Raw genomic sequence first — 72089 nt, forward strand, 5'->3', positions numbered from 1 at the left:
TGCTAGTACAAAGTAGAACTCTAAAAAATATTGTCAAACATCCCTTAATTTGCATCTCAACTAACAAAGGGGTACCGTACCATAAGTGATCAGAATAGTAAGAGTAGATAGCGTTTACCATGCTAGAATGCAACTTGACAAGTCGACAACCATATAATAAAATACAGTGCAACTTGACAAGTTGACAACCATCTCTTACCATTAAAGTCTTAACGCTTGATTTGAATGTTGAGCCAAAATATACGGAAAAATTTATGAATAATAATAAAATATTTGAATTAAAATATTTTATATAATTTTAAAAAATAAGAGAAAAAAATTGAATAAATATATTATAAAATTAAAATATTGTTAGAATATAATTTTTATTTTAGAATTTAAAAAAATTGAATTATTTTTTTATTTTGTTTTGAAGTTTGAAAAAATTATAATAAGTAAATAATAATTAGATAAAAAAATAAATATTTAAAATTAAAAAATATTTATATTTATGATGTTTCAATATTAAGATAAGATGAAATCATTTTGCAATTCAAACAATCATCGTAACTTTTGGCGAACTAGAAGCCGCCAATGATGAATGTATGAGCGTGCTGCTGCGGCTCGGCCTCACGATGTCGACCCCCTAATGGAATGCGTACCGTACCGGTCTGCTTCCTCTGCCAGCGCCAGCCATTTGACCTCAAGTTGCAAGAGCCCACATGACAACTAGACGTTATATTAAATAATTTTGGAAACAGAGTTCAACTTTCTGAACACTATTAGAATATTTCAAAGTTTACCAACTTGACAAAGGATGCGGGATTTGTATATTCAAGAAAATTATGTTTATTCAGAGGAAGTATTCAATCTGGTGGCTCTTCAAAGGAAGGAGAAACCTTCAATTTCCTGTAGAGAATATATATATATATCTTCTCTTGTTTTGCTCTCTCTGATCTCCATCTCTGCAATCTCATCTCTTCTGGGTCTATTTTTGTTGGATCTATATCGTAGAGAAAGCTGTCCAATTTCCAGAGAGTCATGGTGGGATCACCACCAGTTTTAGCTTTTGCTGCCATCTGTGCTGCTTGCATCTTTGGCATGGTTGAGGTAGCTCGAGCTCAAGACCAAAATGGTACCAATGCTGTTACAGATCCTGCTGAAGGTCTGTCTCTTTATCCTTCTATCTTTTCTTTCCTGAATGCTCTGAAGTTGTTACCTTTGTTAACTCCACGAATATCCCCAGGGAAAAAAAATGACGAATAAATATTTTGAGGTCAATCTTTAACTCGAACCTCTCACGAATTAGCTCTAGCTTTAACATCTAAAAGAAGAGCTGTCTCCTTTTCTATGGCTCCTTTCTTTATATGTTTATTGAGTTCCTGATTTCCATCAAACACATTGTCAAGAATCTGTGTATTTTAATTTTACTCTATATATATACACAAAGTAAACAAGTCGAGTATATGTGTTTATATATATATATATATATATATATATATATGAGCATCACACATTGTCTTTGGAAAAAAGTGAGACCTATTTATTAAAAAATATTCTTCTCATCAGTTAGTATTTATTACTGTACATCCATTATGAAAAACATCTACACCTTATGAAAAAGTTATAGGTATGAAGTATGAGAGTAAATAGTGACTGATACATAATAAATCTCATATTTAAAAGATAGATTTTTTCACATACATATCAGATTTGCCTATTTTTTCTAAAGGGAGTTTACCAACTTGCAAATTTAAAATTATACAAATCATTTCCCATGTATAAAGTCCTGCAAGAGCTATTAGTTTATTGTCTTTTTCTGAGTCCCTTTCTCGATCTCTCTCGTCTATTTTCTCTAGATTATAACTTATAAGAGATCTTATATCATGATTTTCTTAATTATTATAGATATTAATCTCTTTGATTAACTCTGTTAGTATTTAGGGTAAAATATTAAACAACACTGTACATCAGTTTTACATTATTATTAAGGTATATATCCTCGGGCTTGCATTTTTATCTAATTACTCCTTCACTATAAAATAAAAAATAAAACAATTATTTGTGATCAAAATAACTACTTGCAACGAAATTTGATTTATTTTGATTGGAAATACTTATTTTGGTTATAAATAATTGGTCACATATAAACATTTTTTTTCATTTGATTATAGCAAACAAATAAATTCCAGAAGACAACTCTATTTATCAATGAGCGATGCTACACAACATCTCCAACCTTCACACATCACATTTTTTTAAATTTTAATATTTTTTAATATTTTTTTAAAATTTTTTTTGAGTTTATTCTTTTTAAAATAATTTAATTTTTCTATTTATTATTCATATATTAAATATTTAATAAAAGAAAAAAATAATAAAAATTAAAAAATATGTGATGTGTGAAGGTTGTGTGAATAGTAGGAAGTTGTGTAGATTTTTTCTTTATCAATACTATAATTTTACATATTTTTCGCCCTCTTTTGGTTTGTAATATAAAAAATGCCAAACTTACTATAAGTTTTACAACAAAATCTTAAAAACTTCCTACGATTGGTTGCACATTGTCAATATTGTAAATATCGATTTCACTTTTTTTATTTTAAGTTTAGATTGGTGATACATTGATTTGGAAAGTTTATTTAGTAAAATGTACAGAAATTTAGATCGATTTAGAATGAGAGAGAAATGGATAAATGAAATGATCAGTGAATATCTTGAGATAATTAAATGCACAATAAATGCTAGCTGTAAGACTCATTTTTTGTATCTAGTTCTTTCTAATAATAAAGAACCGCTGCATAAGCTAACTACATCTATCGCAAATCTACATCATTATTGGAGATTAAAATATTATCGAGATGAGATGAAATAATATAAGAATTGAAAGTTAAATAAAATATTATTATAATATAATTTTTATTTTGAAATTAGAAAAAGTTGATTTTTTTATTATATTTTATTTAGAAATTTAGAAAAATTGTAATGATTAAATTAAATGAAACGAGATGAGTTGAAATTGTTTCATTATCCAAACAACCCCAAAGAGGAAATAAAAAATCAATATAATCAATATAATGAAATAAAAAATCATTTAACAAAGTTTAGGGAGACACGTGACAGATAATTATTTTTTAATGATATATATATATATATATCTATATATATATAACATGTTATATTATAACATGAGTGGAACGCATCTATACTCCATGATTATGCTAATTTTTCATATATTAAGTATGGCATCAAATGAGAAAAACCTACAAATTTTTCTACTCTCTCACATAAATCATGAGAAAATACTTAAATAAACTACTTCATTTTCACCGAGAGAATCATAATAAATACTTGTACTTAAAATTTTGTAGTATTATTATGAAAAAAATATATTAATCATTATTTTTTTATCATCCTCTTATCATCACATGATATAGCATTAAATGATAGACTCACAAGTGAAATATAATAAAAAATCTCCAATCATCAAATACCACATCATGATTTTATTTCACTTATGAACCTATCATTTAATGTCACATCATGAGATAATGATAATTGAGATGATGAGTAATATTACTTTATTATTATTTATCTGGTTTTATAATAAGGGCTGGTTTGAATTTAGATATGAGATGAGATAATTTTAGATGAAAGATGAAAGTTGAAAAAAATATTGTTAGAATATTATTTTGAGATTTGAAAAAGTTAAATTTTTTATTATTTTTTATGTGAAAATTTAAAAAAAATTATAATTATTAAATGAGATGAAATAAAATATTTTCGAAATCCAAATGGTCCTATGTGATGCAATTAGGCTTTTAAAAATAATTAAATACATATAAATTATTTTTGTAAAATTCGTTTATAATATTATTTTTTGTGAATTTATTTTAAAAATATTATCTGTCATTCGAATTTTATTGCTGACAATTTTCTAAGCTCCACACACCTATTTTTGTCGGATACCCACAAATCCCTCCTCCAAAGTTCTCTTTGTTCGGCTTCCAACTGAAGAACTTGAACAATTTGTATCCCTCCCGCCACCGCAGGCGGCTGATTGTATGGTCATCAGTGCAAGACTTTCTCACCAGGAGAATGGTAACCTTCAGTGAGAGAAGTTTCCCTCTGCATCGACGGAGGTTTCATCTATGTACCATATTCCTTAAGCCTCCTTTTTCCCCCCATTGAGGAGAGCTTTGAATTTTTCTGCTATAAACAAGAGGTCACGCCTTTTTTTGAAGTAATGTCAAGTTGCTTACTGCCATACCTCTAATTTTTAGTCACAATCTAGTCCAGGATTCAGAGATAGTATGTTAGAAATCTAACTTGAAAACATTAGTAATTCGAACAGAATCTCCAGTGTCGAAGTGGCCACGACACCAAATTTAAAGTGCTTAATGCATTTTATCTAGACAAATTGGATTATTGTTTTTTTTTTAATACCCCCACACACGCAGACACACGCTACATTTGTGGAATTACTTTTAGGGTGAAGATTGTAATGGACTGAGACCATAAGAGAGATCGCAGGTTAAATATCTGCATTTGTTTTCCAAGCTCATGACATTGATTATTACTCGTGAATTTAATTGCAGCTAGAACTCTGAATTCAATATTTCAACAGTGGGGAATCTCAGCACGATCAGGTCAATGGAATATAAGTGGGGAACTCTGCAGCGGAGCTGCCATCGACACGACCAGCTTCGATGATGGAGATTACAACCCATTTATCAAATGTGATTGTTCTTACAATAGTAGCTCTACTTGTCACATTACCCAACTGTATGTCTCTCTCCCCCTCACCTGCTCATCTTTTTTTTTTTTTGATAAGTAAACAATTATATTGATATGAATATGCATAGCCCAAGTACATAAGATGGTATACAAAATGTCACACCCATTTAGAGAGAGGTAAAAGAAACAAGAAAATCATGAAAATCGAGGCCACGAAAATCTACAGATGTAGCCCAAAGAAAAAGAGTGCTAACAAAAAATAATCTAAGTTCTACTAGTGAGCGCTCCTTGTCTTCAAATGTCTGGTCATTTCGCTCCCTTCCACAGGCACCACATAATACAAATTGGGACCATTTTCCACATTGCTGTGATTTGTGGGAGACCTCGTAGATTTATCCAGTTGGACATGAGCTCTGTCACTGTGGCTGACATAACCCAAGCTAAGTCCATTCTATTAACCACTTCATTTCATAACGTTCCAGCCACCTCACAATGCAACAGTAAATGATCCACAGTTTCACCTTTTTCCGACACATGCAACACCAATTTACTATGATCACCTTACATCTTCTTAGATTATCCATCGACAAGATCTTACCTAACATTGTTGTCCATACAAAAAATGCCGCTTTGGGAGGCGCCTTGTTTCTCCATATTTTTCTCCATGGGAATTCCGTATTCCGTGGTTGTGTAAGAGACATATAGAAAGAGTGTACCGAGAATGTACCTTTACCGGTGGGAATCCACCACATCTTGTCTGCTCCTTGGATTCTCGGCCTCATGGAGTATAGAAAAGCAAAGAACTTCTCAATGCTTCCAACTTCCCAATCCTGAGCGGCTCTAGTGAAATTCACGTTCTATTGGAGTAGGTCCCCAAATAACTCCTTACAATTAGCCACTGATGCATCTTTCTCACCTGCGATCCTAAAGACTACTAGAGATGAATCCTTTAAGGCTTGGTCTCCACACCAAAGATTAGTCCAGAATTTTATTTGAGATCCATTGCCCAACACCATTCTAGTATGTCGATTAAAGATCTCTCACCCCCTTTGAATGTGTTTCCAAACTCCTATTCCATAAACCCCGTGAACCTCCCTAATGCACCATCCCCCCCACATGCCTCCATATTTGCAATCGATCACTAACTTCCATAAGGCTTCCGGTTCTGTATTATATCTCCACAACCACTTCCCAAACAATGCTCGATTGAAGATCCTCAAATTTCTAATGCCCAATCCACCTAAAGAGACTAGAGAACATACCATATCCGGCCTGACTAGATGATACTTGAATTCTTCTCCTATCCCACTCCAAAGAAAGTCACGATACAGTTTCTCAATACGGTTCACCACACTTCCTAGAATTGGGAATATAGATAAAAAAATACGTTGGTAGATTAGAAAGAGTACTTTTGTTAAGGGTGATCCTACTACCTTTCGAGAGATATAATCTCTTCCAACCTGACAATCTGCGTTCAATCTTCTCCACTACTATATCTCAAATCGATATAGATCTTGCAACTGCTACCGAATGAAGACTAATGTAGTTCATGGGAAGTGAGGAAACCTTACATCCAAGGATGCTAGCTAGTTGCCTGATGTTACGAACATTGCCCACTGACACCAATTCTGATTTATTAAATTTCACTTTCAAGCCGGATACTACTTCAAAATAAAGTAATAATGCCCTCAATGTTCAAACTTGGCTTTGTTCTGCCTCACAAAAAATAAGTGTATCATCTCCAAACAATTAATGAGATAGGTTAATAATGCCCCTATTAGGATCACCGATCGAGAATCCCTCAATAAAGCCACTGTTCACCAAGGCTAGAATCATTTTGCTAAGTACCTCTATAACAAGAACGAATAGGAGTGGGGACAAAAGATCTCCTTGTCTTAGGCCCTGAGAGCTATAAAAGTAACCATTTGGGCAACCATTCACCAATACTGAAATCCTCACTGTAGAAATACACCATCTAATCCACGAGTACCATTTCTTCCCAAAACCGCACCTCCCAAGCACATATAGCCTGAACTCCCAATTTACATGATCATACGCCTTCTTCATATCTAACTTGCGTAGGATTCTCTGCTAACCAGATTTTAGCCTACTGTCTAGGCATTCATTAGCAATGAGGATTGAATCCAGAATTTGCCTATCTTTAACAAAAACATTTTGAGATTTTGGAATGATCCTCCCCAAAACCTCTCCTACACGATTGGCAAGTACCTTAGAAATAATCTTATATATCTCATTCAAAAGGCTGATAGGTCGGAAATCCTTCACCTTAGAAGCCCCATTCTTCTAAGGAATGAGAGCTATCAATGTGGCATTAAGGCTCTTCTCAAATTTCCCGACTGAAAAGAATTCTTGGAACATTTTTACTAAATCTGCCCTCACCACAACCCAACAAGTTTGAAAAAATCCCATGGAAAAGCCGTTGGGCAAGGTGCTTTATCTTTGACCATTCTTCTTATCACCGTGTGGACCTCTAACTTCTCAAAGGGCTGCTCCAGCCACAAAACCTGTTGTGGATCTATGGACTCAAAGGCTAGTCCATCTAACTTCTCAAAGGGCCGCCATCCACTTGTTCAGAAAAAAGTGTTCATAAAATCCCACATGCTTCCTAATCACCGGGCCTCCGTACATTCCACTCCGTCTATTTTCACCATCTCAATAGTATTAGTTCTCCTATAGGAGTTGGCCACTCTATGAAAAAACTTTGTACTGCAGTCTCCTTCTTTCCACCATAAAACTCTTGATTTTTTACACCAAGAGATCTCCTCCAATAACACCACCCTTTCTAATTCTGCATTTAACTCAGCCTTCCTAGATGCTTCCTCCATAGATAGAACCTGCCCCTCCTGTGTCCTCTCTACCTCATGCTACCTCCTGAAGCTCCTCTAGCATAGTCTTTTTACGAACTTCTACATCACCAAAAGCTTTGAATATTCCGTAGCTTTAAATCATTTTTTAGAGCTATCAATTTACCTGAAAAAATGAAGTTAGGAGTGCCATTAAATAGATAAGAATCCCAGCATTGCCTAACCCTCTCCACAAAACCTTCAGTTTTCAGCAACATATTTTCAAACTTAAAATACCGACGCCCATCTTGAATACCTCCACAATCTAATAATAATAGAAAATGATCTGAACATAGACAAGGCAACCTCTTTTGACAAAGTTTCAGATAATGAGTTTCCCACTCCGATGATACTAAAAATCTGTCCAATTTAGACTACGTATGATTATTGGACCACGTATAAGTACCACCCATGAGAGGAATATCCATCAATAAAAATTCTTCTCATCAGTCACTATTTACTACTCCACACTATATGAAAAATACCCCACACCCTATGAAAGCATAGGGTGTGGGGTATTTTTCATATCGTGTGGGGTGTGAGATAGTAAATAGTAGTTGATGCATAGAATTCTTCATCCATCAAATCCAGGTCGAATATACATTTCGAAAATTCTGACATCACTGGTCCTATTCTACTGTCACCGGAACGTTCACTAGGAAATCTTGTAACGTTAAAATCACCACCAATGCGCCACGACAAATTCCACCAGCTATGAATTCCAACAAGTTCTTCCCATAACATTCTTCTACTACTGTCTATATTTGGCCCGTAAATACCAACAAAAGCCCATAAATAATTATCATCAACATTCCTAGAGGAACATGTCACAGTATACTCCCTAATAAATTCCTCCATTTTCTCCACCACTCATCTATCCCACATCACCAAAACACCTCCTAGGGCCGCAAGATAAACCCAATCCACGTAAGTATAGCTCCATAAGCTCTTGACAATTCTCCTGGAAATAAATTTCAGCTTAGTTTCCTGTAAACACACTATGCCCACCTTCCATTCATGAAGCATGTTTTTCACCCGAATGCATTTATTTGCCTCGTTGAGCCCTTGGACATTCGAAACAATTTTGGGCTTCATAAAACTAGAGCTGACCCTTGCCCTTTAGCTCTTTCTCTACTTGATCTTGAACTGCCCTCATAGTTTAGGGATCATTTTAGCCTCTTTAACTCCCTTTGTTTTTTAGAATCTGACTTTTTCGACAGGCCATGTCCAACTTCAATGGCTGTTAATAAAGCCATGAATTGTTTCTCAAAACCCTCACATTCGATTTCAACACAGTGTTGGATCTCTTTTACTTTATGCAACACCTAATTAGATACATTATCTTGGTTTGGCAGTAGGTATTTTAGTGCTATCAGCTCCCCCCCTCCCAAGTGTCTTCATCGGCATGGCAAGATCTTTCATAGGGCAGATAAATCTTCCATCCCTCTTATAGTGGCCATTTGCAACAAGTAGCAGCCGAGAAGACCCCTCATCTTCCCCCCATCACTTTTTGTCTCTAAAAATAGCACTCGGGCTACTTCCAAAGGTTGAAAAACAGTCATCGACACTGTTACCGGCGGGAACTGGAGAGGAGGCTCAACCCCTCTGTCCATCAGCAATGTCTGTCCAAGAATGGGCTAAGTATCGACACCACTTGATGGATCACCGATGACACCTTCTTAGTTGGGATTGAGGTCTGCTCCAACGTCTCCCCTTGCTGCTTCCTACTAGTGGATGGGCCAACATCTCCTCCCACCCTCGCTTGCTCAATTTCCATACTAGTTTTTCACAAAAGATGGAAAACCTGAAGGGCTTCGTGTTCATGCTTAGATAATTGTATCACATCGTTCGGTTTTATCTCTAAGTGGCATTACAATTTATATAGCTATAGATTAGCTCTAATATAAGAAGCACACATTTAATGTGTAGAATGTAGTATGAAAGTGGGCAGGGCAAGGTGATAAACTATAACTCCCCAATGAAAGGCCCAAACCACATGGCCTATACTCCAAAAGGACTAGTTAATGATATAATTGGAGCTCTATTAGAACCTTATAAAGTGCAAGAACTTCTCATTCCCAAGCAATGTGGGATCTCATACACCACCTACTATTTTCTTTATCATATGAGATATCACAATCTACCTCCCTTAAATTTCCGACGTCCTCGTCGGGCTTGTTTGTTGTAGGTGGCACGGCTCAAGTCCTACATTTCTGGTTGGGATATGCTCTGATACCATTTGTAACACCCCAATGAAAGGCCTAAATCACATGACCTATACTCCAAAATGACTAGTCAATGATACAATTGGAGCTCCATTGGAACATTATAAAGTGCAAGAACTTCTTATTCCCAAGCAATGTGGGATCCCATACACTACCTACCTTTATCCTTATCATATGTGGTATCACATAAACATACCTTACTTCGTGACTGAAAAAAGAGTAAGAAAGTCATTTTGTTGGACGTTGAAATAGACAGGCCAATGGCCTTTTGGCCTATTGGAACTTATCCCCTCTCATGAGAGAAAGTTCTAGGGATTGAGTCCCCATACTCCCAACTCTCTTTATAAGAAGAAAAAAAAAATTTAATAGATTGTGTCTTAGGAGTGAGTCCCCATACTCCCAATATCTATGAATGTAGGGGTGTCCATCAACTCTTGTTTTTGACCAAATCAAAGCATTACAATATGAGGCATGTTGATAAGCCACCAAACATTAGGAAACCAAACCCCAAGTACGTAGCCATGGGTGGTACAACATAAAACATTAAGAGTCATGCATCTAAGTAACTGGATCTATGCCATCATGAGAAAATTGTGGATGTGTATGATGGGCGTGGACATGCATGCAGGTCATCAGTTTGAAATATGTTTGAATGTGTTGGTAGCATATTTGGTAGCAATAAAAGTGTTCGTAGTAACTGTATATAGAAGTCTTTACTCTTAGCATGTGATAATTCTATCATTGCATGTGGTTTACTCCCAACCAAAGAGATCTTATTTAATTGAGGTTATTTTCATTCACAAGTTAGCCATTTGTCAGTTTGGCTGGTGGAATGAATTTGGTCCTTCCAATTAAAGCGGAATTGTAGGTCATAATAAGAGTATTGGAATCTGAATTTTGGCTTGACCCATTTAAGTTGTATTTCTAATAGAGAATATGTATGTATGTGTGGATAACAATGTTATTATAGTATTTCTATATAGGTTTTGCAAAGGGAAAACTAAGCCCCTATTATTGACTAGTCCTTTTGAAGTATAGGTTATGTGGCATGGGACTTCTATTGGGGTGTTATAAATGGTATCAAAGCCTATCCCAACTAGAAATGTGGGACTTTAGTTGTGCCACCATGACAGACTGGTCTAACGAGGACGTCGGGAATATAAAGAGGGGAGATTGTGATACCCCATTTCGATAAGTGATAAGGTTAGTGTATGAGATCTCACATTACTTGGGAATGAAAAGTTCTTGTTCTATAATATTCCAATGGGGCTCCAATTGTTTCATTGACTAGTCCTTTTGGAGTATAGGTCATGCGACTTGGGCCTTCCACTAGGGCATTACATGAAACCCTAGTTGGTTTAAGGTTTTGCCCGATCCTCACTATTCCTAAGTTCCCTCTCTTGTTGAAGTCGACTCTCTTATGCAATTTCATCTCATAGAACTTCCATTTAAAAATCCCAAAGCTCAGTCCCACAATCTCAGCAATCACTGTATCAACTTTTGGGATCTTCCTAGGCATATGCTATAAATGTAGTGCCCAACGTGGATTTATTCATTAATGGACAGAGAAAGCCTGATATCCCTGAGATGTAAGAGATTGCCTCTTGAAGAGAGGGGATGATCCTTTTTCAAGATCTGAACTTGAACCTGATCATATTGAGACCGTAGCCCTCCCAGAACTTATGGATACACGTCTTTTATGAACTTCTGAAAATCTGCAGCATCCTGTGCACACTTGGCCTTGTATTTTTCATAATGGTTTAATTCCTACCAGAGATTACGAAGTTTATGGAAGAAAGTTTCTACCAATCAATCACCCTGGAAAGTCGCCTAAATTTGATGCCTCAAGACATAAACTTGTGACTTAGCACCAATAATCAAATCATAGAGCAATAGTGAACATGCTGATGATTATTTTATTTTTAAACTCTGAAGGACTCTCTTTTAAAGGTTGAAGGGTGAAAACCAGGATTGATAAATGATAGGTCGTCTAAAAAAGCCAATCTATTGCACATAATTGAATCTTGTTTCTGCATAAGTGGATCACTGCCCTCGAAAAAATACAAAAGAATTATAAATCATTCTGAAAATACCGTTCTTCCATTATTGGGACTGATGGAGGCGAACAAATGCAAAAAATTTAAGAAGAGAAGAGTTACTTTGCTAAATCAAGATCCCTTAAGGATTTTATGGTCTAAAATTGGAAAGAGATAGACATATGAACTGGGTTCTACGATATTTATTTAGTATTTAGTAAAGAAATTCACCCGGATTGTTATAAATGTTGTAGAGCCCCCTTTATATGTTTATCTTTCTCTGTCTCACTTCTGTGTTGATCTATCTTTCACTTTAGGTTAAAAATTTAGAGGACCTTTTTCTACTTTGCCGCTGAAATGTTGTTGTAAAGAGCACCACCATGACTGAAATGTCTTTAGATTACCGAGAAAACACTCAGAGGCTTCAGCCTTCAGTAGTGCCATTAGAAACCCGAAATGAAGAGAAGAAATCAAACACAGAAGCAAGATAAAAATAAATTCGATTCTCCTTTGTGAACCCAGTGATGTGAATGAAAGCTCAATATGATACCCCGCTAGGATTGAAGATGCTTTGATACCACGTTGAATGATTGAGAATGCTATGAGGAATGGAACCCCAAAGCATGTAATTTCTGATTTTATTGCCTCTGTTATTTATATAATTGTAGCAGATTCAGAACTTAAATGAGAAAATCTTGTACCAAGAGAGAATAAACATGAACATGGAAAAACATAATTATGTGGGTAAATCAGAAAATATTCTAGTGTAGGATCAATGTACCAGTATTTATAAAAGGAAGAAGGATAGGGAGCAATGTTTTGAATACCGTACCGGACGCTGTACCGGTCAAGGCACTGAAACGAAATATTTCGATACCGGTACCGTTTCGAGATAGCATTTCGGGATAATATTTTGGAATGGTCAATATATAAATAAATTATATTTCAAAATTATATTTCAAAATAATAGTCTATATATAAATAAATTATATATAAATACATATATATATATAAATTATAAATAGTCTAGTCTAAATTGAGGGTTAAAAAATAAACTTATAGTTTGAAAAAACGAAAAAAAAAAAAAAAACACTGGCCAAAATATCGGCCGGTACCGGCCGAAATTGAGGCCGGTACGTCCGGTATTTTGGCCGGTATGAAATGTATATAGTCCCTGTCCGGCCGGTACGAAAAATTTCGGCCGTACCGGCCGGTACGGAACAAAATTCAAAACCTTGATAGGGAGTATTATTTTTTGCTTGCCCTGGAATTATTTCAAACTACCATCAAGTTCATCGTACGCCACTGAAATTGCATTTAATGACAACGCTTGCTGGAGTTGGTCCCCAACCTCTATCTGCTAGTTCCATGTATTCTGAAAAAGAGGTTCAAGTTCCATCAGAGATTTAAGAGGAGAAAGATACCCGCTTATGCTTTGTTGATTATATAATGGTTTTTAGAATTGAATCCAATTTCACCTCCCTTGATGTCTCAACCAATTCTATGAGTTGTTGGGGTTGTTTCCTAACCCTGACTGGAGCAACCTCTTCCCTTGCGAAGTATCGAGGGAAGTCAAAAACCCAATCATTATACTAGGCTACACAGAGATCTCCTTACCATTCCGGTAGTTAGAAGTTCCCCTTATCTTTTCTAGTTTGAAGGAATCTGATTGCAGTATTTTGGTTGAAAAGATATTGGCAAATGCAAGAAGATGGGCTAGCCAGCCCATGTCTTTTTCTGTTCATCTACAATTGATAAAATCAATCTTATTACTGTATAACCATTCTGGTCATCCTATTTTATTCTACCTAAAACTGTCATCAAGCAGATTGAAAGATTTGAGATCGTTTCTTTTGAAAGTCAGTGACTTACGTCAAGGTGGAGTGAGGGTAGCATGGGCTAGTGTATGCCTGTCCTTTGTTGTAGGTGGTATGGTGATTGAAAGGTTGGAAACTTGAATGTTGTTGTAATGATCAAGCACGGACCTAGCCTGAAGCTGAATCAAGCATGTCGAGCATATAGAGGGAAGTTGATGGGATACATTTTTATGGTTTGATGACTGGCATCCAAATGGTCTAGATGCTGAAGTTCAGTAGGGGAGTGCCATAGAAGTCACTAGGTCAAATAATATCATTAAGGCTGAAATCCACCGATCAAAATAACATTAGGCTGAAGATAGTTATGAGCAACAACTAGAATCAGCCTTCATTCCTTGAATGGGGGAATTAGTGGCAAACACTCCTGCTATGCTCCTCCCCAACAGGTGTAGACAAATAGGATAGTCTTGACTGAGGCTTCAAATGCGATTTCACGCTGAAGAGTGCCTATAATGCAAGCAGAATCCAAGGGCTAACTACAGAATGAAATTATTTAGTTCAACGGCTTCATTCCCCGGCAATCGGCGTGCCATGATCCTTTGGATTGTTTTCCATGGGATGCTGAACACTCTAGAAAGCTATAAATGTTGGATATATTCAACATAGCACCTGAAAGCCATGCAATGAAGCAGAGGAAAACGTGAATCACTTCTTTTCTAACAGTTCATTCTTCGCATGAATTGGGTCACTTCTTAATGATAAATGTGAGATGCTGCCTGTCAAAACGAATGGGTTGGAGACCATCATTGGTTGTCCACCCATTTCAGAGGAAAATCTCAACTCTTTTTTACTGTGAAACTACTGTTTGCTACTTTTCTGTACACAACTTGGGAAGACAGGATTATGAGAATCAATGTAGCTAAATCTCAAGTTTTTGATGTTTTATAGAAATTCTTCAATGTAAGTAATTTCAATACAAGCTGAAGCATAATTCTTATAATAATCCACTTTTTGGCTCTAGACATTCTTTAAAAAGTTCAATGAAATTATGGGGACCAAAATATGGTTTATGTAATTGTACCAAACCTGAACTTCAAAATATCTTGACGATATTGAATATATCAATCTTTCCTTTCATAATTGGTTGTTCTTTTGAATCTTCTTTGCAGGAAAGTATATGCCTTGGATGTTGTTGGCGTAATCCCAGAACAACTATGGACCTTAACTTACCTTATCAATCTGTATGGTTTCTTCTCTCTATGATTATTCACTTTACATCAATAATAGTTGCCTTCTTTATCATGTAAGCTAGGATCAAACTTAGACCTTGAAATTGTGATACATATAATATCAACCAATTGAGATTTATCTCTATGTGATTCACTAGTTTTCCTCAATGATCCATTTCCCTTAAAGACTGTTACCCTCGGCTTGGTATTAGAGCACTGTTCAAATAACACATCTGGCTTATACGGTGAACAACTGCATTGTATTGATGCTGATGGCAGTAGCATGTATGCTAATGTTGGCTTGAGCTGAGGGAGCTATTAATCTACTTGGAAACGACTTGGTGTTGCATCCTTATGGTTGTTGGTGATGGATTTAAAGAATTGTGGATGCAAGTCAATACATGAATGGTGAAGCTAGTTCATATTTTCTTTGGTTTTTCCATGTATGTAGTTCGACTATGTGGTTTCACATTTTTTTGAAGTCATCGATGGTTAAAGTTGTCTTGTGGTGAGATTGGCGTTTTCCATTGACTAGGAATGGTGGCACTATAGCTAGTCCAAACGACATGTTGTTCAGCACCAATCACAAAAACGGTGTCATTCCTCCTTAAATGAGAGGTTGTTTACTGTGGTATCCAAGACAAAAGCAAACAGTAATTTCTAAACTTGACATTCTTTGTAAACTTGACATGAAGAAGGCTTTTGACCATGTTAACTAGGATTTTTTGGTTTACATTCTTGATAGGTATGGTTTTGGGGAGAGATGGTACAAGTGGATGAAGCATTACATCTCTACTATTAGATTTTCGGTTTTGGTTAATGGCACCCCCGCAGGTTTTTTTTAATAGGTCCCGGGGATTGAGGCAAGGGGACCCTTTGTCCCCTTTTTCTCTTTGTTTTAGTAATGGATGTTTTGAGCAGAATGTTGAAGGCATCGGTGGATAGGGGTTTTATCTCGGGCTTTTCAGTGGGTAGCTCTTTGTATGGCAGCGTTAATGTCTCTCATCTACTCTTCACTGATGACACTTTGATCCTTTGTGAGCTGAACCCTGACCAGATTCATTTGTTACAGGCACTTTTTCTATGTTTTGAAGCTGTTTCCAGCTTAAAGGTGAATTGGTCAAAGTTTGAAATGGTCCTTGTTGGTTTGATCAGTAATTTAGATGATTTGTTTGATATTTTGGGTTGTAAGGTATATACTTTGCCAATGAAGTATCTTGGTCTTCCCTTGGTGGCACCTCATTAATCCAAGGCAATGTGGGACGGGGTTATCGAAAAGATTGAATGTAGATTGGCTGGTTGGAAAATGATTTATTTGTCTTAAAGGGGAAGAATCACTCTCATCAAGAGTACTTTATCTAACCTCACAACTTATTTCCTATATTTATTTCCTTTGCCTACAGGAGTGGCTAGTAGAATGGAAAAGATCTTTCGTGCTTTTCTGTGAGGAGGTTTGGAGGATGAGAAAAAATTCCACTTGCTTAAGTGGTACAAGATTGTACTCCTTTATCTTATGGAGGTTTGGGGGTTAGAAAGTTGAGAACTTTTAATGCGGCACTTTTAAGGAAATGGCTTTGGCCGCACCATCAAGAAGGGAATGCCCTTTGGAGGACTGTTATTGATGCCAAATATGGGAGTATTTGGGAGGTTGGTGCTCAAACGAAGTAAGAGGTGTGTATGGTGTGGGAGTGTGGAAATTCATTCAAAACGGATTTGGGGTTTTCTCCAGAAATTTCAGATTTGAGGTGGGTAGGGGTACCCGGATTAGATTTTGGCATGATTTATGGTGTGGAGATGATGTTCTGAAGAATGTCTTCCATTCTCTTTTCAGGATTGCCTTGGATAAGGTGCTTTCGTGGCTGATTATATGGATAATTCTACTGATTTTATCCAGTGGTCAGTGAGGTTTATTAGAGCTGTCCAGGATTGGGAGGTGGGGAACATCAGTGATTTTTACAGCTTGTTATATGCTCTAAACATAAAGTCAGGAGGGGATGATAGATTGCTTTGGATCCATCCTGGAAATAAGAATTTTTCGGTTAGATCTATGTACAAAGTCATGGCGATTCATTCTCCTACTGATTTTTCTTGGAAAAATATTTGGAGAAGCATAGTGCCTCTCAAGGTGGCTTTTTTTTGGTTGGTTGGCTTGTCATGGGAAAATTCTTACTTTTGATAAGTTGAGAAAGCACGGAATTGTTGTAATGGATTGGTGCTTTATGTGCAAAAGGTGTGGAGAATCAGTGGATCATCTTCTTCTCCATTGTGATGTGGCTAAGGCTTTGTAGGATAAGGTTTTTGTTAGCCTTGGCATTGCTTGGGTGATGCCTAAGAGGGTGGTGAATCTTTTGGCTTGTTAGAGAGGTATTCAAGGCAATCAACAAATTGCGGCTGTTTGGAAGATGGTACCTCTATGCCTTATGTGGTGTATTTGGAATGAGAGGAATGGGCACTGTTTCTCTGTTTCGACAATAGAGAACGTTCGGTGGGAGGGATTCGAGGTTTTTGCTTTAATACGTTATTGCTTTGGGCCTCGGTTATTGTATTGGATAGGACTAGTCTTAATGACTTTTATGTTGTTTTTCCAGCTTTAGTTTGTAATCAGGTGTCTTTCTCTTGTATACTTGCTGTGTACTTAGGTTATGCCCAACTATGTGGATTAATAAATTTTCTTATGTATAAAAAAACGTAAATCCAACTCAGTAAATCAACTAATTGGATTGACTCGACTATCTTGCTCGGTCTTTGTTTGCTATGTTGTTTATTAAAAGTAGAGGTAAATGGGAAGGTTTAGGAACCAAGAGTAGATTAGCCCAATGAGAAGAAAAAAATTCCCTAATCACGTCTTGGTTGCATTCAATGCTACCAGATACTAGTCAAGGGTACTTGTTTTTAAACATTGCTTATGAGATTTTGGATATCGCTACCCAAAGTTATTCCAGAAAGGGGAATGCTATACAAGTTCATGAGTTGAAACGTCGAACTCATGGCATGGCACAGGGTGAATGGTCAGTTGCAACTATCACAGACTTTGTGCCTTGTGACAGGAGGTTGGATCATTATCAGATTTTTTAGGCCGTGTGCAAGCAAATACTGAGAATTTCGAAGATATTTGAGTAAGGGCACATTTATGAGTTTCTTACCTGTTTGAACTCTGTATATGATCTAAATCAAGTTCAGGTTTTGGGGGAATGACTTCTCTCGTCTCTTTAAGAGGTGTTTGCTTATGTTCAGAATGAGGAGAGTCACCGAGGAGTCATTCTTCATTCTCCCTCAACGGAACAATATGCATTATTGCACATCTGAAGGTCCTAGAAAAGGATTTTCTAGATTTGTGAAGGAAGAAAGGGTAAGATGCTCCACGGAATGATAAGGATATGTTTTTGTGATCATTCTAATTGATCAATGCATGCACAAGAAAGCTGTTTGAGGCATCATGGCCATCCTACTAGAGGTAGAGGTTTTTTTGGTGGTGCCACTCAACCTAAGGCAATTGTACTCATGTTGAGTCTTGGCACTAGAATTCTCAAAAAGGAGCAGGTAGAAAAACTCTCTCAACTAGAGCCATCAACCAATGCGTCCTTTTTTTTGCTCGTTCAGTTAATTTGGCTTTGTTATTGAATGTAAACCTCACTAAAAATCTCGTTCATTATGATGATCCTTTGATATGGGAGCATCTGACCTTATGACTGGTTTATTATCTTTATTCTTTTCATACCATCTCTGTTCAGGCAAAAGCTAGATGGATGATGGCTCCTTTTCATCTGTATCTGGCAGTTCAATTTCTCTCACCCGTATTTCTCTTCACTATTAACTTTATTTGAATCTCAAGCTGACTTTCTTCTTACTCAGACATCTCTTCAATTGGAGAGCAATAGTGAAGAGAAGACATCTATGAACCCTAAGCATCATCTGTCTTCTTTCCTAGAACAGGATGACTATTCTTTCTCCCTGCACCCTGTCACCCTTCGTCTTCTCATTTAGTTAATCAATGTTGTCTTTTTAATTTTGCTTCTTACCGAAATCTTTCACCATCGTATTCCACTTTTGTCTCCAAGTTGTCTTCTACATTTATTCCTGAAAGTTTATGAAAGGCCGTTGGGGGTCCAAGGTGGAGGGAAGCAATGTAGGAAGGGATTAAAGCACTCCACAAAAATAATACATGGGACCTTGTTGAATTACCTAAAGGGAAAAAAAGCAGTAGGATGTAAGTGGCTGGTCAGAGTGAAGGAATTGAGTGTTTACAACCATTCTCTGCTCCCTGTAACGTAGGGACGAACCACGAATTTTAATACAGATATAAGAAAATAAATTTTATTATTTAAACCTGATACTTGTTCAATGAATAAAAGCTATTAACCTCATGATCAAATAAAAAAATGTCCAAAGCTAATATAATTAAAATCTGTAAAAAAAATTTCAAAACTCAAATTAACAAGTGTATAATTCAAGAAAATTCATATATTAGCAAAAGTTATTATTTATATTCACGTATAGAACTAGGCAAGATTCTAATTTTTTCTTGTTTTTATTATATTTATTAGTTTATAAAGAAGCAAAAATATAGAAAAAAGATATTAGAAAGTTTTCTTTAAAAAAAATTAAATCAATGGGACCTAATGGTAATAGATAGAAAAAAAAGATATTATAAATTTTCTTTTTAATATATATTTTTTTTCAAAACCCCTTGGTGGGGTGGGGTGGGGGTAGGCCCCCCTAGTCGATTGGATTCATCCTTGCTATTGTGCATCATCTTCTGATTCAGATAATCCTAGTGCTACTTGTAAGCTAGACCCATTTTGGGTCTTTGATAATGTAAATCTTCCCATTTCACGATATAAGAAGTTGGATCTTGTACTCAATTTCCTCTTTTTCATTTTGTTACATGCCAAAAGCTTTCACCATCCTATCAGTATCCACTTTTATTTCCAAATTGTCTTCTATAGTTATCCCCCAATGCTTATAAAATGTCCTAGGGGATCCAAGGTGGAGGGAAACAGAACAGGAAGCGATGAAAGCTCTTCGCAAAATTAACACACACAACCTTGTGAATTTCCTCAAGGAAAAAATGGTAGGATGTAAATGGGTATTCATGGTAAAGCATAAGGCTGATGGATGTGTGGAGAGAAGGCTAAATTGGTGTCGAAAGGTTTTAGCAGTTTGATGTGAAGAATTTCCTTTGCTGGGATCTAGAGGAAGAAGTATAAAGGAGCTTCCGCTGGTCCTCAATTATTGTCAGCCATGTGTAAGCTAAATAAGGTCCTGTATGGGCCAAAAAGTCTCTTAAGGCATCGTTTGAGAGGTTTTCCCTAGCAATATAATGATGTGGTCGTAAACAAGGTTAGGCTGATCGTACACTGTTCGTGTGGGCTACCAACCATATGGGCAAGGTTACTGCTATGACTGTTTGTGTGTGACATAGTGTTGACAAGGAATGATGATGAGGTTTTTCAAAGGCTAAATAAATATCTGGCTAGTGAGTTTGAGATAAAAGACTTGGGATGTCTGAAGTATTTTCTGTGTATGATGGCAAGATTGAATTCGAGACGTGGTATTTTTGGCTCCCAGAGAAATTGTCTCTGATCTACTCAAGAAAACAGGGATGCTCCATTTTAAGGCAGTTGACAACCCTGTAGAACAAAATAAAAGGTTATAAGAAGTTGACGGGAATATAATGGATGATGGCAGATACCAAAGATTGGTTGGAAGGTAATTCAGCTATATCATACTGGTCCAGACATCGCCTAGACGGTGAGTGCGGTGAGTCAGTTTATGCGCTTGCCAAAGGACCTCGTATGGAAGTGGTCACTATATGAAATCTTCACATGGTAAAAGTTTGTTATTCTCACTTAGTCACAAAAAATGATCAATTGAAGACAGAATCATATCCATATGTAGATTGGACTGGATCATTTACAGATTGGAGATAACCTCAGGTTATTTTATATTTGTGGAAGATTATTTGGTATCTAATGTGAAGACAGAAGAACAACTTGAAGATATCTTAACAACTTGAGTATCTAGTGTCAAAATAAGTCTGAATTCTGTTTGAATGGCCGAATCAATTGGCCTTGTGATCTCGGTTTATTATATAAACTGAACAAGAGTTCTATACATGGAAAGAAATAAGTATATACTAATTCTATCCCTATACAATCTGTCAAATATTATGCTATTGTACAGAATAGTAAATCAAGGAAATAAATAAAGAAACAAATATGGACAGCTAAGCTGTCCATTGACAACCCCCCAAAATTGATGCAAGTTGATCAACAAGCATCAATTTGCTACTTAAGAAGTAATATCGATGACGAGTGAGAGCCTTGGTGAAGATATCAGCAATTTGTAGTTCAGTGAAAATATGGGGAAGAGTGATAACATGAGCTTCAAAGGTTTCACGGATAGAGTGACAGTCAACTTCAATATGCTTTGTGCGCTCATGATAGACAAGATTGGCTGTGATCCGAATAGCACTTGTATTATCGGTATGTAAAGGTGTAGGATCGGTCTCAGAGAAGTCTAACTCAACAAGCAAACCTCGAAACCAAATAATTTCGGAACAAGCAAGAGATATTGATGGGTACTCAGATTTTGTAGATGACTTAGAAACTCTATCTTGCTTCTTACTCTTCTAGGAGATCAATGCATCACCTAAGAACACGCACCAACCAGTGATGAAGCGATGTGTATCAGCACAACCAGCCCAATCAGCATCGCAATAAGTAGCAAAACGAGGAGAATTGCCTGCTAGAAATAATAGGCCATGGGCAGAAGTGCCTTGAACATAGCGGAGGATTCTACGGACAACAGCCAAATGAAGATGACGAGGGGTTTGAAGAAACTGGCTAACTTGCTATACAGCAAAAGAAATGTCCGGTCTAGTAATGGTGAGATAGACAAGACTACCTCCCAACTTTTGGTATAAACTGGGATCATCAAGTAAGTCACCCTCCTCTTTGCGAAACTTGACGTTTAATTCCATGGGAGTATCGATAGAAGTAGCCTCCTGTAGTCCAGCGGTAGCCACCAAGTCACTAGCATACTTATGTTGATTGAGTGAAATACTAGAAGGACTACGATTCACCTCAAGATCAAGAAAATATGTGAGAGACCCAAGTTCTTCCATATGAAAAGATTCGGAGAGATGAGTCTTGAGCTGGACAAGTAAAGCAAAATGGGAACCAATGATCACAATATCATCAACATAAACCAAAAGAACACAATACCCGTGTCTGATTTTTGAAGAAACAATGAAGTGTTGTACTTGCTCTGCTTAAATGAAAATTGTACTAAAGTGGTGCGAAATTTATCGAACCAGGCCCTCGGAGTTTGTTTGAGACCATAAAGAGAGCGACGAAGTTTACACACATGTGAGGTCGGAGAGGGAAACAATCCCAGGGGTGGCTTCATATAAATACATTCTTTAAGATCCCCATGAAGAAAAACATTGTTGACATCCATTTGATGTAGTGGCCAATCATTGGAAGCAACAAGAGCTAGAATCGTATGAACAATGGTCATCTTAGCCACAGGATCAAAGGTCTCTTCATAATTGACACCATCTTCCTGATTATTCCCAAGTGCAACAAGCAGAACTTTATAACGATCCAAACTCCCATCAGATCGAATCTTGACGGAGTAAACCCATTTGCAACCCAGGGGAACTATGGTGGAAGGACAAAGCACAATGTCCCAAGTGTGATTGGCTTCTAAAGCTGCAATTTCTTCTTGCATAGCTTGTCGCCAACAATCATGCTTGACAACATGTGAGTAGCATGTGGGAATATCAAAATTGGATAATGCAGCAATAAGAGCTAAAATAGAGTGGCCAGAAGAAAACTCATACCTATTCGGACGTACAGACACTCGAGGAGAGCGACGTACCAAGGGCTCTGGAGGTGCTGCAATTGACTAGTTTTGGAGCATGGTAGGATCATATATCGGTTGAACCACTAGAAGAGATTGTGGGCGGGAGCGTCTCGTATACACAATACCTGGTTTAAAGCGAGAGCTGACTTGATAAAAATCTGAGAATTGCTGCTTAAAGGAGGGGAGGACCACAGTAGAAGAAGAGGGCACAGAGGACACATGAAAGAAATGTTGATTTAAAAAAAAAATAACATTCCTAGAAATGTGTGTACGATGTAAAGTAGGATCATAGCAAACAAATCCCTTTTGACACATTATATCCCAAGAGTGCACATCTAACAGATTGAGTAGATAATTTATGTCGCTCATGAGGAGGTAAATAGACAAAACATACACAACTAAAGATACGAAGATTATCATAACTAGGCTGTTTATCAAACAAACGGAAATAGGGAGACTCCATGTGTAAGACTTGGGAAGGTAAACGATTAATCAAGTGAGTAGCAATTTTCAGAGCCTCAACCCAGAACATGGATGGAACAGAGGATTCTAACAAGAGAGTACGTACCACATCAAGAAGATGATGATTTTTGCATTCGGCTACTCCATTCTGTTGGGGAGTAGCGGGACATGAACGTTGATGAATAATACCTTTAGAAGCTAAGAATGCCTAAAACTCAGTAGATAAATATTCACCACCAGAATATGTGCGTAATGTCTTAATAGTCGTAGAAAATTGATTGTAAACATACGCTAAAAACTCAGTGAAAGTATGAAAAACCTCAGATTTAAAGCGAAGAAAATAAACTCAAGTGAATCTGCTATGATCATCAATGAAAGTCACATAATATTTAAATTTTTCATGTGAACTAACCGGGGAAGGTTCCCAAACATCACTATGGATAAGATCAAAGCAGTGAGAAACTCTACTAGCATGCAAAGGAAATGGAAGAGTTTTGCTTTTACCAAGTTTACAAGAATCACACTCAAGAGATAAAGAAGAACGTTCTTTATTACCAAGAAAACCAGAGTGCAATACATGAGGTAAGATCTAAGTATTGGGATGGCCTAAACGACGATGCCACACCATACCTCAAATCAGGAACATTATTACAAGCAAAAGACTAATAGAAGAAATTGGAGAAAGTGCTGGAACAGGTAAAAATAGTGGAAACAAGCGCCCCACTTTAGGTCCCTTTGCGATCGGCTCCCCCGTTACCTGGTCCTGCACAACACAACCATCACCAAAAAAATTAACAGCACAATTGTTATCAACTAATTGACCAATAGAAATAAGGTTCATGGAAAGCTCAGTGGCAAGAAACACATCAGTAAATTTAGAAGATGCATCTCCGACAGTAGCTATTGGCAAAGAACTGCCATTGGCAGTCTAAATGGAAGATTGACCAGCATAGGGCCAAACATGACACAGAGCGGTGGAAGTATTCGTCATGTGATTAGAAGCCCCCAAGTCTACGTACCAGAGGTTAGTAGAATTTTTACCTTGGAACCCCATTGCAGATAATGCCGAAATTAGCATCTGTTGTACCATTTCTGGTGTGCAGTAATTTGTTGCAGGAGGTGCAAGATTAATGGAAGCACTTGAGGAAGAGCCATGTGCTATAGAAGTCGCTGCGGGAGGAACAATAACAGAAGTCTAAAATGCTTAGGCTTGACGATTCTGGGGGCGGATACAACATTCTTTGACAATGTGACCCTTTTCCTGCAATAGGAACAATATTTCTTAGGACAATTGGAAGCAATACGCCTATATTCCTTGCAGCAGAAACATTACAAATTTTTAGAATTCATAGGTGATCCCCATCCTTGGGCAGCATAAGCCACAGTTGCCGTCCCGGAATTTCCATGAGATTGCTCCAGAGTAGCTTGAGTACTAAGACGTTGTTCTTCGTAAAGTAAATCACCAAAACAAATATCAAGAGAGGGAGCGAACAAATTCAAATTCTAGGCATAGTTTCTTAAGAAATTGATCACGCCGGCTAGTCTCATGAAGAGTCTGAATAGTCGAAAGAGCGGCAACAAGAACATCCATTGTAACGAAATCAGTATATTCATGCCAAAGAGTAAACAATGCCAAATAGTAGTCTTGGATGGAAATACTACCATGTTGAAATATGGCAATCGCATGTTCTAACTGAAAGCGACGAGCATCATTAGCTTGATGATAAACCTTCTTCAAATAATTCCACATGGATTGAGCGGAGCGATGAGCTCGCAAGTTGGTAACAATATGTGGCTCCATCGAGCGAAGAAGCAAAGACAAAATCTTAGCATCAAGTACAACCCATGAAGGAGAAGTCTCGAGATCTTTGGATTTCTCAGTAGTGGATTTTGGGGCAACATTCGTGCCATCAATATGACTCCAAAGATCTTTTCCCTTGAGGAAAAGTTCAAACTGAAATACCCAAGTAGAGTAGTTTGTGCCCGTAAACTTGACACAGGTGCAGAGTTCATCACAAATAAATAAATTCTGACATAAAGCAAATCAAAGATAAACCAAGAGATACCCATAAAGAAGTGCCGAAATTATCACAAAGTAAAATGGCCGAAAAATTACCAGAGACAAAAAAATGCCAAAATTACGAAGAGAGAAAAATGACCAGAAAGGACAAGCTGCATCTGCGATAAATCGAAGGCACAAAATGTCGAGATGCCCTCCAGAAGGATGCAGCTGCCGAGATGGAAACAGAAGCTGCCGAAAAACTATGCAAACCAGGAACAGACATGTCGAGGGGCCCACCAGAAGAGTACTGCTGCCGAGACCTGAACAGAGGCTGCCGAAAAACTCAAACCTGGAACAAACGGTGCCGATAACACCAACCCAAAAACAACAGACCGAAAAACAAGAGAGCTTTCACACGAAACAGCAAGTAGATCATGTTGGGTCACCGAGAAAAATCTAGAAGACGCTGATACACGAAACCTAGAAGAGAAAAAAATTCACACGGGCGACCACCAAACCGAGAGAAAAAAAATTCAAGCGGCTCTTGATACCATTTCAAAATAAGTCAGAATTTTGTTTGAATGACTGAACCAATTGACCTTGTGATCTCGGTTTATCATATAAACTGTACAAGAGTTCTATACATGGAAAGAAATAAGTATATGCTAATTCTATCCCTATACAATCTGTCAAATATTATGCTGATTGTACAGAAGAGTAAATCAAGGAAATAAATAAAGAAACAAATATGGACAGCAAAGCTGTCCATTGACATCTAGTAGTGTCTTCACACAGCTTTATGCAAGTTGAGAGATATCTTTGCCTCAGCTTGAGCGGGGCAGTGTTGACATATTTGATATTTTCTATTATTAAGGGCATATGTGTATTTATAATGTCTTTTTTTTTTGAGTATGTATTTATAATGTCTTGGGACAATAATAAACAATAGGCTACGATTTTTGGGTTCTTTTTCCTGACAACCATATTTCTATTCCTCTTACACTTTCTATCATTAGATTTTGTTGTTACTCAGCTAAATATACTAATATTCCTCCATATACGACAGGGATTTACGCCAAAATTATTTGACAGGTAACCTGTCTGCATCCATTGGCAATCTAACTCGCATGCAATACCTGTAAGCCCCATCCCAATTTTTATCAAAACCCTGTTACATAGTGCATCTAATATGGGTTAACCTTTTGCCTTTTCTCCTCTTCAATAAATTAGGAGTCTTGGCATTAATGCATTATCAGGGGAGCTTCCAAAGGAGCTTGGGAATCTTTCTGATTTATTATCATTGTAAGTTATCATAATTTTTCATTTCGTACGCCATCTATGTGCATCTTGGTTTTGCTGCTCTCTTTTACAGATGTTAATTGTCTTTTTAAATGCTGTCCTTTCTTCTCAATGCCTTTATTTTTAGAAAGTAATAGGTTTGACAAAGGGTACACACAAAAATGGAAATTTTGTACTAATCCATATTCAAGTTTATGTCTGTTCTGTTGCTTTCTGCATCTTCTATACCTGATCTTGATGATGTTAGTCTTGGGAATCAAGTCTTTGGCTTATTATTTATCTACTGTTTTACTTGTGAAATTTGCAGCGGTTTTGGGTCGAATAACTTCTCTGGTTCTTTGCCATCTGAGCTTGGGAATTTAGTGAAATTACAGCAAATGTAAGTACAATTCCAACTTTCCATCTTCAGTGTAAGTTCTGCAAATCCATTTGATTGCATCTTGTAGCTGCGCCAATGACTTTAGAAATGGTTCTGATAAAGCTTCTGCAAGTATCAATATTGTGTGGCTCCAGATTATTAGAGCTATCTGACAATAAATCTTATGACAGTGATATTTCATGATATTGCATGTGCAAGACCATATGTGCAAAAAGTAAAAATGATGTTTCTTATTCACATTCTTGAGTAAATTAGCAGTGTCAGTAAGGATGTAGAGATGACACAAGTATTGAAGAGAGTTGATAACTGCAATTGCATTTATTTGATATTTAATTCTAGGAGCCGACAATGAGTGATTTTGATATTTTTTCTCTTAAAGAGTGCGCAACTTGAAGGGGATCTAATGATGACTTGACAACTGTCTTTCCCTAGTTGAATTCCTTAACTGTTATAATGAAATTTTCACAATCTGAGGATTGTATATCAAATATCAGTAGATTCACTCGAGTTGTTTACTCTGACAGCTACTTTGATAGCTCTGGAGTTAGTGGTGAGATTCCCTCCACATTTGCTAAATTACAGAACCTCCACACAGTGTAAGAACTAGCTGACTACTACTTTTCCTACTTCAAATCTTACTAGAATACATATACATGATAAATAAAACAAAATCTACTAAAATTGCTTGAGGAAATACATTTTTGTTCACAGTTGGGCATCAGACAATGAACTCACCGGCAGCATACCTGATTTCATAGCGACTTGGTCAAAGCTTACTTCCTTGTAAGACAATATTCCTAGCCCTTTCGTTTCTGTTCTGATCATTCATGATCAATGAGGCTCAAGGTTTTGTTATGCTACAAAGTCAATATGAAGCACTGTTGTTATGAGTTTATGATTGATAAAACTTAATGTTTGCTTTGTATATTCTGCATACACAATACATCTGTGCACAATTTATGATTAGCTACAACCAAATGCTTTTGTAGGAGGCTTCAAGGTAACTCTTTCAATGGTCCAATACCCTCAACGTTTTCCAATTTGACTTCTCTTAAAGAGATGTGAGTGTCTATATCTCTTATGTACTTTTTTTTCCTACCTGGCACTTTGCAGACATGTAAGCTAATAATCTTTTGTTTGATATAGGTTAATAAGTGATCTGTCTAATGGGAGTTCTTCACTAGCATTTATAAAGGATATGAAGTCTCTAACTCTCTTGTAAGGCAACACCAAAGCTTATTTGGAATTTCCTATCAATTAATTAATTTATTTGTTTTCTTTCTTTGTTTTGCTTTTCTAGAATATGGTATAACAATATAGTTACAATGTTGCAGAGTGCTGAGGAATAATAACATTTCCGATTCAATTCCATCCAATATAGGAGAATACCAAAATTTGACACAGCTGTAAGTAATATACATTGATTGGCGATTCTTAAGGCACGTGTGTTGCTGGTAATCTGTTAGGTTGCATTTAAATTTGATCCAAAGTAATGGAAGCAGAAACCTCTCCGTTATTTATTAGGTTGGACAAGCCCAACCTGTTAAAAAGTTAAATACTCATCCAATTTTGATATAATTGTCATGTTATTTTTCACTGTTTGTTGCTCATTCGTTCTTGTTGGGATGGTGTGTCAGGCTTAAATTTTGTTGGCTAATCTTTCTTAAAGATTGTGTGTTAATTACTTGTAGATAGCTTTTTATGTCTCACAACTGGGTGATAATTACTTTGTTTATGACTGCTCACAATAAATTATGTTACTTCTTTTAGGGATTTGAGCTTCAACAACATAGCAGGGCAGATTCCAGATTCGCTTTTCAATCTGAGTTCGCTTGCTTACTTGTAATATACGACATTTGCTTAACTGCATATTATACATTCATACTCTTGGTATTAAAGCATGTACTATTGATTTCATTATCAGGTTTCTTGGAAATAATCAGTTAAATGGCACCCTGCCAGCACAAAAGAGAGTGTCTCTTCTTAACATGTAAGTACCTAAGACATTATTTGCATTTCACAACATTATTTTCATTACGATTGATATGGTTCCCTTTTGGTTGATAAAAATGTATTAGGTTTTTCTGAACCATCTGATGTGTGTGTGTGTATATGTGTGTGTGTGTATATATATTTATTTATATATATATATATATATATCTATGTATGTATAGGAACAATTTATATTCATTCATTGTTGAGAGGTAGTACAGACTCCTATTCCTATTAACATATGCTCTCTTAGGTCGGCATTTTGAATAGCCATGGGTAACCACTACTTATATAGTCAGCTATAACAATCAGAATGGAGAAGAGACACGTACAAAGGGTGATCATAAATCTAAGTTTTTGATCTCCATGTAGTAATCTAATTATTACTCTGGATGATTAAATATTTTCTCTTTGCTTTTTGGCATTTCAGTATGTCCAAAAGCAATTTAAGAAAAGAGTGAACTCTGATGACCACTAGATTGATTTGCATGGTCATATCCTAACGACAAATATAAATATGGATTTGAGGCTGCAGACTCATTTCAACTAAAACATTGAAACTCAGTGGGCTTTTCCCTTTTTAGAACTGCTGTCATTACTTATTTGAAATATCAAAAATTTATCTAGCATAAACAAGAGTTGCAATTTGTCCCGGTGGATTTGTCCCAGCCGAACCATCTTTTAAAAAAGAATAAACTTATAAAAAAAGAGTTGCAATTTAAGGAAAAATAGCAGTTTTTTTTTTTTCATTTCCAACAATCAGGCAGCAAAAATTAATTTTAAAGCATTAATGTCACATGTCTAATGACCAGTTTTGGTACTGAACGTGGCATTGTTACTAATTTAATTTTTTTTTTTATTAGTAAGAAGACAATTATATTAATACGAACGAAATAGGCATTGTTACTAATTTAATGGAATGCATTTACCTAACATTCTTGTTATCTTATGCTTGCAGTGATCTGTCTTATAATAATTTAGTTGGAAGCTTTCCTTCTTGGGTCAGCCAAGAAAATATACAACTGTATGTTTACTATTCTTGACATCAGTATGTATTTTTGGGCTTGAATGCCATTTTCCTCATGATGAAGCTGACATTGGGATCTTATGGATTGTACTTATGCAGTAATTTAGTTGCCAACAACTTCACGATTGAAAGTTCAAACAGCAGGTAATATATCTGTTCAATATTTTCTACTTTTATGGATTATCCTTTTTTTTGTTGAGTGTAGATCATCAATACTTCACCCTTTGTGACATTATTTTTCTTCACTAGTATTAAATTATAGATGGGAACCTATTTTGCTGCTACCTAGCATGTGAATCACATATCACGTCTAGTAGAGGGGATGAATTTTTTTTTTTTTTAGTGGGAGCAGACCATCGGTAAGTTAAAGAAAACGGTCAATTGAGTGGAGGCCAAAAAGCTGGCCTATTAAGTATATTTAAGATAGCAAATCTGTCGATCACTTAATCTCTGATCGACTCTTGCTATCACTTTTATATGTCAGAGCAACCCATGCTTAAGATTGTTATGATTGTTTTCTGTTGTTTCTTCCTCTTTGCCAGTGTTATATTTTTTTTTTGATAAGTAAGAAGTTTTATTAATCCACGTAAAAAGGCAATGCCCAAGTACACAGAAAGTATACAAGAAAAAACCTAGTTACAAACTACACGCTACGGAAAATAGCATAAAAGTCATTAAAATTCCCTCCATTCAATACAATAGAAGAAGCCCAAAGCAACAAAATGTGATAGAAAAAGGCCCTAAAACTATCCGGAGAGCATTCCCTATTTTCAAAACATCGACCATTTCTTTCAATCCATGTGCGCCACATTAAACATAGAGGCACCATCTTCCAAACAGCAGCAATGTGGCGGTGGCCCCTAATCCCTCTCCAACATGACAATAAATCCAAGACCCTACTGGGCATAACCCATGCAATACCAAGCCTAGTGAAGATGTCGTCCAATAAAGCCTTGACTACTTCGCAGTGGAGAAGTAGATGGTCTGCTGACTCGCTGCTTTGTTTGCACATAAAGCACCAATCGGTTAAGTAGAGGCCTCGCTTTTTCAGTTTATCAATAGTCAATATCTTCCCATGGGATGCCAACCAGCCGAAAAAGACAACTTTAAGGGGTGCATTGCTCCTCCAAATGCTCTTCCAAGGAAAGGCATTGGTGGGATAAACCGTCAAAAACTTGTAATAAGAGTGGACTGAAAATTTCTTGTTCCCGGTGTGTGTCCATATTAGTCCGTCTTCCCTACCTGCTTGTACTTTCAACGCGTATAAAACATTGTAGAAATCAACAATGTCATTCACCTCCCAGTCCTGTACAGCTCTAGAAAAACTCACGGACCAATGAAGAGAATTAGTGGAAATGCTCATATTATCAGCCACAGAAGCATCCTTGTCTGACGCAATCCTCTTTGCCAGTGTTATATTCATGTGTTACCGAGTAACATTATTTATATTTCAATGCAAATAAATGAGGAATACTCAAACATTTGCACATATATCTTCAGATTGTTAAAAACTTAGATCTGTTGAGGAGACTCAGTCACCGGCACCAACACCTCTGTAGTCATCAGTTACCAAAATATGTAATTTAAAGAATTCATTTTAGAATTAGAATGCCTATCCTAGCTGTGTGTAATCTATGCTCTCTTGATAGAGGACATTGAGTACAAATCTAGAGTAATTAGCAGATGTGATACCTAGGAGAGCAAATGGGACCATCAAAAGCAGTTGAGTACATGGAAAAGGGACATTCTGACTAGCATAAACTGAAAGAAGGTTAAAAAAGAAAGAAAGAAAGAAAGAGACAAGTTATGTACAAAATTACTTCTGGTTTGGCTTGTTAGGATAGGAATATTGGTTTCTTAAAGGACTAGTGGGGAGGATGGGTGTTTTGTAGAAGTTACTAGTTGATGTGAAGGTGTTTGACTTTGTGTCAGAGGGTGCTGATGCTATTCGCATCGTGCAAAGGATCCGAAAGGTGGTGCAGGAGATTTTTGCTGGCACAACCATGGTGGCTTGGCTAGCAATCACGGTGGATGCGTGCACTTTGTTGGTGGGAGGTAAAGAATTCTTCAAGACATTCCATGAATGGAGTAGATCATATTTAGCTCAATGATAACGGGCCTTCATTGCCATCCCGGAAGGATTGGAAGAAAATCATGAACACTAGTTCAATTGAGCACAATGGTAGAACCAAAGCAATAGGGGCTGCACAAAATGATTTCTAAGTTCTTCCAAAGAGCACTCCCTATCTTCAAAGCACCTATCATTTCTTTCCATCCAGATACACACTACATAATGCACAAATGAATCATTCTCCAAACCATAGCCACCTGAGAACAACCATGAAGACCATTCTAGCAAGCTAAGAGATCCACCACCCTCAAAGGCCCCAAGCAATTCCGAATCTGCTGAAAATCTCATCCCATAATGCCCTTGCCACCTCACAATGCAATAATAGATGATCCACGGATTCACCATTCTTCTTACACATGTAGCACCAATCCATGACAATAAGATCATGCTTCCTCAAATTGTCAATAGTCAATATTTTCCGAAGAGAGACAGTCCAAATGAAGAAAACAACTTTGGAAGGCACCCTACACTTCCAAAGAAAATAAATAAGACGCTGAGATGACAAGACCTTGTAGAAAGATCAAACAGAAAACGTTTTGCTCCCATCGAACCTCCAAAGCATTCTATCCCATTCATTACTACCAAAACTCGTGGTATATAAGATCTTCAGAGTTTATTGGATGAAGAAATTTGGTTCCACCATGTTTATACGATGTGGAAATGGGGAAGCTACGGTCGTACAAGGAAGTTTGGAGGTGTTGAGATGCTTTGTGATGTCCAGCTTCCGTAATAGGGGCGTGCAACAGGAGGATTTTTGTCGAGGAAGAAGTGACCATTGGGACTAGTAAGATGCATCTCTTGTGATCCACTTCGTGTTGCAGTTGTGTGGTCTCTAGAATTCCTTGTCATAAAAAAATCATCTCCTAGTAAAAACACGTGGACGTTTTTAACGTCGACTAGTCTACGAAAAGGGTAAAAATTAGGCCACAAGCATGATTGACCCAATTACTCTTAATGGGCATGATAAATTCTTGGGCCAAGCTATTGTTAACAGACCCAAACTCGTTGATAAGGGAAAGGTAAAAATAAGATTGGGGCAGGCTTTAGATAGATAACCCAGCAGGTATGATGGGTTAAGGGGAGTGTTAGGCAATTGGTATTTGAAGTCGGTTCTTCTTCCTATGGTTTTCAGGCAATCACATCGGTGAGTGTTTCAGCTTTAGATCTGTGTAGCGCATGATTATATGCCGTCGCCGGTATCCAAAGGTGGTGAAGGAAATACAAAGGGATTGAAGGGGGTCTATGTGTTGGGCTCTTCTTCAGGTCCTAACCATAAAAACTCACCGGCAATCACTATGTTCTTGCTCTAAACCACACAGAGCAGTATGCTGGCCAGTAATGGTGATCTGAATCACTGGTCGTCATTAGTATCATCATCGGTAGAGGTGTTTTTGGCAGGAGTTTCCTCCTTTTATCTTAGGACCATTGTACAAGGTCTGTTGATGAAGATGAGGTGATTAAACATGACTTTGTACAACTTGTGGGAGGTGATGGGATGGCAAATGAAATTGAACATGGGGTTTTGGTTCTCTCCACTGCACAGTAGAGTCTGGAGGAAGGGTCACAATGCATTGAGGGAGGGCTATTTGAGCTGTTGGAGCTGCCAATGGTGTCTTGTGATGAAGTATGCCTTGGGCATGATACACTAGTTGGATCCTACTTTGGAGGAGCCTGTACCTATAATTTCTCTGCAATCGGGCAATGATATTGTAGTCTCGTCTTTGGATTGAGTAATAAGAAAGGTAAAGGAGATGCAAGAATGTGCACTGTGTAGGGATTTCTTGTGTTGGATTTGGGAATCAATTCATGGCATGACTCCCGGCCATTAAGGCAAGACATCTCCATATAAGAAAAGGCAGGTTCAAAAAGAAACAGTGAGCTAAAGCCACTGACCCGGTCTCTCACTTATGATGTGAATGAAGGGAATTCAAGTCGAGGCAAATCGAAAGGGAGGGCAACGTCAACTGTATTATGAAGCCTTAGATTCTATCCTCAAATGTCCAGGGGCTGAACGAGGTCCATATATGCCTCCGGATTAGAAAACTACTTCGCCTTTGAAAGGTTGATATTGTATGATTGTAGAAAACGAAAATGGAAGTTATTTCCATAAATATGGTTTGGATTTTTGGGGTTGTCCATAAATAGATTGGTCATATATTACCTCCAATGGGGCTTCGGATGGAGTTCTAGTGATGTGGGACAAAAGATGGTGGAGAAAGTCGAGGAGTGCATTGGGGAATATATGATGGCTTGCACCTTTAAAATTGAGGGAGATGCTTTCATGTGGGCTTTTGCCAATATTTAGTAGACATTTTGTGGCACTCCCAACTCCCGCTTGGGATTTGACGGTGACTGAAACTCCGGGATATGCAACACAAGGCTACATACCCTTCGTACATGACAGATAAGATGCAATGCACCTATGTATACTAGCAGTATGCAATAAATCATAGCGGAATAAGTCATTTAAAAGTTGTACCAGAATAAACTAATATCCCAACTTCTTCATTCATAGCTTTACAACACACTTCTTAGTAATGGAGTATCAAGCTCCTTGTTTACACTTTAACATAATAAGTATTGTCTAAAAAAGCCTTAACAAAGAAATCATTAAAGCATCTTTCTAATCTCAGTTATCTCCAAGTAGGTCATGACTAGATCCATTCTTTCTCCGAGTTGAGCACATCCATGGCCTTGATCATCATCATGACTTGCTACTCCTGGTCCTGTCACAACTTCTAACATTCTGGGTGGGGAATGGTAGTAGAAACTACCACAATGAGATTTCGAGAAATCTCAGCACGTAAATACACAACATACAATAGTTAACACAAACATATAAGAGGTATATCATGAAATGTGTGCATGGACATGTACTTGATATATGACTTGACCAGAACTTGGCTTATGCGCTTGACCATTTTCAAAAAACCTGTAACAGAGACTAACATTTTTGGAAAACTTCTTTGACTTTCTTTTTCATGTTGATCTTAATCAGAACTTGTCATATCAGAGCATGTCACAAGATTTTCATCGAGTGATCCCTTATCATATCACGAGATTTTCATTAAGTGATCCTTAACATATCACGAGATTTTCATCAAGTGATCCATAACATATGAGCTCTTATTCTTGTTCAGAGGGTGGACACAACACAGTTCACCTTTGCACCACGAGTTCCTGCTAGTTACCGCACCATCAACGGTCCGTACACCGTGATGAATACGTCATAAACAGAGATTTCATAATAACTCGACCTTACTTTATCGGGTTATTTGCCTTATGCACCCACTAGCGTTTGGCGCTTCCTCGCACCGGCATTCTTTAGAAAGAATTCATTTGAGGCTCGTTGACGGTTCTTTGTCGACCCAGGAGTTACCACTCCATTCTTAAGCACTGCAAAGTGGACAAAGGAGTTCCAGTAGGACAATCCCCCGTCCTAGAACTTGGGGTCGTGATAAAACTTTTAAACTCTTTTATTTGAAAACACTTTTTGGAAACACTTTTTCCTAAATACATGTGATATGAGACTTAAGACATACGTACTTACACTTGACATATGATATATGAAATGCTGAGCATGAAATAACCAAGCATAACATTTTCAATTCATGGCATGATAACATAAATCACATGAATCATCAAAACACATACTTGGAACTATGAAAAGGTGCCTTGGCCGAAACATGTGAGTACAAAAACATGAACAATCATCACTTAAACATGCTTCAAACTTCAAACATATTGCTTAGAAATCAAAGCATAATGAAACAAGACATAAAATCATGGTATTTGGCCAAAATCCGAAACTTGCAAGACATGGCATAGCCGAGTCATCAAACATCACAAATTAACAACAAAGTTATCCTTAGAACCGAAACATGCTACGGACATTCTTGCCATTTCATTTTACGAATCATACCATTCATGTAATATTCATTTTCAAGGATCATATAAGCATATTCAACAAGCAACAAGAAATAGCAAATAAAGCAAACATAACAATGAAAGGATTTGCACAAATATTTACAAGTATTAACCAAGAGTAAGTTGAGTGTATACTTACAAACTTTTCCTTGCTTACAAAGAGTATATCGAAAATCTTAAAGTGGAAGCTCGGCTTGCGCTGTTCTAACCAACAACTCGGTTTTCACCATTGTAGTATGTTAGGCTCTTGATTCGAATGTGGTGTAGCTAGAGCTTTGGATGTGTAAATGAATGGAGAGGAAAGTAAGAGAATAGGGTGAGAATTTTGTGTAAAGCCTCAAATCAGAAGAAGAATGGGTGTTTTTATACTAAAAATAGCCCAAACTCTCTTTCTTCTTGCTTAAGCTTTTTTGGACCTTAGATTTTTTGGCTATTGCATGTTGTACAAGTGGCATATGGAGGGTCTGCATGTTGGACAAGTGGCGTAGTTGATGCATGTGGGACAAGTGGTGCCTTTTCTGATGCATGTAGGACAAGTGGTGTCTTTTCTGATGCATGTAGGACAAATGATGCATTTTCTGATGCATGTAGGACAAATGACGCCGTTTCTGATGCATGTAGGACAAGTGGCACCTTTTCTGATGCATGTAGGATAAGTGGCGCCTTTTCTGATGCATGTGGGACAAGTGGCGTGGCTCCTTGGAAATTCGAATTATCCCTCATCCTTGCTTTTCCTAGGAAATCTAAGAATACCCTTGCATGGACGCCATGTGTCAAAGCCCCTCCTTTGTCTCTCCTTGGGAAATCCAAAAGATCCTCTACATGAGTGACATGTGGCATGGCATCTTGTCAAAATTCGAAATCCGAAGTGGCTCCTTGGGCATGCTCCCCCATATAGTCCAAATTCAATGAATCTCTAGGGCAAAATTGCTATTTGATAAATCCTAACCCTAGGCTTGAACTTTGTAGACTTGTGCATGCTTGCCAAGTGGCAAAAGACATGTAGGATGTGGGTGCGTGTTCCCCATGCGTCCTTCCCTTTCCCCATACGCCTCTTCCTTTTCCCATGTGTCTTTATCTTTTTCCATGCATGTCCCTTACTCTTCCCTAAGCAAGAAGCTTCTTCTTCCTATGCATGTTCCCTAGGTGACTCCTACTTCCTTACGCTTCTCAACAACTCAAAACATGACATGTGGCAATGTTGTGGCCGAAATCCTAGGGGTACAAGGGTAATTTTCGTGCATTGTCTCTTCCACTCCCTTCTAGAACCTTTTCCTCTATTTATGCATGAATGACAAATGGCAAAATGTCAAAAAATGACTTGGGTGGGCGTGTGGCTTAGGGATCCGAAAGTCTCTTAGTGTTCCAATGTAAATCCTTTAGAAAATCTCACATTTGTCTTCCCTATGCAAAATCTTCTTAGAACTCTTCACTAAGAACAAGTGACATGAGGTGGAGGTCTTGGGGTTACCGAAACCATATCCCCTCATTTTCTCATCCATTTTTACATCTAGGTTCAATGTATCTAGATGTGAGGTGTGCATGTGAGACATGTGGCATGTGGGTAGGTGCAATGGGCGTGTGCCCTAGGTGTGTGCCGAGCCCTACATCCTCCTCCATCTCTTTAGCTTCTTCTAGAAACCTTCAAGCATGTTTGCCAAGTGGCACCAATGTGCTAACCTAGGTGCTTCTTCCCTAGATTCCACTTTTCTATGCAATCTATCTTGGAACTTCAAACTCACGCCAAGTGGCATGGTGTAGGCATATGGGTGGGTTGGCCGAAGAGCTCAAATCTTCCCAAGAAGATCTTCCTTCTACCAATGTCTTGGATATTGTGTGATTGTCATTGTGGGTGGCAAAATGCACAAATCCCCTTTGCCCTTGCCGTCCACCTCAAGTGTGCCCTTCACAAGATTCTTCTAGAATCCTCATAGGCGTGTATGTCCTTCTCTTCCCAAGCAAGATTTTGCCCTTTTCCAAGACAAAACTCTTCACCTTTCATTTGCATGCTTGACACTTGGCCAACTCTTCTAGAAACCGAAACCTACCTTGCTTTTTCAACTTTTTCTTCTAGAAAACAAATGCATACTTAACAAGTGTCACCCTTGCCTTTTCCCAAAGTTCCAAATGAGAAGTGTTTTTCCTAAAATGACCAAAAACTCCTTCTTGAAGCCAAATGGCGCCATCTCCTTGCCTAGAGGATAAACTTGAGCCTTTCAAAGCCAAAGTCCTTAATGGGCCGAGTTTCCTATGGGCCTTTTCTTCTATTTTTCTCTTGTGGTCTTTTTAACTTAGAACTCCAAGATCCAATCCAACAAAAATAGAAAGTGGCCTAAAGAATTCTTCCAACACTTAGCCAATAACCCAAATAAATAAATAAATAAATAATATCTACAAGAATTACGAATGGAATCTTAGCGAAAATCTAGGGTGTCACACATTTGGGTAGTAGTAGATGTTTTCTTTGGGAAGAGATTGACAGTTTGTGCAGTTGGTGGGAAGTGCCTTGGTGTATTGGAGGTAACTTCCATGTTACCTGGTTCCTACACAAGAGATCAGGAGATGATTGTCTTGGTGGATGTTTGGATGTAAAGAGGTTGAGAAGTTTTTTGTGAATAGTGAAGAAATGGAAATGAGATGAAGTTGTATAGCTTTTATGTTTTTTAATTGAAGATTTGAAAAGGTTTTTAAGTGAAATGTTTCTAAGATTTTTCTATGTTTGGGAAAGAATTTGAGAAAAAACTTGAACTATATATGAAAAAGTTCTTACTATAGATGGAAAACTCCTCTTGCCAAACATGGCCTTAGCCCTATAGTGGTGGAGTTCTCTAATTTTATAGGTGAATGGGACCTTATGGATATCCCCCTTTTGGATGGATCTTACACGTTGTCGAACAATCAGGCTTGGTCTAAATTTTTTTTTTATCAGTAAAAGATAGATATTATATATATAAATGAAATAGGCATAGCCCTTGTACACAGGAAATATACATAAGAACTCCTAATTACATTCTAAGGACGATAAATTAAAGACAAGAAATCCTAAACATTATCTCCATGTAATTCAATAGTGGAAAACCAACACATTAAAGTGTGGAGGAAAAAATTCTTCAGCTCAGTCGTAGTGCGTTCCTTATCTTCAAAGCACCGCGCATTCCTTTCCATCAAAATACACCACATTATGCGTAACGGAATCATTTTCCACCCTGCTGCCACTTGATGGCATCCTTGCATCTTGGACCAACAACCCAACAAGTCCACCACCCTCATAGGCATAACCCAAGCAATATCTACCCTTAGGAAGATCTCATCCCATAGCACATTTGTTTCCTCACAATGCAATAAGAGATGATCCACAGATTCTCCATTCTTCTTGCATATGTAGCACTAATCCAACACTACACATCCTTTCTTCCTCAGGTTGTCCGTGGTCAATATCTTCCCAAGAGCAGCACTCCAAACAAAAAAAACTACTTTAGAAGGCACTCGAGACCTCCAAATATTATTCCAGGGGAATGGCGTAATATCAAGTTGTGTTGTCAGGATACTATAAAACGCCTTAACTGTACATAACTTGTGGTTATTAGACCTCCACTTCAAACTATCTCGCTGTGCCAAAGGAATCTCCATGGAATATAGCAAGCTGAAAAATTCTGAGACAATAGGTAATTCCCAATCATGTAAATCCCTGTTAAAAAGAATATTCCATTGATGCGCACCAAAAGAAAATAAATGCACGTCCGCCACTGAAGCCTCCTTGTTCACTGCAATACGATATATAAGGCCGGAAAAACCCTTTCCAAAGCATGGTCTCCACACCACACGTCCCTCCAAAATCTAATTCGAATGCCCTCACCATCTACAAACCGAATTTGGTTTGCAAAACATGGCCATCCCTTCCTGATATACTTCCACAAACCCACCCCATACGCCCCTCTCACTTCCTTAGAGCACCAACCACCCCAAGCGACACCATGTCTAGCGTCAATAATATTCTTCCACAAAGATCCCCCCTCCAACTGATATCTCCAAAGCCATTTTCCCAATAATCCTTTATTAAAAGTTCTCAAGTTACACACACCCAAACCCCCATTTACAAGTGATGCACATACCGTCTTCCATCTAACCAAATGGAATTTCTTCTCCTCCCTCATACCTCCTCATAAGAACGCCCTAAACAGTTTATCTATTCTGTTCACCACCCCTACAGGCAAAGGAAACAAAGATAAAAAATAAGTTGGGAGATTAGTGAGAGTACTCTTGATAAGAGTGAGGCGACCCCCTTTTGATAAATACATCCATTTCCACCCAGCCAACCTTTTTTCTATCTTCTCCACTACCCCCTCCCATATAGCTCTATTCTTAAAAGTTGCTCCCAACGGAAGTCCCAGGTATTTCATAGGGAAATAGGACACCTTACAATCTAGAATACTTGCTAAGCTGATGATATTAGAGACCGCACCCACATGAACCATCTCAGACTTACCCAGATTCACCTTTAATCCTGACACAGCTTCAAATCAAAGTAACAATGCTCGTAAAGTTTGGATCTGGCTTTTATTGGCTTCACAAAATACTAACGTATCATCTACAAATAGGAGGTGTGAAATGATAATAGGGCCACTAGAACCATTGCCCACCTGAAAGCCCGATAAGAAACCTCCTCCAACTACAGCCTGTACCATCCTACTTAAGGCCTCCATAACTATAACAAAAAGAAGAGGAGATAAGGGATCTCCCTGTCGCAATCCCGGCGAACTATCAAAAAAACCAGCAGGTGTGCCATTAACCAATACTGAAAACCGGGCTGTTGAAATACAATGACGCATCCATGCAATCCACCTATCCCCAAAACCACACCTCTTAAGCACATATAAAAGAAATTCTCAATTCACATGATCATATGCCTTCTCCATGTCAAGCTTGCACAGAACGCCTGAACCTCCCTCCCCTACTCTGTAATCCAAGCACTCATTTGCAATGAGTACTGAATCAAGGATCTGTCTCCCTTGAATAAATGCATTCTGGGACTTGGATATAATGTGTTCCAACACTGGGCTAAGTCGGTTAGCAAGAACTTTCGAGATAATCTTATATACACTATTAACCAAACTTATTGGCCGAAAGTCTTCAATAGTCAACGCCCCGTGTTTCTTGGGGATGAGAGCAATAAAGGTCGCATTAAGTGATTTTTCAAACTTTTGAAAAGCGTGAAATTCACTAAAAACCTACATAACTTCACCTTTCACAATGTCCCAACAAGTTTGGAAGAAACCCATTGAAAAACCATCAGGCCTCGGCACTTTATCCTTTGCCATGCCAGCTATGACCTTGTAAATTTCTTCTTCAACATAAGGTCTCTCCAGCACACTCACACTCTGCGAGTTAATTGCCTCAAAATGCAAGGCATCAAGCTTCGGCCTCCAAGGGGCTGATTTTGTGAGAAGGGTCTCATAGTACTGTACAATATGGTTTTCTAACTCGGGAGAAGAAGATAGGACCTGATTACCCGATTGCAATGACTCGATAGCATTATTACGCCGATGTGAATTAGCCACTTTGTGAAAGAATTCCGTACACCTATCACCTTCTTTCAACCAAAGGGCCCTGGAGTTTTGATGCCATTAAATCTCTTCTAACATCAAAACCCTCTCCAAGTTTGCCATAACCGTGCCCTTCCTCAATAACACCTCCTCCGAGTTTTCACCCAATAACTCTTTATCCTCTTAAGTCTTGCAATTCCTCCAACAATGTAGTCTTCTGATTGTCAATGTGACCAAAAATCTCCAAATTCCACTTCTTCAAGTCTTGTTTCAATGCTTTCAACTTGCTTGCAAGAACGTAACTTGGAGTACCAACGAATTGATAAGAAGACCACCAATCACGCACCATTTCTACAAAACCCTCCGCTGTTAGCCACATGTTTTCAAACTTAAAATACCGGCGCCCCCCATGCATACCCCCACAATCCAAAAGGATAGGAAAATGATCTGAACTAACTCGAGCAAGTCGTTTCTGTCTTACTTCTGGATATTTAGCTTACTCTTCGTACACATATCTAGTGGAAAATGGTGATTGATGCTAAACATGACGGTGCTTGGCACTATGCTTGTTGGAGGCTCAAGGAGCCTACAGTGTGGGGTTGTGGGAGAACATTGGAAAGGGACGGGGGGGTATTTTCTCAATACACTAGATTTTTGGTGAGGATAGCTCCTGGGTCAGACTTTGGCATGGTATTTGGTGTAGTGATAGGGCCCTCAAGGACACCTTTTCTACTGTTTATAGGCTGGCATGAGACCAAGAGGCATCGGTGGCTGAGGTATTGGAGATCTTGGGTGATTCTATTTAGTGGATTGTTAATTTCCTTGGGGGAAGCACATGGTTAGGAGGTAGGTAGCATCTTTGATCTCTTCCTTGTCAGACGTTTTGTGTACTTGGGCAGTCTTTCAATATTACTAAAAATCTTACCTGGAAAAAAAAAATTAAGTATGCCGGAATCGTGTACAATTCTCTTCATGAAGTTTTCTGTAATGTTGAGTATCAATTCCGTAACTCATAAATGTCTTACAATTAGCATGACTTCTAACTCATCTAGAAAACCCTCTTTTATCACACCGCCCCCCTGGGAATCATAGGTTAGTACTTTAGAAGAATGCTTATGTGTATAACCAAGAGACCATTTCTCATAACAAGAGTGAAAACTTAATTTGAATGAGAATATATGCATCAATCATATATAGCTGCTTGAAAAACTGATGTTTCATGTGCAACATTAAACTCTTCTGCTTTTAGTGCTTTGCCTTCAGGTCTGAACTGTCTCCAACGAAGCTTTCCTTGCAATCGAGGCCTTGGAAGATGTAAGTACAATAAAAAACTTGCCTTTGATTACAAAATTTGAATGCTGTAGTGAGTATTGAGGGAAGACAAGGAGAAGCTTCTACCCTAGGAATCCTGTTTCTAAGCAGGATACAATGCTGCTAAGCTTCAAACGATTACCAAACATTGATATGGATAGAGTAAAACCAGGAAGCATTTATAATCTTTAATGGTCACGGAATGCACAACATGCTTATGAACATATCAGGAGTTGTATTACGGAACCTCGTAAATTAATTACCCTTCTCAAAGTTTTATTTTTCCTCTAGGAATTAGCTTTTTCTGAGCTTAATTAACCATTAATAAGGATATGGATTTCAGACTCTGACTTTGGAATCAAGTGTGGGGGTACTCAGATTACATCTTCTGGTGGGATCACCTATGAGAGGGATAATGCAACACTTGGTCCAGCAACATATTATGTGACTGACACAAATAGGTGGGCAGTTAGCAATGTTGGATATTTTACTGCTACCACTAATCCTCAGTATACAAGGAGTTCGTCATCTCAATTCACAGGCACGTTAGACTCGGAGCTGTTCCAGACAACTCGAGTCTCTGCTTCATCATTAAGATACTATGGCTTGGGGCTGCAGAACGGGAACTATACTGTGAGTCTCCAGTTTGCTGAAATAGAAATTCAAAACCCTCCCACATGGAGAAGTCTCGGAAAGCGTGTCTTTGATATTTATATCCAGGTCTGTATCACATTTTTATTAGTTTTTTAATTTAGGTTTTCTTTTGTGAAGATAATATAATATCCATAACGTATTTAATCTTCAAAGTAGGAGCTTTGCTCCTATTGTGTCACATCATCCATTGCTGCATTAAATGATCATGAATTTTTTCATTTAAGTTTGAAATAATTTTAAAGGCCATGTCAATAAATATTAGACAAGTTGGAAATTTAAAAGTTTGGAACACTTCGTATTCTTTCTTTTATAATGCTTCATCTTCTTTTCAATTAAGAATGCCACAGTCAGACAACTCTATAATCAACTTATAAACAAAATTAGAAAATTTGATGCATGGTGCACGGCTAATTATTGAAGGAAAAGAAATGCAATGAGAAGAGAGGTGGGAATCCCCAACAACCTGCCCAACTCAACTATACATTGCTAACTAGGATTAGAGAAAATTTTGAAATGGACCTTAGGATCCAAATCAATTGCCTCTAGGGCCCAAGCCCAAGGGGAGCCACCTAGGATGGTTGTTTTTACAGTAGTCCCAGAAATAAGCTGCATGGAAAAGTGACTGCAGCATGTGTAGTGTTTCTCCAACAAAGGATGAAACACCATAGTTCACTGCTTGAGGCCACTGAAGTGGAGCTCCGTGCTGTCCAGTGGCATTGGTGTTTAGCATTGGATGTCCAGTAGATATTGGGTCTTTCTTTAGCCATAGGAAAAAAGTGTCACACTTTTTATGGGAGGTAAGCAAAAGCCACAGAGAGAGGGGGGATGTACAGATATGCAGATCTACCATGGGTGAGGGCAACGTGTGATTTAAACGTTCCAGGGGAGAGGCAGGTGGAACTTGGTGGAGGTAGACTAGAGGCCATGGAAGGTGGTGGTGGGGTGTGTGGGTTGCGGTGACATTTGTATCATGATTGTGATACCCCATATGATATGGATAAGGGTAGGTGGTGTATGGGATCCCACATTGCTTGGGAAGGAGAAGTTCTTGCTCTTTATAAGGTTCCAATGGGGCTCTAATTGTATCATTGACTAGTCCTTTTGGAGTATAGGCCATGTGGTTTGGGTCTTCCATTGGGATGTTACAATGATTGACAGCCAAAAAATAAAAAAAAGGAAAGAGAAAAGAGAGTTGGGGAATGGGAGGCAGAGATCAGGGGGAAGGTGGGAGGAAGGTTCCACACCAGGTGATTTTGGGGGGTGGGGGGAGACAGGAGGGGGGAAGACTTGGGGCTCTTGTGAGAGATGTACAGATGGCATGTATAGTCAGTAACATTAGAATGTTTGCTTTCAAATTGCTGTTCTCAATAGTCTATACTTGCAAAGTCTTTTTTCTACCCTGGTATATAATTATTTTCTTTTGATAAGCATAACTGTGTAGGATGACAACAATCGAACGCTATGACATGAGATTATGATGGCCTCAAAAAGTTTTATAGTGAGCATCTCATGAATTTGTATATTGGAGTTATAAAGAGAAAAGAATGCGTTCTTACAAATTTATTGGCTGTGTAATTCATCATTCCAGAATTTACCTTGAATATCAAAGATGTTGACCACTGAAGGTTCTCTATTTCCCCCCTCCACAAAATGTCTCTAACTGTTGAATTATTTTTTCCCCAAACTTTGGTTATGGGACAGCAATTGCTTCTGTAAGTTTTTCACAATATTTATGCAAAATAATTTCCGAAAACCAAATGTAGTTTTTAACTCCCCCATTCCTCTGTAATTAGGGTGAGCATCTTGGACGAAACTGTTGATGTTGGTCCTATTTATTTTTTCATAAAACAATAACCTCCTTTATTTTATCTTTGTTTGTGTTTTTGTCTTAAATTTTTTACTTTGCCTATTCTAGGGGAATCGTTCTATTAAGGATTTTGACATACGCAAGGAGGCTGGTGGGTCTAACCAACCTGTCCGGAAGGAATTCACGGTTCAGGTATCAGAAAACTACCTCGAAATCCATCTGTTTTGGGCTGGGAAAGGGACTTGCTGCATACCTGCTCAAGGTACTTATGGACCTTCAATTTCTGCCATCAGTGCCACCCCAGGTAACATAGAATTTTTTATGAATGTCAAAAGATTAGGTCCTGCTTTTCTCCTTGTGCTGGTAGCATGTTATTGACTACCTTGTTTTTGTATAGATTTTGAACCCACTGTTAGTAATGAACCTCCGAGCAACAAGAAGAATAGGACTGGTCTGATCGTGGGTATTGTTGTTGGTGCTGGAGTTTTAAGCTTTCTCTCTGTTTTTGTGGTTTTCTATTTTGTTAAAAGAAGAAAACAGCTTCCACTCAATGATGATGAAGGTAAGCCAGAAGCCAGAATATTATTTGTGATAGCTGTCAAATTTCATACAGTCAGTCTTATGTATTAAAAAACTGCAACTTTTGCCTACGTGTGACTCTATATATTTATGATTGAGATGGTCTCTGCATGCTGCATAGAGTGTCAAGCACAAAACGTGGTGTGTCATGAAACATTTATGTACAAACAATAGTTACATCAAAGCATTTTTGCCAGAACATTTTTTGTGGTTTTTTCTCAGTAATACAAACACACAGATGCACTTACAAATCACCAAGAGGTAGGCCTAAACATAAGTTAATGAAGCTTTGGCGTATGGTCAACTTCCCATATATTCTTACCACCATATATTCCCCATCTTCAGTCCAACAACATTCTGGACAAAGCTTATTGCTTGCTGATGCTTAAGAATAGGAGACTCTTGATTTAACATGAAAAAGTTTTGTTGTATTTTTCACTTTCAAACCACTCACGCTAATTAATTATTGGACAATGGCTTTGAAGTCACATCTTGTTTATGTTGAAATTGCAGTGCTCTTAGGAATAGATGCCAGACCTTTCACTTTCAGTTATGCTGAACTAAAGACAGCTACAGAAGATTTTAATCCTGCAAATAAGCTTGGAGAGGGAGGATTTGGACCTGTCTATAAGGTAAGCCCTTCTCTAATCAAGGACACAAAGTGTCTGAGCCTATGTCAGTGTCTTAGAGTTTGCTATCTGATAAAGTCTAGAGCTACTATAAATCTATTTGATTTTCCAAGCAGCAACGACAGCTTGCAACATTACCCTTTTTCTCTTTATTTCTTTGTTAGTCCTTATATTTTTCCTTTTCTTCTATTTATTAGTGTGAAACTGCACGCACTCCATACCTTGATATGTTGTGCTTGTGATTGGTGCGATTCTGAAAATTGCAAATTGTTCTAGCAATAAAGTGATACAAAAATAATTGAAGATGCATCACATCACATTTAGAAGGCTTTATCTATTTCTAGGGTATAGGAGCATCGGATAATGAGTTCAGTTTTTGTTTCTTCTATAAATTTTATGGTATGTTGCCTGGTCTATGTAAGGGGATCCAGAAATGATCTTTTTGGTATTTTATAGTGTTCTGTAAGTATCGTATGTATCAATGGAGGATAAAACACTCGGGAGAAGAAAGTTCTGGTGTTTAAATATTGGAGCTATGCAACAAATGAAAGCATTTTAGCTCTTAGAAGAACATTTCTAGGGTAGTCTTCTTATCCACTTTATGTTCAATTTTCTTCTAACAAAAATTTAAAAAAAAAAAAATCCGGGGTAGTCTTGCCATCCCTGCCCGATGCTTTTCCATTGAATGGTATATGATTCATAAATTGAGAACAATTAGACTGGACATACAATTTCATGGTGAAAATAATCACAATGCACCTAAGTTTCTGTTTTTTATCCTTATAAATTATGTCTAAGTAAACATGAACATTAATAAACGGATCTTTGATTTTGTATGATCCACAATAATAAACAATAATAGTGAAAGACGTACCTTTCTCCATCTGTTTGATGAAGAAATGAATCTGGCTATGAGAGAAGGATCACCCTAGCAACTTGGCCTCACTAGTGTCTCCCGATGGCTAGAGGCACTCTAATGTTGTAGGTGAGAACCCTTTAACCCCTCAGTCCTATTTATAGATTTCTGGCCATCATGAAATCTAAGTCTTTGAGTTAGACTATAATTAGAGATAAGAGTTAATCTTATCTCTTAGGAGTTTAAATCCCATTATAACTCTAACAACTACCATGTGACTTTGTAGTGTCAATGAGCCGTCAATTAGCCACTAGGTGTAGATTTCATCTATTTAAGACATTGTCTCCAATCGGCCAGACTACAATTTTTCTGTTGAAACTAATAGATCAAAATCATCTGCAGGTGGGTAATATTTTCTCCTTTAACGTTTTCTTTTAAAACTTTTGTGCTGAGTAGGGAACACTTAGTGATGGCAGAGTAATTGCCGTGAAACAACTGTCCGTAGCATCACATCAAGGAAAGAACCAGTTCATAGCAGAAATTGCTACTATATCTGCTGTGCAACACCGTAACCTTGTGAAACTGTACGGATGTTGCATTGAGGGAGATAAACGTCTCCTTGTTTATGAGTTTCTGGAGAATAGAAGTCTTGATCAGGCATTATTTGGTATGTGAATGCGTCTTTGCTCTTTGTGTATAAACACACATGATCTGCATATATGTGCCAGGTATCTTATGTAGATTAAGTTTATATGCTTACATGGGGCAGGAAAGAGAAGTTTGAATCTCAATTGGTCAACACGCCATGATATATGCTTGGGCGTTGCAAGAGGTTTAGCATATCTACACGAGGAGTCACGGCTTCGAATTGTACACAGAGATGTGAAGGCCAGTAATATCCTGCTGGACTCTGAGCTCATCCCCAAAATATCAGACTTTGGCTTGGCCAAGCTTTATGACGATAAAAAGACCCACATAAGCACGCGTGTTGCAGGGACTATGTATGATTCTGAAAGCTTTAGCTAGCCACATTACTCATCTTTCTGAACTGTGTTATCCTTTATTCTTTGTAGTACTAAATTGGATCATTTTTTTCATTGTAGTGGGTATCTTGCCCCAGAGTATGCCATGCGTGGACACCTTACAGAGAAAGCTGATGTGTTTGCCTTTGGTGTTGTTGCTCTGGAGGTTGTTAGCGGAAGGTCAAATTCTGACTCAAGCTTGGAAGAAGAAAAGATGTATCTACTTGAATGGGTATGAACAACTTCACCTGCTCCATATGCACAATTGTTATCTTTCTTTAATGAGATGAATTTCACTCCTTTGAAAAGTTCCAGTATTATTTATCTGTCTCTCGGTATGGGTTTGGGGTTCATGACAGTCATGACCATCCACAAATCTATAATATTTACTTCTGCCAAAAATTGAAGTTTAGATTATATCAAGAGAAGATTTGGGAGGTCCCATTGAAGCAGAATAATTTTTAACTGCTTGTATGGAGTATCTGAACGTGAGTCCCTTGATAGGAAATGAAATTAGTCTACTCAGCCAAAACTCCCCGATTAAGATACTTGTGTGAACACTAGGTAATGTCATCTTTCAAATTCATTTTCGTAACTCAAGATAAGATGCAAGTTATATTTTGCTTTCCCTTTTTATATTTATTTTTTGTATTCGATGATACAGATTTTCAAAGTTTACACCAACTTTCTTTGATAGAATATGGAAGTGTCAAAATGGGGTCATCAATTATGCATACGTCATTGTACATGTTACGAAGATATGGATTGATTTTTTAGAATCACAAAATGAGCCTGTGCAAGAGTTACAGAAAACAATTGGATTTAAGTAGATCTTCTGCAAAACATAATTGGTTTCATCAAAACAACTAGAATTCCCACTACCGCCACCTTTATAATATATTCTGAATCCAGATAACATATCTTTCTCAGGCTTGGCACCTACATGAAAACAACTGTGAAGTTGATCTTGTGGACTCTACATTATTAGAATACAATGAAGAAGAAGTAAAACGCTTGATAGGAATATCCCTTTTGTGCACTCAAGCATCCCCAGCGTCACGGCCAACAATGTCACGTGTGGTGGCAATGCTTACAGGAGATACTGAGGTGAGCTCTGTAACTTCAAGGCCTGGATATTTGACCGATTGGAAATTTGATGACATTACCAGCTCAATGAGTGACATTGCAACTAAAGGAAAAAGCTATTTCAACTCATCAGCAAGTACGAGTATGGTGGGTGATGCAGAGAATTCACCTGTAAAAGTTACTAAACCCATGCTCGATGACACTATTAATGACGGTAGGTGAAACCAGTCTTTATTCATATTCTTGTTCCTTTTATGCCTCTGGTTGAATTTACAACGCTGTGTATTCTTCAATTCCCTGGCATAATATGTAATTATGTGTATGTAAATCTACTTTATTGTAAAACAATTTTTCATTCTTACTTTTTCTTCGAGGTTTGGCACCTTTCTTACATGTTAGGACAGAGGTATGGTATTATTTAAGAACAATAATAAAACATAGAGATTTACTTTTAAGTTTTTCACTTGAGGAATTTACTTTATTACTAGTTAATTTTAAATTTGTTTCTATCATCTTCAAGTGCTTGCAAAAATTTATGACAAACTAGAGCATTATTTGCTGAAAACTACTTAAGTAGGACTTGAGCTCCCATCTGATTCATTTCTTGAAGTAAAATATTGTAAGGGATCTGATTCTTCACACCAGGTTTTTCTTGTAAACTTTTCACCCTAGGGTTGAAAGTCCAGGTTTTCTGGAATGGAATGGGGTTCTATTTAATGTCTCAAGGGTTCTAGTAGTTTGTATGGAGGGGTTCTGAAAGAAATGGAATGAACGGAACAGTTCAATTCATAAATGGAAGGAGGGAATAAGTAGAATGGAATGGGGTTCTACTCTATATCTGAAGTGGGTGGAACGATTAACTGTTGTGAAATTTCGTTTTCATCCCTCAAATAAAGTTACAAGTAAAAGGGAGAGGAAAAAATGACCAAGTTATGTATAAGGTAAATGCCATAGCCCACCTGGGTAGAAGTTGAATACTCATATAGGTTTGGTTGTATGGTTGAGATGACTTGGAATTAAGTTTTAGCGACTTTGAAAGAGATCTAGGCATTCAAATTGCTGACAAGGAGTGTTTTGGTCATTTTACTTATTAATCTAATCACTTTTAGAAATATAATGATTACAATAATATCCCATGTTTTATACTAAATGAAGACTCTCCAGGATCCTAATATGAGACAGCTGTTAATTCAAACTACAAACAAACAAATAGGGTAGCATTTATAATCATATTTGAATCCTAGCAGAGAGGTCAGAGGACCAAACGATGATTTGAGAAGGTTCTTTTAACTATTCTAGCATAGGTAGAGTTTAGACACTAGTGCCTACAATAGGAATGCTAGAGGCTGCAATAGAAACTGCAAGCCCAAAGTACTTATAAACTATCCCAAAAGAAAAAAATAAAAAATAAAAAATAAAATCCTCAAAATCCAAGAGTAGATCTTAACTACTCAAAAACTAATGCAAAACCGAAGATTATGATTATCTAGGCTAAAAAATCAATTTTGAAGTGTTTGGCAGTGTGTATTACATGCAAAACTAATTATTATCATCTCCACATACCACATTTTTTTTTTACTCTTACCAAATATGTGACATATGGATGATGAGTAGAAAAATTTAATAAGTTTAAGAAGAATAAAATTAAAAACAAAATGTAATGTGTAGTGTGTGAGGATGATGAGTAGCAAAACTCTTGCGGCTTTGCCCATATCCTAGCTTCTGCTCATTGTGTGACCGTCACCTAATGGTATGTTATTTTAAGGAACCCTTTAGTTCTCTCATGTTATCATTTGGCAATTTATAGGTGCACAATCTTCACTAAATTGCATTGTGGTTCACATTCCTCTAAACATTGGATACTTATTCCGAATCTCTTTAAAAGCATACATTTGCTTGAAAGTGTTTACTCATATGAGATGTAGCTATGATCCTAAATTAAAGTTGTTTCACAGTCAATGGCCCCATATGTTTGCCCTTTTTTTTTTTTTTTAACAAAGAGCTGGTAGCCATAAGGTAGTGGCCTCGTCCCAAGTTTATTGATAAACTCTCACTTATGGCAGAGGAATACCGTAGTTACAAGTCAGGTATAAGGGAGTTTACAGATAAGAAATAAAAACAAAAACTTCCCAAACCAACCAAGAAACTGAAACAAAATAAACAAAAAGGCAAACAGTCTAAACAAGCCTATAAATAAACACGGAAACATGGAAAAAACTAAAAGGCCTATACCAAAACATAAAAAATCTAAAAAAGCCTAGCAAAATAAAAAACAGAAAGACAAAAACTACTTGGAAACGCAGACTAACGACGAAAATACAGAATGCCTAGAAAATCTAGTTGCACAATACCTTTTAAATACTTGGGAAGGTCTTGATTACCATTATACGTGACATTTGTACCCATTTCACCTTCTCTAGCAAGAAAATCCGCTGCACTATTACCTTCTCGAAATTGATGAGCCACTACAAAATTTATTCCCTCAAGCTCCTTGCGCAAAACCTCCCAATAGGATGACTAAATTTGCCAATCCAACCTTCTTCAAAATGTTTTTTGAGAAGCCTAGTCAACACTTCTTCCATGAGGATGAAAAGATAAGGAGAATGAGGATCCCCTTGACAAAGACCCCTAGCAGACTGAAAAAAACCCTTGAAGGTATCATTCATCATAACAGAAAACTACTGAGACTGCACACAATTAGCAATAATCTGGCAAACATTTTTAGAAAAACCAAAAGCTCGAATCACATGCATTAAAAAATCCCAATTCACCCTATCATACGCCTTGGCCATATCAAGTTTTATCAAAACATTACCACCAAAAGTTTTTTTATGCAGCGACTGAACCATCTCCTAAGCAAGAGTAATATTCTAAAAAATACTACGCCCAGGAATAAACGCACCTTATTCATGAGAGACCAAACTATCAAGATTAGAATTAAGACGATTCACAATAATCTTCGAAAATATTTTATAAGCCACAGAGCACAAACTAATAGGACGAAATTCATCAAAACTGGAAGGCTCAAGCACTTTCGGAATAAGAACAATAAAAGAGGAAGAATAAAACCTAGATAGAGGAGCACCTCTGAACAAATCTCTAGCAGTCTCCAGCACATCCTCTTTGATAATATCCCAGCAAGACATATAAAAACCAAAACCAAACCATCAGGCCCTGGACTACTATTCTTTGGAGTAGAAAAAACAGCTTGCTTCACATGCCGCGCATAACCAGCAATTTTCTTCATCTGAAATTTTCTTCTCAATAATCCTCGACAAATCGTAATGTTCCACTATAGAAACGTCGGAAAGGAAATTACGAAAAAAAACCACAGCCTCCTCATGAACCTTTTCAGCAGAATTCAAAACTCTCCCATTAACAAGGACCATTTTATTAATATGCCCCTTAGTGTGCCTCTGGTTAATAACCGAATGAAAAAACTGAGTTTTTATCTCCCTCAGTCAACCATTTCTTTTTATCTCGGTGTTAGTGCGCCTCTGACGAGAAGCCCCTTAGTGCGCCTCTGACGAGAAGCTTCCATTTTCTCCCATATTTCTATCTCGGTCTTTGTAGCCACAAAATCATCCTCAAGCTCCTCAGAGAAACCAGATTGAAGCTGGTTTTCCAGAAAATCTAACCTCTCTTCCAGCGCACGAATATTCACATCCACCCTACCAAAAACATTTTTATTCCAAGCACGAACCGCTAGCTTGGTTCTTTTCAGACGAATAGAAAACTTAAGAAGCCCAGACGCCACATCCTATTTATTCCAAGCGTCCTTCACACACATTAAGAAGCCATCATGTAAACACCACATATTTAGAAAACGAAATTGAGAAGGGCCATAGGAAGTAGCAAGATGATCTGAGAACACTACCATCGGACAATGGTCAGAAGATTTATGGCTCAAATAATTGAAGTGAACAGAAGGAAAGAGGCTGGCAAAAACATTATTCATGAGCACTCTATCAAGTTTTGCCCAACTTCTAGACACTCTCCGATGCCCATTACACCAAGACATGTTCTGGCCAGAACTAGATGTCTCCAACAGACCACAATGATCTATATAGTTGTTAAATTCTAACATCGAAATAAGAGGTCGAGGATTCCCACCAACTCTTTCCGAATCTCTGCGAATAACATTAAAATCACCCAAAACTAACCAAGGGTGGTCCATGTCGGTCCTCTCTTCTAAGTCATGCCAAAGTTCTTTTCTATCAACATATGAGCACTTAGCATAGACAAAAGTAACAATAGCACGGTGCGCATCCCATTTAAACCAACCAGACACGGTTTGACACGTACAAAGCACAATTTCAAAAATGTTTGGGTTATTCCAGAACACCCACAACTTACCACCCTAATTGGCATTTGAGGCATAATGATTAAAATCCAAAAAACACCCAAGAGAAGCCATACGATTATCATCCACAAAAGGTTCCAAGATAGCAAATAAAGAAGCCTTAAATTTAAGAAGCAGCTTCTTCAATCTTCCTCTAGAACTGCCCATCCCTCTAATATTCCAGAAAAGAATTCTATCAGTCATAAGTTCAACTGTGAACTCGAGGTCATTTTCTCAGAGTCATGTCCTCCTTCGGATTTGATTTCCCATTTGCCATAATATGGTCCACATCCGAATCATAAATTTTTTCTTTTCCCATCACAGCAGGTAGAGCACCCTCTTCATTATCAGAAACATAAACCTGTGCCCTCTCCCCCTGGTAAACCTGCTTCCGAGAGTTCTCCAAATCCTCTTGCACCTTTTCAAAATCAACTTGCACCTGTTGAATACAATCGCACCAAACTTCCTCGCAATCATCATCACTATCTTGGGTGCGAGCTTCATTCAATTTCTGGCCAGTATCCATTTGCGTAACAGCAGGAACGTCCTCGAGTAAATAACCAACCACATTTTCCTCCACAGGAATTTGAATAACAAACTCATGCTGGACATCTAAGGCGGCGGATCGTTGCTTCATCGATTTAGATGCTGGGTTGTTCACATCAGGGAAACCTGGGACAAGAGAAGAAGAGCCCCCTACCCACTAACACACTCCCCTTCTCTGCTAGCCATCAGAAACGGTTTATCAACATTCATAATTTCTTTTTCACCCTCCTCTGCTTTTTCCCCTGCCTTACTGCACTCGGCTTTGTTCGTAGACTCTGGGTTTGTCTCAATAGTTAATTTTGCAATGCCATCTTCATGATTTATCACAACAACAGGGTACTTCCGACCCACATCCTTCCAAGTTTTAGCATCTTCCTTGTTCCCATCCCCTTTTCTATGCTTTTTCCTATGGTGACCACAGTTTACACGCTGAACCATTCTACAAGCCACCTCAGTATGACCTTGCCTAAAACATTTGTTGTAATAAAAACCTGGCTTCTCATAGACCACCAACTGCCATATCTGATGTGATCCAAACATCACAGGAAAGTCTTTTATCTGCTCGTCTCTGAGATCGACTGCAACACACAACCGTGCCCCTTTGGCTTGTGTTCTATAAACGGTCGCATTATCCGTTCCCAAAAACTTACCAAAACATGTAGCAAAACTCTGGAGGCAATCCAGCCTGTACAAATGTAAAGGGAGACCAGGCAAAAAAATCCATTGAGAAGCAATGGATGGTTCTTTCTTTAGATCAAAACCCACCGACCAATTGAACAAACGAAATGGAACGCCTGCCACCACCCTGCCTTCACGTGCCCAAGCATGGAAGTAATCTTTCTCGTTCACAAGGTGTAAAAGGACGTGAAAGTCATCCATAAAACTAATCATTGGCACCTCACTAAACCCCCAAGTTTTAATAATATGTTTCCGTAAAACATCAATGGATGGTTTGGAGGACAAAAACTTAAGTACCAAAGCAAATTTCAAATCTTCGGCTACCTTTTCCATCTCAATATTTAAGAAAATAAATCAAAGTTCACCGTTGATTACATCAGGACGCCGAACTGAAAGCTTAAATTTTGGAGGAGGGATAGGCTGCTACAACTCCTCCACAAACGTTCGCCGCTCACTGTTCTCATTACCGACTGAATATTCTAGCCCTGCCAGAATCTTGTCCACCCCGTCGGTACCAGAGGCCACCGGAGGGCTGCTCATCACTGCCCACAAAGACTTGCGCCGCACAGCGTAAACCCTAGCAGAGCATGCAACGTTCACGTAAGGAAACTTTCAATTCCCTATATGTTGGCCTCTTTTTTTGTTGTGCCACTTTTATGCCATTTAATCTGTGAGTGCTTACAAAATGTGCCTTTAATGAATGTCTTGGGTGATTCAAGTTAGATTTACCAATTAATGGCAAGTAATACAACATGTTAGTATAGTTTCTGATACCAATAATCACCTCCTTCGTTGATTAAGCTAGTATGCATGATAGAAGATAACTATATTAGGAGTACCCCAAGTTTAGAATGATTCTGATGCTTAAATTTAGAGACCCTGAATGGAACAAACTTTGTGAGCAAAGACAATGAAACGGGGGTTCAAGAAGATTTTGACCTTGTTTATAGGGCTATTTATAGTGGAGGATTCTTCACTGGTTAAGGTGTCCTCATGCACATTTGTGCCTATGCTGGTGGCATTAAACGTTTCTTTCATTCGCCCCCTAAATGCTCTTTTATCATTTGGCCTTAGAGCATTCATATCTGGTTTCCTATAATATTTCCTAAAATTTGGCTAGAAATCACACTTCCTATAATTTTCTCCTAAATTTTATTCATCTTTAAGAAATCTCATACATCTCATTTCCTATCATTTATCTATTCTATTAAAATACTATTTTTCTATTCTTTCTTTATTAGTTTTTTCTCTCACTTCCATTTCCATTCTTAACTACTAACTCTTTTGTCTTTTTCAAATATCACATTCTACTAATTAATATCACACTTACACGATTTTTTTTTTCTCAGGTACAATAATAGTTTTCACACTATTACGATATTAAAAATAATAATTTTTTTTGAATATGTGCATTTTCCGATGCGATGGTATTTTTTAATATGGTTTTGTCCACATAACTGTAATATTTTATTTGCATTTGTCTAACCGTAACATTTTTGTCATTTTATAAAACGGTAATATTTTTTTTCCCTTTCTCCAATTGTAACACATCTTCTCTGCGTGACGATGATAACATTTTTTGTCATTTCTCCAATGGTAATATTTTTTGTCATTTCTACAACGGTAACCTTTTTTGTCATTTCTCCAATGGTAACATTTTTTGTCTACCTTCTAACGGTAACATTATTTGTTCTATATGTAACAATCACTTTTTTTCTGAATAAATAGGCATTTTTGTTCCATTCACATTCTCAGGAACCCAAATCTGATTTCATCTTAAAGAGAAATTTGCCATTCCGACCTCATCTTCCACTCCCTTTATTAAATGACTCGTCCGTTCTTTCACAAATTGCTGCTTAACTTATCCTCTAAAGATGAGTTGGATGTTACTCTTAATGATGATGGCGGATCAACATCGAGGTATCGTGGCAATCACAAACTTCGTAAATATATTCGCCGTGAACATATTCAAGGGCATGAACGACTATTTCGTGACTATTTTGCAGAAGAACCAGTATATCTCTCGAATCTATTTCAAAGGAGATTTTGTATGAGTCGTCTACTATTTCGTCGTATTCAACATGAGGTAGAGACTTACGAGCCCTACTTCATCCAAAGAAGAGATAATGCTGAAAGACTAGGTTTATCTTTTATGCAAAAGATAACCGCATCACTTAGAATCGTCGCGTATGGAGCCACTGGTGATTTTATGGATGAATACATACGAATTGGAGAAAGCACCGCAATTGAGAGCCTAAAAACATTTGTGAAGACAATCGTAAATACTTTTTCTAATAAATATTTGTGGTCTCTAAATGCCAATGATATTGCTCGATTGTTCGCGGTTGGTAAACAACATGGATTCCTAAGGATGCTGGGAAGTATTGATTGCATGCATTGGAAGTGGACAAATTCTCCCGCCGCCTGGAAATGTATGTACTTCAGTCACAGTCGTGAACTAATTATTATTTTAGAAGTGGTTGTTTCATATGATCTTTGGATATGGTATGCATTTTTTGGTATGCCTGATTTGCATAACGATATCAATGTACTAGAGAGATATTTTATTTTCACAAAACTTGCCCAAGGGCGTGCTCCTCCAGTAAATTACTCAATCAATGGCAATGACTACACTATGGGATACTACTTTGCCAATGGTATTTATCTAAAGTGGACAACATTTGTGAAGACGATTTCATCTCCACAAAGGAATAAGAAGAAAAATTTTGCAGCAGCACAAGAATCAGCAAGAAATGATGTAAAGCATGCATTTGGGATCCTTCAACAACGATTTGCAATCGTTCGTGGACCTTCACGAATGTTCAAGATGAAGGAGCTAACAAATATAATTCAAGCTTGTGTTATTCTACATAACATGATCATCGAAGACTAGCATGATGATAATTAGAGTCCAAACATTGAGTACAATCAAGTTGATGATGATATTCCAGAACTGTCGTGCAATCCTACAACCGAACTTATGGACTTCATTCAGCGTCATCATAAAATTAGAGACATCTCGGCAAATCATTAGTTCCAAGCATATCTAATTGAACATCAATGGCAATTTTATTTCCAACAATAGACTAGGAGCAATCCATTATATTTTATCTTCCTATTAGTAGTGACTATATATTCATGCTTCTTTAATTTACGTTCCCTGAAACATGTTTTCTTCAAGAACATGCAAATTATTGTTGTAATATGTTGATTATCTATAATAGTTTAAGCAGTTGTAGTGCCGAACTTATTAATAGATTCTATCCATGCACAAATTCATTGTCAACATCTTTAAGCTTCTAGAAAATACCACCAAAGGTACAAAGTATAACATACATACATCCAAGTGTTTAACAATAACAGCCAACCTCAGTCTCAAACTCACTGATTAATGTTTTCAAAATTATACAAATTCTACTTTGCCTCAATAACAAACAAATTACATAAAGAAACAAAGTCGTTTGTTCAGCATTGTGTCTCGTCACGATTTCCCTTTGACGTTGCTGGAAATATATCCGTTGTAGTCCAGGCAAGGTACTCACATTAATCAGTATGATTTTCTCCTCTCTCTCCAACCGCTCTCTCCCCAGTCTCTCATCCACTTCCCTCCAAGCGAATTCCAATTTCTCGACTTCCAACCTCAGTCTCTCATCCTCTAGTCGAATTTTATTTCTCTCTCTTTCTTGATCATATTGCATCTTCTCAGTCTTGTGCCGAAAAAACTCTTTTCTCTTAAGTGCCTGACTCCTCCAGAAGAGTATATTTTAACTTGCTCAGCTCAACAATCTCCTCTGCTGACTTGCCTTGGGCCTTACGTTTTGCTTTCTCAACTTTCCTCTCATTGGCCTCTCCAATTCAATGATATCATTGTCCAGAACATTCTTGGCCTCGATATCAAAACTGAATCTACAGCAACAACTAAGGTATGAGTTGGGGTTAGGGACATCGTCGACCTTCACTTTGGACCGTCCTCTGTGCAACGTTGAATCCATTTGGGTTGGTCTTTCAACATGTGCCAACAATGCTCGAACTGAAAGGAGGTTTTCTCCAACGATTGGTACATGATCTTTGCTTTGTCAAACTTGCAATGAAAGAATAACAGGGCAAAATTAATGACCAAGCATATAAAGGAAACATAACTTATAAAAAAGAAAATGCCAAAAGCATATAAAAGTGAATGGTTATACCTTGTCTTGCTTGGTCATGCCACTTTGATCTAACCCTTCGATTTGGGCCAATTTAGCACAAAATTTATTGATCACCTTATGAATGGCCGACCAATGTATTAAGAACACAACACTCTGCTCAATTGTACTTTCTTTGTACTTATTGAAGTATTGACTAATTTTTTTTCAAAGTTGGGCGTGTTTTTTATTTGTTCCCTGGATGGCATCAACGTTACTATTCATCCACGCTGAGACAAGTAACTTGTCGTCTTCAGGAGTGAAATTCACACCCCTAGCTAATTTTCTTACAAAGAGAGGCTCTACTTGGGGTGGGGGTGGGGGTGGAGAGCCATCAAAAGTCACAGGAGATTATTGACTTTGACCACCGTAAGTGTGGTCAATTTGAGGAGGTTGGTGAAGTACATATGTTCATGGTCTTGTGAATCAATATCTAAGAAATTGTAGACACACAACGGTTAGTAGACATGTTAGACACTTAAGAACAATAGCGACGTGATTTTGCAAGCCAACTCAAGAATCGAATGGTAAAATATAGAAAATTTGGCACCCTCAAATGGCTGCAACAATTGGTTGCCACTACTTATTGGCCGTTCGAATTACCATGTCGTGGAGGTATGTGCCAAACTTCCTGTGTCCCCACGAGACTTTGTCATCATTACAGTCGATGGGGTTAGAGAAGGAAAATCCAATGACAAGAATGCTCTAATCCAACAAAAAACCTGAGCAATATTACTAAATCACAACATAACACTCATGGGTTATAATTTACAAAATCCAAACAATACTGAGTAGTATGCAAATGAATAGACCATAAAAACATAAATGAGTGAGCAATATATGGATTAAAATAGAATGTTCTAAAGAAACAAATAAAATAATGCATCCACATCAGTAATTCACAACGTGTCTGGCAAACTTCTTCAATTTCCAAAATCCAAATAGCAGGAAATCAACATGCAAATATCACAAGGCTTTGTCAAAACAGAAATGAGATAAGCAATATATGGATTAAAACAGTGACAAAACTCAATACTGAGCAGCATGCAAAATGAATAAGAACATAAAAATAAAAATGAGAAAGTAAGAAAGTTATGATCAAAACAAAAATGAGAAAGTCAGAAAGTAATGATCATAACAGAAAGTAATGCTAAATGGCTGTGTCGAATAAATGAACATCACATGAATAAATCCTAGTCACTTAAGAAATAGATAGTGATAGTAAACAAACTGAATCGATGCTAAATGAATAAGAGCATTCTCATCCACTTTCATAACGAATGTGTGTTCCATGGGGCTCATAATGGTTTTTTTTTTTATATTATTTACAGCATGCGTAAGACAAAAGCCCAACCTCGAATGGCTGCAAAACTTTAAACCCCGGTTGCCTCTTCTAAAAACTATCACAAAATAGTTGGTGGTCATTCGGGTTTGATTTAACTTGCCATATCGATGGAGCCCCATTAATAACACTTGTGAATTAACCCCCTCCCATGGAGTAATTAGAACCATCATCACAACCTTACACTAGACATGTAGCCCAGGAAAATAGGCTTAAATTAACACCAAAAGCTACAAAGGATAAAGGTAGAACTAAAATTAAGTGATTCATATAAAAACTTACTTAAGACACATCCTATAAAATTAACCTATACAAATATAACATGATGAATACATATGCAGCCAAGCCAATATATATGATGATTGTGGACCACCACTCAATGCCTATCATCATCTATTTACATTACCATCAAAAGAGTCCACAAAAGGCTTATCCGTATAGTCTCATAAATGAGAGGCGAATAGATTAATTAGAGACAGCTCTGCAAGACCACATGCTGCTTAAAGTCAGGACTTAATAATCCAACAAGACTTAGCTCCATGGAATTGCATGCATTTGGGTGGATGGTGTTGTTGAATGAATGATGTCTATCTCACTGGTAACACTAAATACAAGCTAAATAGGCACTAAATTTTTCATGCTTTGATGGCTTATAGAATTGGAATCATTCACAATAGCAGTTTAGAAAAGGAAAAGTACCATTGGCTAGAAAGTATGGCTAATCCTAGATGATAAAATGTTGTTATTCATCCTCAATCACATAAGTCAATATGTCTAGACTAAGTAGCATGATTCACCAATGATGACATTTAAAATATGCCCACGTCTTTATGTTGGTATGACTAAAGATGATACAATCAAGAATGAAAAAAAAAAAACATTATTCATTTTAGATAAATTACAAGCACTTTCTCCTACATAATCTCAATACAATATTTGTGGTTATAGACAAAATAAATGAATGAAAAAAACAAAATAAATGAATGAAAAAACCAAAATAGAAGATTGAAAGAAAGTGAAGGAACTACATAAAAACTGCAGTGGCTCAAAACTGCAATGGCTCAAAATTGGTATCTCCAACTAAAGGAAACAATAAAAACTGTAGTGCCTCAAATTTTTTTATACATGATCGATAGTACTACAAGGATCCAACTCAGAACATGGTGTATCAATGTCCCGAAGTATTTCAAGTGAAAATGAAAGCATGAAAAATAATGAAAACAAAAATAATGAATGCAAAGATAGTGAAATCAAATTAAAACCGTAGAACATAGAGGTTCAACTTGGTGCTATAGGCTCGACTTACAGAACAAGAAAATTCAACTAAATCACAAGCCAAGACAAGGTGTAAATCAAACCCAAGAAAATCGAGTAAAGCACGGCATCAGCATCGAGTTAAATTACAGAGTAAAGCACAACATCATATGGATGTAAAAGGCTATGGAATCTGAAAACAATGAAGCAACATGGGTGTATGCTAGGAAGAAGATGAATCGACACAGAGCATCCTTACCGGAGACTAAGTGTGACGAGAGAGAGAGAGAGAGAGAGAGAGAGAGAGTGTGTGTGTGTGTGTGTGAGCCTTATCGAAGACTACGATCAGAGGGATTGCTGGATGGGGAGGCGAACAACGGTCGGTAGCAAGGAGGTTGAGGAAGAGAGACATTGTGCGGGATGAGAAACCGAAGGGGAGGATTGGGATGTACAGTGGTTCTGGGGACCACTATAGCATCCCCAAAACCAAGCGCTAAAATGGGAAGCCGAATGGTGCATACATTTGGGAAAAACCCCAAATGTAAACCTTAAAATCTAGAGAAAATGAAGCTTCAGGAAACGGGATGGGAATGCTCTTACTTATCATAAATGTTCTTTTCATCTTATGTATAGAGAGAGAGAGAGAGAGAGAGAGAGAGAGAGAGAGAGAGAATGTTTGCCTGTCTTTATTGTCATCGTTGTTATTGTCATTTTTGCTAGCAAGTTATCCATTTTATTTCCAAGTTTGTGTGCCCCATTACCCAACATAACTTATTCTAGAATAATACTTCTTAGTCATCTAAAACTTACCATTTAGATTTTTCTCTTAACTTGCACCACAATGTGATGACATGTGATTTATTAAAAAAAATTTAAAAACCTAAACACAAAAGGCAGAGCGAACCTAGAGTTTCAGTCCTTTTTTTTTTTTTTTTTGTATTTTTGGATGCCCTTTTAGTTTGAATATAATTTTTTGTATTTTTTTTAATAAATCACGTGGCACTACATGATGCTGCCACGTCAAGAGAACCATCTGATCGGTAAGTTTTGGTAACCTAGTAATAGTACTCTATTAACTAATATATCTTACAAGACATATTAGTTAATAGCATATGTAACATTTTATATGTTGTCAATGGTATATTACAAAGATATACTCAAGTATTTTAATTAAGTCTAGGAAATTAAAGTGTATATTATTATCATTGTCCATATCCTATCTTGAAACTCTTAACATTTAATATTTTATATAATATAAACATGAATAATTAGATTAAAATAAAATTACATAATTAATTATATAACTAGTTAAATCTCATTATAAAATAATATATAAAAAGTTATTTAAAAAATTTATATATTTAGCTTGGTCGGTTCAATCAAGTCTAGGGTGAAAAAATCTTACCTAGCACCTGATTGAAACTTGAGATTTTATATACTTACAAATCGAGACGGACTTGTCTCCTAATTGGTCTGGCCCTATTCAACAGAAACTAGCCCGTCAAGTTGATTTTTTCAATCTAGACCAAAAATCTTACTTCCCTAATAGTACTACCAATACTTGCACTTTTATGTGGTCTCCAAGGCATACTGACGTGTTCAATTTTTTACCCAAGAAATATACTATTTTTACCTCCAGATCTTTCAGACCTATATTTTTTTTGCTACCTTTACGTTCCACACCCAACCATAACTACAAATCCATCCAACATTTAGAAGTTGTGTTCACTTCGTAAGGGCAACCATTTTCTACCATTACGTTCCACATCCAACATTTTGCTTCTAAATCCACTGAGTTTCATGCATGTCTTGGTTTATCTCCATGTGTTGATTGGTAATTGAAGTCCTTTTTAGTGTTCCCTCTTTTCCCAAGTTGAAATCTTTGACAAAAATCAAGAAAAAAATTTTATAACTCAATATGGGGGGATTTTTTAATCTAATGTTTTAGATGGACATGGTTGGGATTAAATGGTTTCATCTTTTGAGTGGTAGTATTTTCGAAATCTATCTGAAAATAAGGAAAAGTTAAAACTGGTGAAACTTAGTTTAGGTCTTCGGGATGAAGAAGTTGTGTATGATTTTTGGGTTGAATACCTCTACATACAATCCCCATTGGGGGCCTACATGCACAAGAAACAGATCTTTTTGTAATTTCTCCTACGATTTTGGTTAAATTTCATATAGATCTTGACAAAACTTTCTCCAATGTCTCTCTTGTCCAACGCAGTCGGCCACTCTTCGAGCTTTGTCCTCCACCACCAGCTTCCTCGTGTATCACTCTGCAAGCAACATGTGAAGTATTTCTTCCTGGCTCTCTTTAATTCGAGCTCCATCCGCCACAATTGACATCATCTTCTCCTCCACCACCATCGACCGCCGACCATGTGAAACCTTTGAACCTTCATTTTTTTGTTAATTTTTTTTTTCATTTCTTTTATTCGGCAGATTTATATATTAGGATATAATGAACATTATACGGGCATTTGATTTTATACGAACAAAAGTGGTTGGGTGAAGAGTGAATCCAAGTGTGGTGAACCTTCATTTTTCTTATTCCTTTTTTTTTTTTTTTTTTTTTTTTTTGCATTTCTTTTGGTTCGGCAGATTTATATATATATATATATATGATATAATGAAATATTATTCGGTAAATTTATATGGCCATTGTGATTTTGTACGAACACAAAAGTGGTTGGGTGAAGCATGAATCCAAGTGGTTTATTCCCATGACATGATCTACAATCTCATTTCAATACTTATTCATATGTAATTAGATAGATACTTATGCATATGCAATTAATTTTTTCTCCTCTTTATTATTACAAAGAGACTATGTGTGGAAGAACTAGAACCAACGATTTTTTTTTGTGATGAACATGATGGAAAGAAATAGCAAAAGTAATCAAATGAGCAAGGTGGCTGAACCCACCCTATCTACTAGGCGATCACTGTTTTCTTTTGAAAGCAGTACTTATCTAAATACCCCAAAAGTGAGAGAGAAACATGTAGATGAAGAGTTATTAGAGCCAACGCCGGGGAATGCTAATGAGGACGTATTAAAGTCAATGTTGAGGAATGATGAGAAGGTTTTAGAGCCAACGTCGGGCTCTAATGTTGATGGAGGAGGTTTTAGAGTCAATGTCGAGCTCTAATGCTAATAAGGAGATGTTAGAGCCAATGTCAGGGAATGATGATAAGGAGGTTTCAGAGCCAACGACTGGGATGTTTTTTTTAAAACTAAGTAGGAACTCATTGAGTACTATAAGAAATATGGAAAATAGGTTGGGTTTGGCATAATGACCCAAAGAACTAAAAGGGATTAGGATAGGAGTGTTAGATATGTAACACTTGGTTGTGCGTATGGTGGGAAGACAAGGAATCATACTACCAATCTCGCTAAACCACGACCGAAAATGAAGACTGATTGTAAGGCGAAGATTAATACAATCTTGGTTGGTGGGGTGTTGAGCATAAATATTGTTAAGAATGCACACAACCATGACCTAAGTCCAAGAAATGCAAGATTTTTTAGCTATAATCGAGTTATTGATGATTCTATTAAGAGGCAACTAGACATTAATGACGAGGCAGACATAAGTATGGCTAAAAGTTCTGGCACATTGATTGTTGAGGTTGGTTGATTCAAGAAACTTCCATTTATTGAGAAAGATGCACGAAATTATATTGACAAAACCCGAAACCTTAGACTTGGCAAATGAGGTGCTGATGCACTTCGTGGGTATTTTGAGAGAATGCAGTATAAGAATGAGGGTTTTTACTCGTTGATGGATTTGTATGACGATGGAAGATTTAAAAAAAATATGTTTTGGGCTGATGCACATAGCAAAACAACGTATGGGTATTTTGGGGATGTTGTGACATTTGATACAACATACCTAACAATCGATATGGCATGTCATTCGCCCCTTTTGTCAGTATTAACCATCATGGACAGTCCATACTGTTGAGAGTAGGTTTGATATCAAATAAAAATATTGAAACCTTCGTCTAGTTATCTGAAACTTGGTTGAGATGCATGGATGGGAAAGCTCCAAAAGTTATTATCATTGATCAAGACAGGGCTATGAAAAATGCTATCGAAATAGTTTTTCAAACACCCATCACAGATATTATTTGTGGCATATAATGAGAAACTATCTGAGAAGTTGGGTTCATATTTCCAATACAACTATGGTTTATGATTGTCAAACTCCCAATGAGTTTGAGAACTCTTGGGAGGTGTTTCTTGATACTTACAATTTACATGAGCATATATGGCTTCAAAGTCTATATAGTGAGTGAATGTGTTGGATTCCTGTATATCTAAAAGATACGTTTAGGGTTAGGATGAGCACAACTCAGAGAATGGAAAGCATGAATGTATTTTTTGATGGTTTAGTGCATTCGGGGACCACATTGAAAGAGTTCGTTGATCAATTTGATAATGTACTAAGGAAGAAAGTAGATAATGAAATGGTAGCAGACTTTCACTTATTCAACTACACAATTTCATATCAGCCCTGCTAGATACAACCGCCCATGCGGCATCGATGTGCAACCGGCTGACACAATCTCATTTTTTATTCGTATATCTACCATCTCTTTCCCATCAACTTTTACATTAAAAAAAAAAGTCAGTTGGCGTTGTCCATTCATCTGCAATTTGCAATCTCCATTATCTCAAGGAGAGAAAGCAACTTCATTATCAGCCCAGGAAGTAGTAGCCCAATGTCGGTTAGCACAACTCGCCCAGCACCGAGAAGAGCCGCCGTATGATTCTAGCAAACTTCCAGAGAACTTATTTTTGAATCATTGTTAGAGTGAAATTCGGGAAAAATCATTTCATTCTTTCCATCTTTAACTTTTCTTTGTTAGAGTGAAACTCGGAACATTTCATCTGAGAAGAAAAACGCCATTACTAGTTATTATTTTCTTTTTTTATATATATAAAAAAAAAAGGAAATACTTACAGTCATTTCTGGTAATGAGTTCAAATTTTGGAAAAAAAATTCTTTGATATAATCTACAGCTGCACTACCCACCAAGATAAGAACAGGAAGATATTTGTGTAGTACCTGCTTCAGCTAGCAATAAGCTACTCTGAGTGATCTGGAGAGATGGAGGAGGAGAGGCACCTCAGAGGTGTGATCAAAAGAGAAGAAAGGTTGGTTGGTGCATTCTCTGCGCAGCTAATTAATTATTAAATGTATTTTTTATATTATATGTAGGATCCCGCAGATGAACTTGCATATTTGGATTTGAAGATAAACATTATGGAACTTCCATCATTGTAATGGAAGAACTCGATCAGTTTCTGATGGAGAAATCAACTGGTGCGAGCTTGTTCGAGGTATTGAACTTTCGGGATATTAAACTTGGGTTGCGCCGAAAAGAGAGTGAAACTGTGAAATCGAAAGGAAGAAAGAGAGAGAAAGAAGAGGGTAGGAGAAAATTGACAGAGATAAATTGAGAGAACGAAATGTAGAGAGAGGTAAAAAAAATATATTTTACCATCCGGTTTCGCAAGGGTTTCCCCAGCTAGTTGCAAATAGAATTTTTCATTCCATATATAACCCATTTACCTGTGGAGAAGCAAATTCAAGAATTGTATACTAACTCTAAGTTTAAGGAAGTACAGTCTCAAATCTTGGGATTATCTATTCTCATTGTATTCTCATCAAGACAGAAGGGGCGATTTTTACATATCAAGTTAATGACGAGCTATGAGCCAAGGAGTGCATCAAGCGGGTTACATATCAGGTATACTTTAATGAAGATGAGTGTGAGGTGAAGTGCATGTGTGGCCCATTTTAGATAAGAGTCATTTTATGTAGGCACATTCTTGTTGTTTTCTCAATGTGAGATGTCCGAGCATTGCCTTAAAAGTACATTATAGATAGATGGAAGGAGGACATTACAGTAGGTATGCTCTCATTAGGAGCAATTTCGATGATTTGAGTGGTAAATCAGCTGCTGAAAGCTACTCTATGTTGATTAAGTTATGCTACAAAGTCGCTACAAATATAGCAAAATGTGATGATAATGCAACGGATATGGCACAAGAGTTATAGGCAATGAATTTAATTTACATAAAAAAGAAGCCCCAGCCCGGACTTGCAAGTGCTAGTACTGAGGTACATGATGTTGAAAGCGTACTAGGACTAGCAAAATGTGCTAGTGCTAGTACTTGCAAGCGTTGGTAGAGGTAAAGGGAGGCACTCATTGAAGAGTAGGACACCTCCAATAGAAAAGGTTATGGGGAAGTGACGTACTAAAAGTAACCAATCTCATACCGGTGGCAAAAGAAAGAGGAGAAATGTATTTCATTTTTCCTTCATTTGTATTTATGTGAAGCATATTTTTGAATTTGATTTCTAAGAAAATGTATGTATTCAAAGATAAGGAAACAAATGGAAGATGGCAACTACACGAGTGGCATTGCAGTACCAACAGATGAGGTGTTATTGCCTGGATCACAACAAAGTGTTATTTCATTGGTATGCAATTTTCATTTTTACGTATTTGTAGTTGTCATTTTCTCATATTAATATTTGTGATTTTTTGTAATTACACATTTATTTACATACCTCGAGAATGTTGAATTCTCTAGTTGTGGTTGTGATTTTTACAAATGGATGAGGTGTTACACATGGATCCTCAACATCATGCCTCTCACGACAATTGATGAATCAATTTTATTCCTACTGCTACTATAGAAGATGCAAGCTTGCTCGGTTTTGGATTTCTTGAGGTCGTTGATGATTTGGAGTCTTGTTTATAGTTGCTGAGGTTTTCGAGTTTGGTTGAATTGATGTATTTGATGATATATTTTTAGACCAATGGATGAATTGTATGACATTAATGTGAAGTTATGCTTTTTAATCTAGAATTGAAGTTATGTTTTGTATGAAGAATGATGAGTTATTTCTGAAGTTATATTTTTGCGTGTTGTTTATTTTTACTAATGGCAGTTTCTTATTTTCCTGCTCCTACAATGGTTCACTGTTTCTTTTTAATGAAGATGATTCAATGTTGTTTTTATTTTACAGATGTAATGCTATGTAAATAAAACCACAAACCAGAGAATTTATGGAAAAATATGTAATGTATTGAATACTCATAAGTTTGGTACAGTGTAGCACATAAATTGCATATTACATAACATTGCATATTACAACAACTTTACAAGTGACCAATCTAACTACAACGCTTACAAGCTTAACCAAGGTGAGGCCTCTTTTAACAACATACTTGCAAAGTCCCCAACACAACATCAATCTTCATTTGATTTTGATTCTAGTAACCAACATGAGATTAAAATTGAAAGTTCCCAATACAGGCAGAGTAGCATACATGCATGACTAATTTCTTTAACTTAACTTTCAAGCTCTTCCTAATCATTAAGAAAAACCAACACTCTCTGTTGAATCCCCCCCTCTCTTTTCTGAATCTCTTCCTTTGTATGTTTGTAACGCCCGTCTATGTGGTGGGACTTTTTACAAAATGATTTTAGAAAGGACGACGGGAATTACCGTTCGATTTAAAAATTTTTACTTGCATACCCAGGGTGCAAGACTCTACGTTTATAAAATAAAATGTGTTTTTAGCATAAAAGAGGTTTACAACGAAAAACATTAATCTTACAATAAAAAGATCTCTCATACAATTAAAACTCATGCCTAGACTTTCGTGCTCTTCTCCATCGACCGTGTCCGTCCTGATCATTCAGTTCCTGTGGGGGAAGAGACATGCATAAAAACTAAAATGAGTCGATGACTCGTAAGCATTACTTCATACAGTTAAAATATAACAACATAGGTTTTCATTCATGTATTCATCACGCAATACATACTATACGTACATACATACATGCATACATGCGTTCTTTTGAAAACATCACTGGATGGAATTTTTCATTAAAAATGGGCTTTCTTTTCTTTAAAAGTGTCCCCCGTCAGTGCCTTCATTTCTTCAAGAGTTCGTGCGTTCATGCATACGTACATTCATGCATTCATACATTCTTCTTATCACTTTCATAGGCTAGTACACACTGTTACGTCCCGTGTGTTGGGGTTAGCGGTCTTTCTTTGGATCCGAACTTCGCCCGTGGCCACGGGTTGGGAATCCCTTTTCAGTCAGGGGCAGCACTAAGTGCACTACCAGTACTACTAACCCGGTATTGCAATCTGCCCATTCATTGGTGCCCTTTTCATTCATTCATGTTTACGTGTCTTCATACATTTCATGCTTTTATGTCTTTCTTACTTTTCATTCATTCATTCATTCATGTCAGCTCTAAAGAGCTGGAGCTTTCATTCAGTTCTTTCTTTCCTTTAACAGTCCTTTCATGAGAAAACCTTTCTTTTCATGAGAAAATATCATTTCATGAGGAAAAACATCGTTTGAGGCGTAAGCCCAAAAATCGTCTTTTTTTTTTCAGTTCATTTCAGCTTTATCCTTCATTTAACAGTTCATTCATAGAAAACGTCATTTAAAAACATACGTGAGCTTAAACGTCGGTTTTCGTGACATCCATAAGCATCACCTTAAACGTCGTCTTTCATGGCATCCATAAGCATCACCTCATGGCGTACATGAAAGTATCGGTTTGTAGGATCCATAAAAGCATCCGTTTTCATGTCTTACATGCATTTTCTTCAGTTCATGGATTTTCTTAGAAAATACATACAATAGATACAGCGTATAGTCATCCATTCATATGGGTACAACTAATACTTTGGGTGTGTGAACAGAGGGCTGCCAAGGAGAGGCCTTACATACTTATACCTTTGAACACTTAGCATTTGCTTTCGTAAAACGTCTTTCGCTTCATTTCGTAAAGCATCGTAAAGGAAAATCATTTCGTTTTCATTTCTTTATATCTTTTTAGAAAACTCTAGAAGAGTATGAACGTAACACTTACCTGGACTCCATGCTACTTTCATATCATGCAGTCCATTCACGTGCGTGTCAGATGGCAACCTACATGTATACACATAACCTTAACGTCATTCTTTATTTAATGCATAAAGAACTTAAACTAGAAATAGAGTTACACATCACTTGGAACACTCTCCTTCTATCTCGTGCTCTTACGTGCCATTTACTATGCTAAACCCTTCGGAGACCACTTACGGTCACCACATCTTCCAACTCAAGGTCTTGCCTCGAGTGCTCATCCACTAAAGTGAACCCGTGATTCACCTTAGGATTAAGATACTAAGACCTTCGTCTTTCTCTCATTATTGAACTCATCTCAATGCATGACTCAGACCCACTAAGTCACGCATCCCAATCCTAGACAATATACCTCATTCCCATCCATACAAGCCACACGGCTCTAAGCCAACTCTGAGGCTTAAGCACTGTGTAACTGTGCTAAGGACAGATTACCCATTACATATGGTGAATCCGTCCGGCACATCTGTCTAACCAGATTACACATGTACCTTACCCCTTTATCACCTGAGACCAACATATAACATGTTGATCACCTGCTCGTAGGGACAATGGTCATACTCCGATACCAACATTTTCTTAACCCGGCTAACATGACTCTTCATGCTACCCGTCCCTTTTGATAGTTCATTCCAACACTTAACACGACAAAACTCCATTCACCACTACGCCTTATGTCACGTCATATAGCTCGAGACTACACCCAAGCTATACCATGACCTTGTCCCGTCACCTGACATCCCACTACGTTATTTCTACGCCAACTCCTAACTCATCACGAGTACGGTTCCCCACGTACTCCTGTCATATCGTGACATCTCGTCAAGTTCCTGTTACACCATTGCTACACTAACTTCTCACCCATCACAAGCACGACTATCAGTAACCACGTCACTTCGTGACTTTGCCCAGTCATGCTTCTACTGCACTACTCTGATACTTGTTCTGCTACTTCACACATACTCTCAGCCATAAGTCCATCACGGTGACATTTGTCACCTCAGAGTACAGGCTACACCATAACTACTTCAGGACACTGTTCCACAGTTCCTGACACTATTTACCACGTTCTACGCCCATCAATCACACAACCATCCTTATCTCTGTGACATGCCACATGGAGTGTCGCTGCCTCGTGGAGTACACACCACGCATACTCCATTCACACACACTACGCCACATCACCATTATAGCATACCCGCCATATGGTGCATCACTCCACCACATGGAGTACACTCTACGTGTACTCTCTTCACACGCACTACGCCATATCACCACTATGGCATACCCGCCATATGGTGCATCACTCCACCACATGGAGTA

General features: G+C 37.4%; 3 protein-coding genes across 6 annotated transcripts; 1 reads left to right on the plus strand and 2 right to left on the minus strand.

Moving 5' to 3' along the window:
• The first annotated feature begins 931 nt into the window (after positions 1–931).
• Positions 932–49917, plus strand: LOC108998011 (probable LRR receptor-like serine/threonine-protein kinase At1g56140). 2 transcript variants are annotated; one of them, XM_018974428.2, is made up of 24 exons: positions 932–1144; positions 4578–4764; positions 14828–14899; positions 26287–26358; positions 26451–26522; positions 26827–26898; positions 27423–27494; positions 27610–27681; positions 27888–27959; positions 28045–28116; positions 28233–28304; positions 28669–28740; positions 28823–28888; positions 29849–29914; positions 30017–30061; positions 42768–42832; positions 43173–43549; positions 45399–45594; positions 45688–45852; positions 46383–46501; positions 47811–48021; positions 48124–48355; positions 48458–48608; positions 49307–49917. In XM_018974428.2, exons 1-24 carry the CDS (start codon positions 1021–1023, stop codon positions 49682–49684), a joined length of 3102 nt encoding a protein of 1033 aa, XP_018829973.1. In that variant the 5' UTR covers positions 932–1020; the 3' UTR covers positions 49685–49917. The 2 variants fall into 2 exon arrangements, with proteins under 2 accessions (XP_018829973.1, XP_018829976.1); XM_018974431.2 differs by lacking the exons at positions 932–1144; positions 4578–4764 and having other exon boundaries at positions 14881–14899; positions 26313–26358.
• Positions 23707–26078, minus strand: LOC108998012. 3 transcript variants are annotated; one of them, XM_018974434.2, is made up of 4 exons: positions 25378–26075; positions 24881–25247; positions 24260–24479; positions 23707–23981 (listed from the first exon to the last, which is right to left on the minus strand). In XM_018974434.2, exons 1-3 carry the CDS (start codon positions 25501–25503, stop codon positions 24346–24348), a joined length of 627 nt encoding a protein of 208 aa, XP_018829979.1. In that variant the 5' UTR covers positions 25504–26075; the 3' UTR covers positions 23707–23981; positions 24260–24345. The 3 variants fall into 3 exon arrangements, with proteins under 3 accessions (XP_018829979.1, XP_018829977.1, XP_018829978.1); XM_018974432.2 differs by having other exon boundaries at positions 24260–25247; positions 25378–26078; XM_018974433.2 differs by lacking the exon at positions 23707–23981 and having other exon boundaries at positions 23989–25247; positions 25378–26078.
• A 3020-nt stretch (positions 49918–52937) lies between the features above and the next one.
• Positions 52938–53639, minus strand: LOC108998002. Its single transcript, XM_018974411.1, has 2 exons — positions 53340–53639; positions 52938–53222 (listed from the first exon to the last, which is right to left on the minus strand). The coding sequence occupies exons 1-2, from the start codon at positions 53637–53639 to the stop codon at positions 52938–52940; spliced, it is 585 nt and encodes a 194-aa protein (XP_018829956.1).
• Between the last annotated feature and the right edge of the window lie 18450 nt (positions 53640–72089).

The sequence above is a fragment of the Juglans regia genome, chromosome 2 (genome assembly GCF_001411555.2).
Source record: "Juglans regia cultivar Chandler chromosome 2, Walnut 2.0, whole genome shotgun sequence".
NCBI lineage: Eukaryota > Viridiplantae > Streptophyta > Magnoliopsida > Fagales > Juglandaceae > Juglans > Juglans regia.

What these genes read in the sequence shown, in the direction of transcription:
- LOC108998011 (XM_018974428.2), top strand. Translation starts at nt 1,021, where the DNA reads ATGGTGGGATCACCACCAGTTTTAGCTTTTGCTGCCATCTGTGCTGCT. An exon ending in TTACAGAACCTCCACACAGT is followed by an intron (nt 27,495 to 27,609) that starts GTAAGAACTAGC and finishes TTTTGTTCACAG; the next exon opens with TTGGGCATCAGACAATGAAC. An exon ending in AGCCAAGAAAATATACAACT is followed by an intron (nt 29,915 to 30,016) that starts GTATGTTTACTA and finishes GTACTTATGCAG; the next exon opens with TAATTTAGTTGCCAACAACT.
- LOC108998012 (XM_018974432.2), bottom strand. Translation starts at nt 25,503, where the DNA reads ATGTCTGTTCCTGGTTTGCATAGTTTTTCGGCAGCTTCTGTTTCCATC. An exon ending in GATGCAGCTTGTCCTTTCTG is followed by an intron (nt 25,248 to 25,377) that starts GTCATTTTTCTC and finishes GCTTTATGTCAG; the next exon opens with AATTTATTTATTTGTGATGA.
- LOC108998002 (XM_018974411.1), bottom strand. Translation starts at nt 53,639, where the DNA reads ATGGACCACCCTTGGTTAGTTTTGGGTGATTTTAATGTTATTCGCAGA. An exon ending in CTTCTGACCATTGTCCGATG is followed by an intron (nt 53,223 to 53,339) that starts GTAGTGTTCTCA and finishes TGGAATAAATAG; the next exon opens with GATGTGGCGTCTGGGCTTCT.